At 37.3% G+C, this 72,089-nt stretch overlaps 1 protein-coding gene across 2 annotated transcripts; it reads right to left on the reverse strand.

Moving 5' to 3' along the window:
• Positions 1 to 8,412: 8,412 nt before the first annotated feature.
• On the reverse strand, positions 8,413 to 46,308 carry pcdh10b (protocadherin 10b). Of its 2 annotated transcripts, none has more exons than XM_015604856.3 (5): positions 42,897 to 46,308; positions 38,366 to 38,424; positions 37,332 to 37,438; positions 14,884 to 15,041; positions 8,413 to 9,899 (listed from the first exon to the last, which is right to left on the reverse strand). In XM_015604856.3, the coding sequence occupies exons 1-5, from the start codon at positions 45,684 to 45,686 to the stop codon at positions 9,846 to 9,848; spliced, it is 3,168 nt and encodes a 1,055-aa protein (XP_015460342.1). In that variant the 5' UTR covers positions 45,687 to 46,308; the 3' UTR covers positions 8,413 to 9,845. The 2 variants fall into 2 exon arrangements, with proteins under 2 accessions (XP_015460342.1, XP_015460341.1); XM_015604855.3 differs by having other exon boundaries at positions 14,676 to 15,041.
• Positions 46,309 to 72,089: the final 25,781 nt, after the last annotated feature.

Below are 72,089 nucleotides of genomic sequence, written 5' to 3' on the forward strand. Positions count from 1 at the left end.
AGAGACAGAGAGAGAGAGAGAGAGAGAGAGAGAAAGAGAGAGAGAGAGATGTAGTGAAGAATCTGAGTGTATCAGCAGGGCAGTGAAACAGAGAGGCCTAAATGTCAAGACATCTGCAGGAAACTAATACTTCCAGTGGCTCAATTTAACACAACCCTCTCAACTCTTTCATACACAGCTCTTGGAAAAATTAAGAGACCACTTCAGTTTCTGAATCAGTTTCTCTGATTTTGCTATTTATAGGTATATGTTGAGTAAAATGAATATTGTTGTTTTTTTTAATTCTGTAAACTACAGACAATGATTATCCCAAATTCAAAATAAAAATATTTTCATATACAGCATTTATTTCCAGAAAATGAGAAATGGCTGAAATAACAAAAAAAGATGCAGAGCTTTCAGACCTTAAACAATGCAAAAAAAAAAGTTCATTTTCGTAAAGTTTTAAGAGTTTTTTTTTTTTTATCACAGATTTCATGCATCTTGGCATGTTTCTTCTCCACCAGTCTTACTCACTGCTTTTGGATAACTTTATGCCTGCACTCCTGGCGCAACAATTTAAGCAGTTCAGCTTGGTTCAATAGCTTGCGATCTTCCATCTTCCTCTTGATTATATTCCAGAGTTGTTGTTTTTTTTAATTTTGGTAAAATCAAAGAAACTAATCATTTCTAAGTGGTCTTTTTTTTCTGGACCTGTATATAATGGGTAGTGTACCTTCTGGTGAGAGATCGTTGACTGCTATACATACCTTTACGATGCACTCAAAGGCATTTTGCCCAATTGGCAATTTACTTTAATTAGGGCCATATTATTGGACTGAGAACCAGGATGAAGCAGGATGGAAGTTCTGATAAATGACACTCCTTTGTTTTCACCTCCATTTCCAGTGGTTCTGTAAACGAGAAGGACTCATTAGCCCCAAATCCATTTTCTCTTTGGCATCTGCTGATAGTTGGGTTTGATTATGGAGGTTTCATGTTAAATAAATGTAAAAACACTTCTCCATGCATTAACATAATCATTAGTGAAGGAATGGGTGGAGCTAAAGAGCGTAACTATAATAGGATGGCACTGCTGTTACAAGTCAGCAAGTAAAATAGGCTGAGATAGATTGAAAATTAGTTATCACGAATTAACCAATAGGAATGCTCAAAAATGAATTTTAGTAATAAAATATCTTTTCACACTGACTTCCACTAAATGTTAAGAATTTTTTTTTTCTGATGTAAAGTTGTTATTTTGGAGATACAGGCTTTTTGCATGATGAAAATGTGTTTTCACACCTTAGCCTAATTAAGTTTTATTAATTCAATTCTGCCTCCTGTAATGATGCATTTAAAAGTGTGAAATAAATCAATTAAATTAATTAAGAAATGGATATTCTTATTATAATAAACAGACTTGTTTTGTTATTACTTTTAGGTTGACAACATAATGCTTACTTCAAAATTGTCCAATCAGGAATGTGTTCTCAGTGGTTTCTGGGCAGATTCAGCTTAACAAGCTCTCTGGTTGGTTGACCATCCATTGGTAAAACTGAAAAATAACTCATTAGATTTGCATAATGAGGAGCTGGCAGAGAAAAAAAACAATACTGTTCTGCAATGTCTTAATACACAATATATCCAAATGTTGGTTGACATCTTTATAGTCTAGTCCATGCAGAGAAGTAGAGAAGACTATCGTAACCAGATAAAAAAATAGATTAATCTTTACACTATGCCTTATGACATTCATGGGCAAGAGGGGTAGAAAGTCGCCTCATACAACATCCTTACCTCACTAATAATCTTGTAGCTGAATGTAATTAAATATTCAAAGCAATGCTCAAAAAAATATATACATGTATAGTAGAAAGTCTTCTCAGAACAGGAAATATTTGCTTCACCTTAAGTTTCACTTTAATCCTGGAGAATCTTATAAAATATATAAAAATAGTATCCGAATATGTGTGTTGTTGCTGTATTTTTTACACAGGCACACAAACAACACAACTGTGTCAAATATTACATTAAAGATGATATGTGAGCGTAGCCTTACATTTAGAGTAAAGTTCTGGCTATAATACTTGTATTCTCTCTCTCTCTCTCTCTCTCTCTCTCTCTCTCTCTCTCTCTCTCTCCGACTCTTCTTTTGTCATCTTATCTCCGCCACCCCTGCCGCGCTGTAACACACAGAACACCTGGGAATCCGCTCTGACATTCCTTTCCTGCTCCGCTTATCGTTTTTCAGCGCCTCCTCGCCACAGACGAAACGGCTGGGCCCCCCGGGGTCCCACACAGACCAGCCGGGGGCCTGATGAGCCTCCACACACACACACACACACACACACACACACACACACACACACACACACACACACACAGCGCTTCAAAGTGTTCTCCACAGAGTCTGTGAGAACAGACAGAAGATCAGCGACAATGTATGAGCTCTTATTTCCTTATCTCCCTCTCTATCGCCCTCGCTTACTTTTTATCTCTCTCTGAATATCTCTCACTCTCACTCTGGGGCAACAAAATGGACTGGTGAAAAGGGGGGAGGGGGTGAAGAGAGAAGGGGGATACATAGAGAGATACTAAAAGAGAAGGAAAAGAGAGAAAGTTAGAAAAAAAAGAAAGACAGAGAGAGAGAGAGAGAGAGAGAGAGAGAGAGAGAGAGAGAGACCAGATTTTTTTGTTATCATCCATAATACCTATACTCATAAAATTGAGCCCCATTTGGTGCATATCAATTATAGAATATCTAGTATATAGATAGAGAGACGGGGATATGGGGAAGCAAAGACTGGAAATACATTAAAAGAGAAAGAAAATAAAATAAAAAAACAGTGAGATAAAAGATAGAGAGAAAGAGAAAGGCAGAGAGAGAAATGGAAAGAAAAGAATAGAGACACTAAAAGAAAGAAAAGACAAAAAAGTGTGAGGAGAGAGAGAGAGAGTTAGGAAGCAAAGAATTGAGAGAAACTAAAAGAGAGAAAAGAGAGAAAGAGAAAGAGAGAGAAACCTGAATTCTATTTTTAGCATCCATAATACCTATACTCATAAACATTAGCCCCTTTAGGTGCATATAGAATATATAATATCTAGCATTTAGGTAGAGAGGTAGGGATGTGGGGAAGAAAAGACCGGAGATACATTAAAAGCTAAAGAAAAGAGAAAAAGGTGAGAAAAGTGAGATAAAGAGATAGAGAGAAGGCAGAGAGAGAAATGGAAAGAAAAGAATAGAAAAACTAAAAGAAGAAAAGCCAAAAAAAGTGTGTAAAGAGAGAGATAGGAGGCAAAGAATAGAGAGAAACTAAAAGAGAGAAAAGTAAGGAGAGAGAGAGAGAGAAAGAGAGAGAGACCTGAATTTTATTTGTATCATTCATTATACCTATACATGTAAAAACATGAGCCCCTTTTGGTGCATAAAGAATATAGATTATATAGCATATAGATAGAGAGATGGGGATATGGGGAAGCAAAGACTGAGGAGACATTAAAAAAGAAAGAAAAGAAAGAAACAGTGAGAAAAAAGAAAGAGAGAGAGAGAGAGAAAGGCAGAGAGAGAAATGGAAAGAAAAGACAAAAAAGTGTGGAGAGAGAGATAGGAAGCAAAGAATAGAGAGAGAGTAAAATAAAAAAAATGAAGAAAGAGAGAGAGAGAGACCTGAATTCTATTTTTATCATCCATAATACCTATACTCATAAACATTAGCATATTTGGTGCATATAAAATATATAATATCCAGCATATAGATAGAGAGATGAGGATATGAGAAGCAAAGACTGGAGATACATTAAAAGAGAAAGAAAAGAGAAAAGAAAGTGAGAGAAAAGATAGAGATAGAGAGAGAAAGAAAGGCAGAGATAAACGGAAAGAAAAGATTATAGAAACTAAAAGAATATATATATATATATTCTTATATATATATATATATAAGTGTGGAGAGAGAGAGAGAGAGAGAGAGAGAGAGAGAGAGAGAGAGAAAAGAGAGACCTGAGTTTTATTTTGCCTATAAAAATGAACCCTTTTGGTGCATATAGAACAATATAGTTTGAAAGTGTTAAATAACCATCTATAATCCTTATTAACTGACTTTATTAACTAACTAATTAATAATTATTCTGATAGCCCTGATAATTAATTTGCCCTCATTGTAAAGTGTTGCTGAAATCTTGAACCAGGAAAACAATCGCTCGTTCTGGTCACTGTGATCTTTAACAGGAGGATATTTATAGAATATATATCTCAGTCTGCTGATTTTTGCGATATTGGTGCTGTTTCTGCTCTTGATTGCTAAGTCTGAGCAGTCAGGAGACTCTCTTTAATAACAATGGAAAAAAAAGATCTTTACATCCTTCTTGTGTGAAGACAATGCAATTGTACGAATAACACATGGGGTACAAATGGGGAACCACAGCAACCACTTAGTGATACTTGAGCAACCAGCTAGGATACTATAGCAACTGCCTAACCACAACAAAGTAACTCCAAAACAACCACCACTGCCTAGAATTGAAAACTGCGTATTGAATCTGCTGTCTCTTCAGGAACATGTATTATTTTCGAGTCTTTAATGTTGATCATTTTCCTTGAATTTTGTGTCTCTGTCCTTTATTCACAGATTAAATTATTTTTGTATTAAATGACTACTTACTAATTATATAATCAAGAGAAAGATGGATGAATTTTTGCACCAGGAGTGGCATAAAGTTATCCAAAAGCAGTGTGTAAGACTGGTGGAGGAGAACATGCCAAGATGCATGAGAACTGTGATTAAAAACCAGGGTTATTCCACCAAATATTGATTTCTGAACTCTTAAAACTTTATAAATATGAACTTGTTTTCTTTGCATTATTTGAGGTCTGAAAGCTCTGCATCTTTTTTGCTATTTCAGCCATTTCTCATTTTCTGCAAATAAATGCTCTAAATGACAATATTTTCATTTGGAATTTGGAAGAAATGTTGTCCGTAGTTTATAGAATAAACAAACATATACCTATAAATAGTAAAATCAGTGAAATTGATTCAGAAACTGAAGTGGTCTCTTATTTTTTTTTTCTAGAGCTGTATATTCTCTGTTAATTAGCACAGTATGTTTAATCTGAATATACATTCCAAAAATAGCAGACAAAAGTTCAGAATGTGTAATGTTCTCAAAAACATATTATGATTAAAGATCTACCAGAACATCATATGATAATATATATATATATGTATTAACATATACTTTCAATAATTTTATTCACATCAGGAGGGATAAAATATCCAAATGGTTCTTTGAGTTGCCATTCTACAAAAAACCCTTGAATGACCTTTTATTCAACATGTCATTTTCTGTAAAGTAAAATGAATGAATGCAAAATAAAACAAATAAATAAAGAAATAAAGAAATATGTAAGTAAGAAAGTAAATAATTTTAGTTAACATTGTTTAGCATAGTGTGATTTACGTAGCATACTGTGTTTTGTTTGAAACCCTTGTTTTAGGAGTGCAGCTGGAATCTCGGCCGTGTGTGTGTGTGTGTGTGTGTGTGAGGGAAGCTCGTGCTCCTGGTTTGGGGAATTGTAATTCATTTATTTTATTTCCTGAATTATCTTCATTATACCCCGATGAATTCTGCATTTAGCGCGTGTGTCCGCTCCGACGCCAGCGTATTAAAACTCCTGGTTCGTGAAAGAGATTAATGCGAGTGGAGGTCAAACATAATGGATTTCATTTTTGGGGAAATGAGATATGATCGCTCGGCTTTTGTCCTCTCTTCCCCACAGCACCCAGTTCAGTTCAGCTCTGTTCAGTTCACTTTAATCAGACTGGAACTGGAGATACGGATAACTCCTCTTCTAGCAACTCTTGGTTATTTATGTCTTCATTCCTTTATTTATTTTTGTGTCCTTGACCTTTTGGCTGGTGTGATTTTTTTTACTTTTTCATGTATTTTTAATGCATCCGTAAATGTTTATTTTTTTACTGTCAGAACGAAATCATGTACCTTCATTATTAGTGTTTTTTTTTTTTTACATTTGTCATAATGTGAATTTAACAGCTTTTATTCTTTTACATTCTTTCAGAATTTTATGATGAATGGACCAGTAGAAATGCTTTTAAATAAGACTACCTTTATAAAGCGTTTATAAATGGTTTACAATTAATTAATGATTACTAATTAGGTTGTAAATGCCTTAAAAAATTTTAATAATCAGTTATAACACATACGTAGAAAGGGCAAACCATTTTGTAAACCATTTATAAACCCTTTATAAAGATAGTCTTATTTTAAAGTGTAACCATGCATTTAAATTAACTAGATTTTTTCCACTAAAAGTTAAGGTGGCTTTCTATTTTTTTTTTCTATAAAAGTTGAAAAAGGTTTTGTTCAGAAACGTAAAAATGTAAAAAAAGAAAGAAATAAAAATCAGTAGTTAGTTTGTGAAAGTTAGATTTTCTTAGGTTCAAAGTGATTAATTCTTCATCAGACCCGTTTTCATCTGAAATCAGAGCAGGTCATCCTAAAGGTAAAAGAATAACCCTCATACAGTACAGGGAAAAAAAAACTGTAAAACTAAAGCTATCAGATTAGACATCATTTAAACCTTTCAGATTTAAGAGACGAGAACATCCACAGATGTTTGTGTCCACCCATCTACTGTGAGAAGACCAGTAACTGCAGGTCTGAAAGCTCTTAATGAGGAAAGTAAACAGACAGAAGCTGCTACTGCTCTCAGAACAATGGAGCAATCAACCCAGAGTCCAGACCTCAACGTCATTCAATTCAACTGTCTGAAGCAGAAAAAAGATGAAAAAAGATGAAAACCTGAGATGAATGGAAGCTGTACTGAAGGTGAGGGTGGAGGCTCTGAACACTGAAATAGCTGACTTGATTAGATGTTCAGTCTTCTGTGTTCTTTTCTGCTAATTAGACAGGAGGATGGTGTCTTTTTTCAGTATTGTATGTAATGAAAAGAAGTACAGCTTTGGAAAAAATTAGGAGACCACTTCATATCTGAATCAGTTCCTCTGATTCTCTTGTTATTTATAGGTATATGTGTGAGTAACATGAACATTGTTGTTTTATTCTATAAACTACAGACAACATTTCTCCCAAATTCCAAATAGAAATAGTCATTTAGAGCATTTATTTGCAGAAAATGAGAAATGGCTGGAATAACAAAAAAGATGCAGAGCTCTCAGACCTCAAATAATGCAAAGAAATCAAGTTCATAAAGTTCAGAAATCAATATTTGGTGGAATAACCCTGGCTTTTAATCACAGTTTTCATGCATCTTGGCATGTTCTCCTCCACCAGTCTTACACACTGCTTTTGGATAACTGTATTCCACTCCTGGAGCAAAAATTCAAGCAGTTTACCTTGCTTTGATGGCTTGTGATTATCCATTTTTATCTTTATTATATTCCAGAGGTTTTTAATTTGAAACTCATCATTTTAAGTGGTCTCTTATTTTCTTTTTTCCAGGGCTATATATATATATATATAGTAATCAAATCCAGGGCACTATAACCAGAAGATTTCATAAAATATAGATTTGATGCCATCCTTTAATATCCTTATTAATAGTAATATACTAATTAACCTGACCTTCTGTTTATTAGTCTCACAGAAAGTGAATTATATCCAGACCCAAGGTTTGTTAGCAACATTAGCCTAGCATCTACCATTGCAGATTGCAAATTGAAGAACAACCAATCAGATTTCAATCAGATATGAATTTCTTGTTAGTAAAACCTTTTCTGAAAGTAACAATGTTTAGTTAATACAGCATCAGTAATAATTAAATTCTTAAAAGTGGCCTTTTCTTATATTTTTTTAATGTTATTAAGCAAACTGTCCCGATAAATAATATATATCTCAAATAATTGTGTAATTACAAATGAACAATACATGTAATAACAGTGTAACTACATATTGTCACAGATTAATTACAGTTGTACAGGTTATGTAATTGCACATGTGCATCAGTGTCAGTTAGACCTAGTAGAAAATTGTGTTCATCTTTCCATAATAAAATCTGAATAAGGATGTTTAGTATTTAAAATAAATCACATCTTTAATTACATTCCAGAGAAGAGCTGTTGGACAAGTTTATACACAACTAATTACACACTGTTACACATAATTATATGTGAAAATTCACACACACACACACACACACACACACACACACACTCACTATGACACTATGAAAATAGACTGTGTTGCTGTTAAAAAATGTGTGCAATTACATAACCTGGACAACTGTAATTAGACTGTAAATGTTTCAGTGTGTTCTTACACACTTATTAGAGACACATATTATTATAACATGGGACCCCCCAAAAAATCATTCCATATATGGTTAAAACAACTTCACTGTTCAACAGTTTGAACTCGTTTTTTTCTGTAAAATAAAATAAAACACACAGGAGTCCGTTAAAGTTTACATTATACACTTGTCAGTTTATTGGTCACCTTCTGCAGTAAGGTATATGTGTGTGAGTGAGTGTGTGTGTGTGTGTGTATATGTGTGTATATGCTGGAGTGTGTGTTTTGCGTTGCACTTGGTGCACCTTCCATATTTGGCCTCTGGATTAAAAATGGACCCTTTTTCTAATTTTTTTGGCTACAATAACACAGAATTACCATGTAATCAAATCTAGATTATTACTGCTTCTCTCGTTTTTTATTTTTTTCTTCTTTACACGAATCTCGATATCCAAAAGTGAAAAAAGGATGGATGTAAAGTTGGGAGATAAGGCTTTCCGTCACATTAAGAACCCCTGTAAAGTCGATGGCCGAAAGCTAAGACTCCCGGGGACGAGGCCCGGGACACTAAACCGGCGAAACAGCGAGAATGGAGACCACACTTTCAGAAAAGAAAAAACGAGAAATAAAACAAACCGAAACGTTGAATATATATAGATAGATTTATATATAGATTTATATTTATTTAGAAGCTTAAAAGAGTACAGTTAAGACTTCTCACACGTGATATAACCTACGCATTGTCTGAGAGAGTACGGTTTTAGGCCACTGCTGTCCCGCTCACGACATGAAACGAAGAAGAAACAAAAAAGAAAAACGAAGAAAAGAACAAAGAAAAAAAAACAGCATTGGTCCAAAATCCTCTGCTTCTCTTGAGAAAAAAATGTAAAAAGCCGAAAATAATACAAACAAACGAAAATGAACAGCAAAAAAATAGATTTCGGGAAAAAACACCTGACCATACACACACACACACACGAAATAGAAAAACAGTCATGTCTAAAAGAGTGATATTGCATTTATAATGCAGAAAGAGTTTCCTGTACAGTTGGCTTCTCAGTGGTGTGTGTGTAAAACAGCTAAAGGGCTCAGTGAAGAATAATAATAATAATAATATCTCCGCCGTTCTCATTGGTGTGTGATTTCCTTTCGTTTTAGTTTTCGTTTCGTTTGTTTGTTTGTACAGTAGTGCTGTAAACAGGCACACGCAGTATCCGACAAGAGAAGCGCCGCCGTCCCCTCGTCTCCACTGTCTTCCTCGTCCTCCTCTTCTTCGAGTTGTCGGTTGGTTCATTTGTTTGTTTGTTCGTTTGATTGTTTGTCTGTTAATCCCGCTTACAGCAGTGCGCGAAGCTTGTCCGTACTCCGATCTGTTCCGTCTCAGTCCTGCTGAGAAGCGTCCTGCTGTCCCATCACGTCCTGCTGCCCGTCCATCATCAGTCTCTCTCTCTGTCTCTCTCTATTACTGTCCCGTTATCTCTCTATCTCGCTTGGCCCGGAGTCTCTGTGCCCTGCGTCCACGCTTCAGGAAAAGGAGTCCAACTTTGATGCTTCAAACCTGATGGTCTTTTTCCTCCATCAGTCTCTGTGATTGTGCAAAATCACGCCGTCTCCGGGATGTCCACACGGAACGAGCTAACAAATCCTTTTCCGCGCTGCAGAAACACAGAGAGAGAGAGGACACTCAGATTTGAACACACTCAAATATAGAACACTTTATATAGTCAATATTATATAAGTAACAAAAACTAATTATGAAAATAAGACACATCCAGTAATAAATGAAACATTTGAAATTACATGTGTGATATATTTTTATTCAGCAAAATACTGCAATGTTCACTACCACTGCTACTACTACTAGTAGTACATTTACTACTATAAGCCTTATTTTTGCTGCTACAACTATTTATTACTATCACTATTACCTCTACGTCTATCAGTATTACAACTACTACTTTTATTATTACTACTATTATGATGATAGTATTATTATGATGATACTTCTACAAGTATTACTTGTACTAATACTAATACTACTACTACTACTACTACTACTACTACTACTATTATGACTATACTATTACCTCAACTTTTACTAGCATTACATGTACTACTATTGCTATTACTATTACTCATATTAATACTACTATAATGATTATTATGACTAAACTATTATTATTTCTGCTGCTATAATCACTATTACTTGTACTACTACTACTACTACTACTACTACTACTACTACTACTACTACTGTTACTACTGCTATTACTCATATTAATACTATTATGACTATTATGACTAAACTATTATTATTTCTGCTGCTATAATCACTACTACTATTACTACTACTATTACTACTGCTATTACTCCTATTAATGCTACTATTATGGCTATTATGACTATACTATTATAAATTCCTACTAAAATCCTACTGTTACAACTATAAATAATACAATACACAAATAAATGGCATGAAAAAGTGGTATTTAATGTTATTTTATTTTAAACTTGTCTTCACAGAATAATTGTGTATTAACTGTCTATTAAACTAGTTTTTAATGTATGTATTTAATTGCATTTAATTGTTTATATGTTGTGAATTGAAACATTGAAAAAAAGCCTTGTTGATGCATGAGCCATGAATGAATAATGTGTAATGTAATGCTGCGTTTTCAAAATGGCAAAAAAAGTAAAGAAATAAAATAAATGAAGGAATGAAAACAAAACAAGAGTTCTTTATTTTTTTTACAAGGACAGTGAGGAAACGCTCATCACTGAAGCTGCAGTTAATCTGTTTACTTCATTAAAGTCATTCTCATTTACAACAGCTCCGCATATCAGCTCCCAGACAGCTCTGATGAATAGCTACACTAACACACACACACACACACACATAGAACTCTTCCACAAGCATAGCATACACCACCCACACATAACCTCATTTTGGATGCAAACCGCAAGGTTCTAACACACACACACATAAAACACTCCATAATATCCCCATCACTTCTACGTGGAGTAAACAGGCCGAATCAGCACAAAGCCGCCTCGGCAGATTTGGAGCGCTGGTCTGAAGTATGGGGACGGTCAGCTGGTTGCGGTGGACGAGCTGAACACATCTCTGCGAGGGTATTTCTGTCTGCGAGACAATGGCCAGACTCCGGCACTCTCTGTCCATTTTTCCAGCTATTTTTCACCCGTTTATTTTGGGATAGGCTGATGTCTCAGATATCTGAGGATGAGAGGCTGATCTGCCTGTGCTCTTCTTTTAGAAACAGAAGCCACAGCTTCACACATATCTCTCTGTAAGCACAGATATATACTGTCTCTGAACACTGTAAAACCACTGTCTAAACCACATCTGGGCACATCCGACCCTTTGCCTTTCCATAACTGGCCCTTTACATATGAACCGGACTTTACTGCACAATAGTTTAAGCGCAAAGTGGACTAGATTTCTCTCACTGAACAGGAAAAAAGTACTAAAAAAATGTACAGAATTTTTTTAGTTAATTTTGCTACAAAAAAAAAAACAATATTACTTTGTATTAAGTTAATTTAACACATGTTTTAATTTCAATGACATTAACATTACGCTGATTAAATAATAATAGAATATTTTGAGTTAATTACTATGCTATATTAGTGCCAAGTGGTCTGCCACTATGATCAGGACATTGCTGGTTCGAATCCTGGTCATGCAGCTTGCCATCAGCTACTGAATCTCTGAGAGAGTACAATTGACCTTGCTCTCCCTCTGGGTGAGTAGATGACGCTCTTTTCCCTCATCTCATCACTACTAGGGTGATGTCGATCAGCACAAGGCATCTGTGAACTGATGTATCGAAACAGAGTCGCTGCGCTTTCCTCCAAGTGAGCTGTGATGCTAAATGGACCCAGTATATTATACGCCCCCTTGGGGAAATTATTGGCCCACCACTGATCTAAACCCGATATACCTTATTTATTATTAAATATTTATCTGACCTCTGTGCCAGAAACACTTTAAAACTCAATAAGAATAAAAATAAAAGGGGTTTTATAGGAATACACTCTTTTTTAGATGTCCTTTTTAGAGGTCATCTGTTTTTACATGACTTTTTTTTTGGTATAACTTTTTTTGGAACGTCCATTGCAGACGTAGAGTGCTCTCATAGATGCTCAACTAACATTCAACTGTATGTCTATTAAATGCAACTAAACGTGCATGTGCATGAATGTACATGATTATCTATTTAATGTAACTCTAATCTGAAGTGTAATCTTATTGACATGTAAGGTCAAATATAGATATTTTTATTGAAACATACTATAAGTGCTCTAAACTCTCTAGGACCTGCCCCCCCCAATCTGACATACTCCATATGGTAGCGCTAATTAAATGATTAGTATAAAACTGCGGTGAAGAATATCGGTGGTCAAATCCTGTGAAACTGACACCAATAATCCCATAATTCCTGGTATTTTCTTATTTTAGAAGTATTTTATCCTCCTCAGTAACACAGATGCTGTAAAGTATCGTAGATAATTGTCTTTTTTATGGATATTTGAAGTATCGCAGAATCACAGACCGTGAAATCATGGTTATCATAAGCAATTTATCAGGAGACGCCCTGCAATTCCCACCTCTACTACATACACAGAGTAAAACCTGCACACACAGGCATGCACAAACACCCACAGACTCACATACTCAGATACACATCCTATACATGCATATGGGCATTCCATAAATGGATATATATATACACGAGCACACATCCATAAGCACCCACACACCCACACACACACTCACACACTTACTTAGCATCATAAGCAATAGCTCTAGCTGAACCCAGAGCTGAGGTTTTAGTGGGAGATAAAAAAGCCCAACATTTTAAATAAAATATCCATTATAAATATGAAAGTGTGACATGGATTATAAATGCTTTCCCTAGAACTCCAACATCCCCCCGATCCCGCAGTCTAAACCCAGCATTAATCAGAGCGGAGCAGCACCAGCAAGCCAGGAAATGGAGGGATGTGATTGAAGGCTGAGCAGATGGATGAGCTGGGGGAGGGGCTGAAGGAGGAGTCTGGGAGGAGCAAGGGGAGGGGCCAGAGGAGAGTGGAACAGCACTTCACGCCAGAGGCTACAGGAGAAGCTTGGAAAAAAAGGGGCTGAATGAGTTTAGCTTGGAGCCAGCGATGACGCTTTGGAGAAAACCTACTAGTGTATGGCAGAGTGATGTTGCCAAATGTAGTAGAAAGCCTTTCCTTGGTGATTAATGCAATCAAATATTTGCAGCAATGTTTTTTTTTTTCCAAAAGGTCTTGTAGAAATTGTTCCCTGAACAGTAGAGACAGTTACTCTGACTCCAAAAACAGGACAAAATATTTTAAATACCTTTAATACCCTTAATTTCGGGAGAAAATCTGACTAAGCAGGTGTCCCAATATTTTGTCTATACACCCTGATTTACACTATTTATGGACAAATGTATTTGGACACCTGCTTATTTATTGTTTCTACTGAAATCAAGGATATATAAAAAAAAAGTTAATTAACTGTATCTACTGTCCAAGGAAGGTGTTCTACAAGACTTTTCAAAAACATTGCCACTATATAAAGCTCTGGCAAAAAATATAAAAATAAATAAAAAAACACTTAAAATAATGAGTTTCTTTGATTTTACCAAATTGAAAACCTCTGGAATATAATCAAGAGAAAGATGGAGGATCAAAACCCATCAAACCAAGCTGAACTACTTGAATTTTTGCACCAGGAGTGGCAAAATAAAGTTATCCAAAAGCAGTGTGTAAGACTGGTGGAGGAGAACCTGCCAAGACACATGAAAACTGTGATTAAAACCAGCATTATTTGAGGTCTGAAAGCTCTGCACCTTTTTTTTTTTTTTTTTTTTTTTTGTTATTTCAGCCATTTCTCATTTTTTGCTAATAAATGCTCTAAATGACAATATTTTTATTTGGAAATTGGGAGAAATGTTGCCCAGAGTTTATAGAATAAAACAACAAAATTAATTTTAATCAAACTCAAATAGCAAAATCAAAGAAACTGATTCAGAAACTGAAGTGATCTCTTATTTAATTTTTTTTTTCCAGAGCTGAATATATACATATACTTCTTTACAGGGACTAGGCAGCAATGGATGCAACTAAAACCAATTACATTAAATGCATTCCATAAATTCTGTAAATGTGGGGTGTCCACAAACATTTGGACATATTGTACAGTATCGTGTAAGATGCTGTGCTGTTTCTGTTAATTGCTATAATTTGATGAATGCCACACTCTGCCACACACATGTAGATATCACCCTTGTCAGATATTAAGAGTTGTAAGGAGAGAAAGGGCGAGCGAGGTAGAGAATGAAGTAGAGAGGTAAAGTAAGAGAGTGTGTACGCTCTCTCGGGGATGGGATACTCACACAGGCCGTTGGCTTTGTAAGGCGTACGCGAGTTAGACAGAAGTGTGTCGCACTCTCTCCTGTCTAGCGTGGCGGCGATGAGGTGCGGTTGGTGCGGTTGGTGAGGATGTTGGTGGTGTTGATGGTGTTGGTGTGAGTGGAGTGGCGGCTCTTTGCCGAAGGTGGAGAATGAGGAGTGATCGCCCGCGCTCAAGTCGGCCTCAAATACCTCAGTGTCGGGCACGGCGTCCATGCCCGGGACGTGCAGGTTGCTGCGGTAGTCCGCCCCCTGCCGGGATTCCGTGGGCACGAAGCTGGGCATCCAGCAGCGGTCGGAGTGACCCAGGGCCTTACACTCCTCTGTGCAGTTGGAGAACAGATCTGCTCCTGCAGGTGGAGAAAGAGAGAAGGGTTCATTATAAATGAGTAATAAAATATTTTTTTAGTATATGTTGTATTGCCAGGTTCTTGCAATACACAATTTAAATGTCAATATATTTGTTAAGGATTTCACCATGGCCAAATATAAACAGACCACTCTCCATCATCCTATATTTATAGACATAATTTCTATGATTCATTGTATGTACTGTATTTCAAAATTTAAAATGCAGTTTAAAATGAATATACATGAATGTAAGTGACAGTACTGTGATAAAGACACAATAAAGTGTATCCTGTACAATATAGCCACAAAGAAGCCCCCAAAGAAGTGTCCAAAACATAATTCATAATTGTAGTACAATAGAAGTACCCCTAAAGTACCATTGCAAATGCCCAGCAACACCATTGCAACCAATAAGCAACTCCATAGTAACCGCCAACAATAGACATTTTTAATATCTTAAAAACTTCTTCTAACTTTTAATATCTTACCACCTTCAGACAGCCTGTTCCCGTTTCAGTTAAGTTTTTTTTTTCTTTTACCTTTTTATTTATTTTAATGATGTTGTCTTTTTATTTATCTAATTTTATGTTTTACCTTTTAGCCCTATTATTTTATTTATTTTATTAATTAAATTATTTTATTTATTTTATAATTTTATTTGGCCTTTCACTTTTTTATTTCATTTATTTCTTCCTTTCCTTATATATATTTTTTTAAACTTACTATTATTATTATTATTATTATTATTATTATTATTATTATTATTATTATTATTATTATTTATTTTAGTTTTATCATTTACTTTTTTATAAGTATAGTTATAAGAATAATCCTTTATTTCTTTTATTGTGTTTCTAATTTATTACTCTCCTTATTTATATTTATATTTATATCTCTATATTTATGCTCCTTATTTATGTTTTATTGCGTTACATTTTAGCCTGTCTTCATATCCTTTTATTCTGAATTATTTTATTTCCTCTTAATTTACATTTTTTGTAAATGCTCAGCTGCATTGAAAATGAAGGTTACTTTCAATGTATTTACTGAGTGGAAATAAAGGTTAATTAATTGATTGATTGATTGATTGATTGATATTTAAATCCATTTTATACAAGACATAAAAAAGATATGCTTTTAGTCATATCACCCCACCTTAACAGCATCCCCTCGTGTTGAGGCCAGCACTTACTTTTTAAACTATCTTTGGGTCAAAAAAGGTCCAAAAACGTATTCCCCAAACTTTTGATGTGCATTGAGCGTGTATGGAAAAAAAAGTCCTAGCAGAGAGTAAAGAGATACATATCCTTTGAAGTCGTATTGATGTCGTTAATGGCGACAGGGCGAAGCTTCGTTTCCAGGCTTATTTGTGGATTTAAAATCGTATAAATCCTGATGAAATATAATATCAGTCATTCAATTTGACCGTATTTAAAGCCGTGAGCATGAAATGGCTTTGGCGCCGCGGGATCTGAGCACGGGCAGATTGGCCTCGGCTCCGTTTCTTTTTTAGGAGTGACTTAATATGTCGAATTACACCGATCAAAGCATGTGTGAAGAACACACACACACACATACACACACTGACACACACACACACACACACACACACACGCACCGGGAAAGAGCTGAACGAGTTTAGTCACTGCACTAATTTCCTCTCCTGCGTTCTTCTCTTCTTCAGTGCTGAAGATCAAAGCTAGGTGGATGGAGGAGCTAACCCCACAGATAAACCCGATCTTTAGCATTTATATCCCTCCCTCTATTTCTCTATTTCTCTATCTCTTTCTGTCTCTTTATCACCCTTCGGTGCTCTTCTGCAGTGTGTCTTTACCAGCATTTCACCCCATATCCACCTTCCACCTTCATATCGAGCAGTCTGATATAATGAATGTGATTAGATTGTTTTCTCCCAGATTGTTGATTAGTGTCTGATTGTGTGCTTTTATACAGCTTTGTGATCAGACATATGGTTTAGGCATAGCATAGAATAGCATAGCATAGCATTGTCTCATAGGAATTACAGCAGTAAGATGCTAAAGTTTGCATCCATTTCAGATCTAATGTAAAACAGTGGAAACACCACAGCAACCACTTACGTAGAAACACCACAGCAGCTGCCTGGAATACCATAGCAACCATCTAACAAAACAATAAAACATCTCCCTAGGATACCACTACAACAATCATCAAATACTGTATGTTAGCAGCCGCATAGAAACACCATAAGCAACCAGTGAACCACTGGGATTACAAAATAACATGATAGCAACCACCTGGGCTACAACTGCTATTACCTTGCAACATCAGAGCAACCACCTAGCAATACCATAAGCAACCACCTCCCGACATGCCAGTGTAAACACCTATATCACTCAATAACAACCTATTGGGATATTACTGAAGCCATATTAGCGAAAATATAGTCAACCTCCTAGGCAACCTGGGCAACTGGTATACCATAACAACCTCCTAGAAACAACAGCTTCACCCTGGTAACACCTCATTTTGAATCTTGAACATTGATTAAACATTGATTGAAGAATGATTAAGCCTAGTCTTGGACTGTCAAGCATTTTGAATGGAGATCTTCCACTAACAGAAGTCTAGGAAACTGCAAACGTTTTGTCAAATATGTAATTTACCCAAATATCATATTGTATTTTTCTTTAGTTATTGTAAAATTAATGTACAGTTGCTTTATAGTGCTATTGTTCTAAGAAACCCTCCTATCTTAGAGTAAAAAGCCGTATTTTAATGGTTGATGTGTTATCTTGAGCACCAAGAGCTACAAGAATCCAGGAATACAGAACGAATGAAGACTCTCTATCTCTGCTTTTATACAAAGTCCCCCAGAGAGTTAAGTTTCAAAGGCAGAAATCCCCCAACTGTAGGAGTAACCGCCAACACTCCATCTCTATTACAGTGACAGTTATTCCCAACTACCAAATGTAGCACCACCAACTCCCAAAGACTCAACCTCCCCCTCCCACCTCTCTCTTTTTTCAGGTCACCTCAAACAAGCCAAACACAAGACAGTACCTGTTTTTTTACCTGAGACTCCTGAGACACTCGACTCTTTAATAAGAAGAATAAATGAACGGATATGTAAGACAAGATGTGATAAGTAGAGTAGTAGAGTTGACGATCCTAACCAAACACTGGCTTATAATGGCTTCTATGGTGTAATCCATAAAAAAGTAATACATGTATATTAAGCTAAATGGCCAAACAAACCAAATATAAGGACAATTATTATGTACAAAGTGTTTTCTAGACTTTTTTACCTCAGCTTCATCAAATTATTCAACAGCAGAACAAGTAAAACAAGTAAATTAATCAGAAAGCTAAGACGTTGCAAGCACGTATGGTAAATTCTTGCCAGATGCCGCTGATCATGATCATTATCCACCGTGCTTAGTGACATTAGCCTGTAGTGATGAATTTCCTGTATGCTGGACATTGTGCTTCAAAGAATGTTAAATGTTTGCCCAACACTGCTGGCCAGTGTTCAACCAAACAAGCCAAGCATGAGGATGAAATGAGAGTCCTGTGTTGTTGCAACATGTTTTCCACTATTTTCTACCTCGGCTGCGCTCTAGAAACACAACATTCTTCCTGCTGGTGTTTCATCTGAGCCTCCTGAGCCACCCGTCACTTTAATAGCAGAACAAGCGAACGAATCAGAAAGCCAAGAAGCTTTGCCACAAAGGTGCGACACGCAAAGTCAGCGGGAGCAGGCAGATCCTGTTAGCTGGGCCTGACTGTTCCACCAGTCTCTTTTTTTTTTCTTTCCTTATCAGCCCAGCAGGTGTAAGCCATTCCACATACTTTGTGTGTGTGTGTGTGTTTGTGTGTGTGTGTGTTGAGCAAAAAAAAAAAAAAAAAGCTGAGTAGTTCCAAATCCCCCTGAGCCCCTTCGTTTCCAAACTCCTCCATGTCAAAAACAGCCAGTAATTACAGCCCAGGCATTAATATCGGCCTTTACTAAAGCAGCTCAAACTGCCAATGCTGGAGGTTCTCAGGGATGTGTGTGCGTGCAGTGTGTGTAGTGTATGTGTGTGTGTTTGGTGGTTGAGTGGGTGGGTGGTTGAGAGGGTGATTGGGACGAGGGGACGGGGGAGTTCTCTGGTATTTAATCCCCTGACTAGCCCTTCAGACAGAATACTGGTCAGCACATGCAGACTTTGGGTTTTTTTTCTGCTTTCAAAGAGGATTAGAGTCATTCAACCCAATATGCAAACAGTCTGCTTAAGACAAAGCCTTACTTATGGACTGAGATGTAGGTCTGAAAGGCAACAAGTGAGATTGAGCTGAGCTGTCACCAAACAGAGCTAACGTTTGCGTTTATTGACAGAGATTTAGCAAAAAAAAAACCTTATTAACATAAACAATCAGGTTAAAATTAAGGATGCACCAAATATTGGCCATATTTGGCTGAAGATGCCACCAAAAAAAAAAAAAAAAAAAAAACACTTTCTGGGCAAACAGACCAAATAATTTATACAGAAAAATTACTGAATATTTAAGTTTAAGCCATATTGTAGGGTGTTCTCTCTCTCTCTCTCTTTTTTTTTTTTAAGTAGCAGGAGCAGGAGTAGCTTGAGTAGCACTGCTGAAGTAAGTTCACAATTATAACAGTACTGCTTAGGTAAATGTATTGTGGGATATTACATTTTAAGGTTAAATGTTCAATACATATTTTTAAATTGTAGTTTTATATATCTAAGTACAATATGTGTACATTCAACTATATTTATTATCTATTTGTTTTTTTTTTCGTATCAAGAAGAGCCCATTAAAATAAACATCAGATTTATTTTTAATGATGTTTAGTTTATTGAGGATATTTGGAAAAGTGTATACAGTAATAAAAACATTAATTGTTCTTAAAAAAGGTGTATATAATGTTCTTAAAATTGCAATAGCATAGTTTATTGCAATTATTTACTTGACAACAGCAAGCAAAATATAGTTGTCAATACAGGCTTAGTACAGGCTTTGTTCACACAGCAGGCAAAATAATAGTCTCAAATCTTTTATTATCTATTATAACTTTTTTTTTTTTTTTTTTACCAACCTGATGTTAATTTTAAGCTTTTTAATGTAATCTATATCTGACACACTCCTAAACTGATGGCCACATGATAAAGAGCAGTGCTTCACATTAAGTTTCGGTTTCACAGCTGAGCTTATCACCAAGAATGAGCTGCAGTTCACCACTTCTTTAGTTTGTATTCGTGGTTTATTTAAAATTCGTAAAAAAGAAGTTTAATGCCTTAACTATCCTACCACTGAAAACACCCCTTACTGCTGTTGTCCATTTTCAGTTCTCCTCACAGCCTTTTAGGTTGATTTTCAGATTTCAATACCACATTCTACCATGAGTGGAAGAAAAAAGAAATAAAAATGTCTAATTCAGTGTTTTTTGGCTACTGCTTAGTTTCCTCCTTAATTTAGTTGATTTATTTTTTTTATATTTTTAGGTTTTCCTTGTTGTGTAAACATAGCCAAGAAAACATAAAAGTAAGAGACATTCAGTTAGTCAGTTAGTAAGAGAGAATGGAGAGACTGAAAGAAAGAGAGAGAGAGAGAGAGAGAGAGAGAGAGAGAGAGAGAGAGAATGACAGACCAACCAACCAACCAAAAAAAAAAAAGACTCCGCAAGGCAGAGTTTGATATTTAGAGAGAACAAGATAAGACACTCAAAGGCCAACAGACTCTTCCTCGCCTTCTAATCCCGGCGAGACATCTCGATATCTCCTGACATTTTATGAAATTAAATGCTCCGTGTATTCATATGGTGTCACTGTCTTTCTTTGCCCACTGGTAAACTGTAAAAGCAATTATGTCGTGGATTTACAGCGAGGCTCTGAGGGAAGGGGCTGCAAATGTGAAAATGTCTCCGGTGTGTTTCAGCAATGTGTTCATTTGAATGAGAATGGAAGGAACTGGTAATTTATTAATGTGTAGCATATTTATATACATATATACACACATCAGCTTATGCACTACTTCTTATGAATTTGGGGCTATTAAAAAAAGTGTTTAACCTGTTCTTGTTGGAGTAACTGTCTCTAGGGTCCAGAGAGGGATTTTGAGAGCATTGCTGTGAGGATTTGATTGCTTACGTCCATGAGAACACCATGGTTCCATTGTTCCTAAGTTCAATACTTACAAACCTTGCATTAGGTGGGCATGGTGCTCCAGAGAGTTTTATTCTTTTGGCAGTAGTTCTTTACAGGAATGTAACAAGCTGTGTGTGTATATGTGCATTTGCACATCTGTATCAGCAATTATGATTGTTTCATTCATAATATATACATTTAAGTACAAGTCATGAGACAGCAGTATTTAAAGTAATCATGTAAAGTGTTTCTTTTGGGAATGGCTTGAAAAAGCTAACAGTTGTATATTGTTGTAGAAATTATCATGAGAAACAGCATCTGGCTAAAATTACCCGTGCAAACAGACAAAATCAAGTCCATATTCAATGCATGAGACCCCACATACAATGTGCACCCACCAATCCACTGATCTATCCATCAATCCTTATATGCATCCAGCAATCCATTAATTCATTCATCCATTTACCAATCCATGCATGCATTTATTGATCCTTCCTTTTATCAATGAGCAGCCATAAATAAATCCCTAATAAATAAAAGCAACAAATGGATATTGACTTTGGTACAGAACAAAAGAAGCTCACAGGAATAAACTAAATAAATCAAAACAGGATCCTTTCTCCTCTTTTCCTACAGGACCAATGTACTTCCCATCAAAGCCCTAAACAGAAGGAGTAGCCACACTGTGGATTTACAGCCAAATTTGGAGAGAAAAGGGAGGAACGTCTGAAGAACATTTCAGTGATGGGTAGACAGATGTGCTTTATTGATCCCTGAGGGGACATTTGGGAATGCATTCATTTTGAAATGAAAGCTAAACAAATTGAAAAAGCAAGTAGAGCACAGCCAATGAGAACATCCCATGGAGATACAGTCCATCAAATCTGATGTGTATATTGGAACATCTACATTATCTTAAAAAAAAAAAAAACAGAGCATTATATATAGAGCCATTCCTTCACACTAAAGTGTGGAGTTGCTCTAAGGCTGTGTTCAGACTACCAGCTAAAATTTTATTTCAGATCTAGATTGTATACACTTGAAAACCAGTTTTTGCAAATCAAATCCAAATCAAATTTGAAGTTAGTTTTGGTGAGGTTAAGATTAGGTTTAGGATTAGGGTTGAGGTCGAGACTATTGGCTGGACTGATGTTAAGGTTATGATCAGGGTCATAGTGATGGTTAGGATACAATTTAAGATTGAGGTTAAGATTTGTTTTAGGATTTAGGTTGAGGTTAGGACTATTGGCTAAATTGAGGTTAAGGTTAGGATCAGGGTCATAGTGATGATTGGGATAATGATTTATGATTGAGTTTAAAATTGTTTTTAGGTTGGAGGTTGAGGTTTGGACCACTGGCCGGATTGAGGTCAAGGTTAGGATCAGGGTCATAGTAATGGTTGTGATAAAATTTAGGATGGAGGTTAAATTAGTTTTAGGATTAAGGTTGAGGTTAGGACTACTGGCAAAATTGAGGATCAGGTTAGGATTAGGGCCATGGTGATGGTTAGGAAAAAATGTAGGATTGAGGTTAGGGTTAGGTTTATGATTGAAATTAAGGTTAGAATAAAGGCTGTTGTGTTGCTTAAGATAAAAATTTACAATTGAGGTTAAGATTAGATTTAGAATTGAGCTTAAGACTATTGGCTGGATTGAGGATCAGGTTAGGATCAGTGTCATATTGATGGTTAGGATATAATTTAAGATTGAGGTTAAGATTGGGTTTAGAATTGAGGTTAAGGTTAGGATCAGAGCTGTGGTGATGGTTCCGATATTTTTTTTTTTATTATTAAAATCAAGACTATAAACTGGATTGAGGATCAAGTTAGAATCAGGACTGTGGTGATGGTCAGGACAATGATTAAGGATTGAGGTTAAGATTAGATTTAGGATTGAAGTTAGGTTAGAATCAGGACTGTGGTGATGCTTAGGATAAAATTTAGAACTGATGTTAAAATTAGATTAGGATTGAGATTAGGTATAGCACAATTGGCTCGATTGTGCATAAGGTTAGTATAAATAAGTAGCAGTTCTTTCTATTTCATTAGGCAAATTTAAAGACATATATTTAATGTAAGTAATGCATCAGCACTATTTCCATCATATACTTGCTTCAATGTCTAATTTCTGCTAATGCACTGATATGTTGTTAATATGATACTGATAATCAGTTAGACATTTACCAAGAACCACTGAAAATAAAGTGTTGGGGAATATTTAAATAAAAACAAGTGAGTATAAATGTGCAAGGGTAGAGCAAATGCAGATGTAGAGGAACATGCAGCCTCAGACCCCCAGTGAAAGAAATGACCCATTATAACGTCTCTTTTCTCTCGTTCTCGGCTCGCTCCGTCGCTCCCCAGACAGAAGCTCCGCAGAGCCTGGGTGGGATAATAACCTTCATTTGCTAATTGGTATGCATAGGTCTAGAAATAAATTACTGATCAGTGAGCTGTTTCTGGGTGCCGGCGTGAACTGCAATCCAAATGAGGGATTTAGGTGCAGCGTGGAGAACTGGCAGGACGAAGGAAAAGTCGGAAAGGAGGGGTAAAAAGAATTTAAAAAAAAAGAAAAAAAGGGCTGCAATATGGCATTATGATCTACAGCCCAATCTTACAAAAACATCAGTGGGAAGAACAACCGCATTTAGGGCCCAGTGAGATTATTAAAACTTGTTTTACACACACTACACACCATTTAAAAATGTATTATCCATAAGAACAATTTAACACAGAAAGCTGCTGACTACTACTAATACTATTACTAGTCTATTACTGAAACTACAACTATCATGCTATCACTACAAATGCATTTAATACTATTAGTACTATGACTACTACTACTTTACTGCTATTAGTACTGTTATTACTAGTATCAGCATTGCTACTACTACAGCATTGCTACTACTACTACTACATTGCTGCTACTACAGCTACTAATAATAATATTACTTCTCCAACTAATACTAGAAGTATTTATACTACTACTACTACTACTACTACTATTGTAACTACAACTAGTATGCTAACACTACAACTGCAATTACTACTATTATAGCTATTACTACTACTATGTTACTGCTATTAGTACTGTTATTACTGATAGTAGATTTACTACTACTACTACTACTAATAATACTATTACTTTTCCAACTAATACTAGTAGTATTTATACTACTACTACTACTGTTGTAACTACAACTATTATGCTAACACTACAACTGCAATTACTACTATTATAGCTATTACTACTACTATGTTACTGCTATTAGTACTGTTATTACTAATAGTAGATTTACTACTACTACTACTACTCCATCTACTAATAATAATATTACTTCTCCAACTAATACTAGAAGTATTTATACTACTACTACTACTATTGCAACTACAACTAGTATGCTAACACTACAACTGCAATTACTACTATTAGTGTTATGACTACTACTACTTTACTGCAATCAGTACTGTTCTTACTAGTAGCAGAATTGCTACTACTACTACTACTATTTCAACTACTAATAATACTATTACTTCTCCAACTAATACTAGTAGTATTCATACTGCTACTACTACTATTGCAACTACAACTATCATGGTAATGCTACAACTGCAATTACTACTACTACTATTTATTCTATTACTTCTTCAACAACTAATACTACTACTACTACTACTACTACTACTACTTCTGCAACTACAATGTATTATATTACTACTGCAACTACTACTACAACTACTTCTATGATTGGTTATAAATTGAATGCAACAACAAACAGTGTGAGAGGCCGTTTAAATCCTGTGAAGTTCAATGCAGGAAAAAACAAAAACAATCCTATTAGAATCCCTCTCAAGAAGGCCCCTCCCACTAGTTGCATACAGTAGCATATAACCAGACTGGAACATGTTCAGCAGTATTCATGTACACCAGCTTTTACATCACTGTCTTTAACACTAGAACAGATAAAACTACTGACTAACAGACATTCGTTTCACTTTTTATTTATGGAAACAACACATCAAAATCTCAACCTATCCTTTATATTGTGGAGTCAGTTTTGCTTGGGGTGCCCAAATGCCTTGAAATGGTGCTACTACTACTACCACTACTACTACTACTACCACTACTACTATTACTACTACTTTATTATTAATGATACTACTACTATTGCAAGTACAACTATCATGCTATCACTAAAACTGCAATTACTATTAGTTATACGACTACTGCTACTATTTATTTTAATTGTACTGTCACTACTACTGCTACTATTATTACTACTACTACTACTACAACTACTATTTTACTGCTATAGTACTTATAGTACTTATAGTACGCATTACTATTAGTAGCATTTACTACTACTACTTTTACTACTCCTACTTTTGCAACTACAACTATTATACTATTACTACAACTGCAAATACTACTATTAGTGTTACTACTACTGTTCTTACTACTACTACTACTACTACTACTAATAATAATAATAATAATAATAATAATAATAATAATAATAATAATAATAATAATATTTCTAATTCTGCTTCTGCCACTGCTACTATTATTCAAACCTTCACAATATATATTTTCTGATGATCCATTTTCATACATAAAGTGTAAATTAGTCTGTGTTGTTGTGCGTAGGCACTGCTGACCCAGAGCTGATGCAGCGTAGAGATAAAAACACAAGAGCGCAGAACTAAACCCAGAGACTAGCTTTAGCATTTAAAGAAGCAGCGATCAGGAAAGGTGCTGATTTAAAAACAGCCTGTGAGATTAAATAATTATATTGCATAAAGGAAATACAAAGGTAGTGGTAAACAAGTGTTGGGAAATAAATCTGTACGGATAAATGGGGAAGTTCTCATTAAAATGAACAATGCAGGAGCCCCGGAACGTCCTCGCCGTCAAGCCGCCGTGCTTTCAATTATCTTAATTAAACAAGATACTTCACAGCAAAACAATTAATTCCAGGGAAGACAACATGCTCGCGGATCGCTCCAGTCAGGAAATGAAAAAAAGAAAAAAAGAAAGAAATAAAGAAATAAATAAAAGGAGAGATTCTGTAACAGGCTGAAGTTTATGAGACGGAAAAGCGAACAGATAGCTGACGACGTAACATCCAGATGGACTTGCAGCTAACATGACCTTATGTCTCAAAAAAAAAAAGAGAGAGAGAGAGAGAGAGAGAGAGAGAGAGAGAGAGAGAGAGAGAGTAAAAAAAAAACACTATGGATTAAGCTCTGCTGTTTTAGGCTAAATTACACGGCACGGTTGCGGCGGCGGTCCATCTGAGAGCTCCGATCACGGCATATGGTGCTCCCGGATAACAGCAGAGGGCATATGCTACACCAAAGACAAATTAATGGTAATCAGATGCATCTCTACACTTGAATTTATCTGAGCGCAACTGTGTTACCATTAGGAGGATACACAAGATGAGACTGGGTCAACTACAAGGCCAGTCAAAAGTTTGGGGACACTTTAGTTTTCAGTTTTGTTTTTTCAAAATGTGTGTTGTAATATTTGTAATTGTAATTTAAGTAATGAAGAAATGATTCTCCTCTGATTAAAAAAAAAATCTAATTATAATAAAATGTTTTCCCTCTGTTTTAAACATATTTCTATAATGTGAAATAATTACTCTCTGAATAAAAATATTTCAGTAGTAATTAATTAATTTATAATATTTCAATACAGATCATTATTTGCAGCACCTCCCACAGACTGATGTTTAATTACAGGGACTTTATTCAACAAATTTATTTGCCATTGTAGGCATTATTGGCATTTTTTTCTCTGGCTGCAATATTGTTAATATTGATATCGGAATTATATCATAGTGACTAAAGTTTAGCAATATATTGTGGTATTAAGTTCCTTTATTTCGTCCAGTCCTACCAGTGATGTACACACGCAACATCAATCTTAAAGATAAAATGGTTATCTTAAAAAAAAAAAAAAAAAACATAGACTAAAAAACAGCTCTTGAAACACCATACAACCCAAATATATTCAGTACTGTGCAAAGTTTTAAGCACATAAGCAAATAAACATAAATACAGTAAAAAGTAAAAATAATTTCTCATGTTTAGGTAAGTAGGTTGTATCCTGACCCAAGCTGTAGAACAAAGTTAAGTTTCGCCACATTTCTCCTGGATGCCCTCAGCCAGCATGTGCATGTTCAGTTCCAACATCAGCTCACCTGATTTAACATCAGTAAGATTTGATTTACCAAACCAGTTGTTGATTAATATGATGAGAACTAGAAAAAACTCTATTAAACTCAGATGAGGAGAGATTAGGAGATGTGTTTACTGAGCTAATAAACAAAACCAATAAAAAAGGGTGAAACAATACAAGTATATACTCTGCATTTGCTTAAGGAGAGACTAAAGAGGTCTTAAACCCAAATAGATTTTTTTTTTTTATTATTATTAGTAATAAAAATGTTATGTAAATGTTTTTAACATTGAATGCAAAGTTTGGCATATTTTCTGGATTTTCCATGTGTGTTTCTTAAATTTACAAACACTTCAATATTTATGCCCATACAGCAATAATGCAATGATTAACATGGTTGGTACTAATATATATATTTTATTAAATATTTTATTTTTATAATTTCTTGCATTTTCTTCCAATAATTAGCAATAACGTTTGCTTTTATACTTTTTTTTTTTTTACTTTTTTCTAACGTTTTTCTCTTGTTCATGGTTACAAGTACTCCCTCAAGAATTAAATATATTGCAAATAATAATAAGTTTTAACAGTCCCCCAATGGATTGGGCCAAAGGTGTTTAACACATTAACAACCCCAGGATCCAACAGTGGGTCCCAGCGTTTATTACGATCTCAGCTTGTTTGCACTGTACTCACTGTAATTACTAAATTACTCCTACAAAGCCTTAGGGTGCACAACAGCTGGGACTTTAAACAGATATGTAGATATGTAAATTTAACCCTTTGTTTGTATCGGGTTTGTGTCACAAACACAGAAACGAGAAAAAACATGAGAAGAGTCTCATTTTACTGTCACTCTGATTAAACCAATCAATAATAAGCAGTTATTGATCCAAACTGCTTTCGGCTTGGACTAAATAAATTACAGTGCTTTAAAAAAAATAATAATAATAAAACTACAGCCTCCTGCATCTTTTATGGAGTAGTAATAATAATAATAATAAAAAATACAAAGAAACCACTGATTTTATTAACACTGAGACTAACACTGAGACAGCATATTAAAAATTAAATTATCATTGTGGTTTAAACTAGTGGGTCCCCAATACGATACTAATACTGTATTGCAACATTAAGTATCTGCTGTGAGTTTTCGTGATGTTTTATTTATTATTATTTATTTATTAAATCTTCATTTAACCATTTTAAATCATTTACACTTCATTTTCTTGCTTATCATGTTTATTTGCTGCTTATTCCCTTCTGTTATTACCTAAGATGATTAAATCATTTGTCTCTTTCAAGCCCTGTTGTTGTAATTACTTGACTGCATTGAAAATGAAGATCACCCTTGAGGTTTATTGATTGATTTATGGATATATTTATTGATATTTTACTTTCAAACTGGATTATACGTTGAGTTTGGCCATTATTGATTATTATTGAGTCCCTGACTGAGCTCTGGATACTGAAGAAAACAAGATGTTTGAACAAGATTTACTCCTCATATTTGCCACATAACTGAAGACACTTGTTGGACAATTAAAGCCAAATCCACACCTTATTCATCATTATACAGCTACTTTATTTGAATCAGACCTACATAGGCAGCTGTTTATTATTAACACTACATGGACAAAAGTATTGGGACACCAGCTAATTCATTGTTGCTTCTTAAATCAGGCATATAAAAAGAATATTAGCTGTGTCTACTGTCTAGGGAAGACTAAGAATTTGATTGCATCCATTAAATATCATCAGTGATGATAACTACCCTTGCTTATCCCCAACTCCCAAACATTTTACCAATTTATACTAAAAGTACTTCTCCAAAGCTCAATGCTAGCCTTTATACCCCTCAATAGACCACATCTGGCCTGTAGAATCAAGTCTGACAACATGAAGCAGCTAAAAGATCCCAAAAAGCAACACATTATGCCTCAATCTAAAGAGATTATAAAAAAAAAACAGATAAGAAAATAGAATCATTGATCATCTATCGGTCTGGAAAGGGTTACAAAGTAATTTATAAAGCTTTGGGACTCCAGAGAACCACAGGGCGAGCTATTATTCACTAATGGAGAAGCTATGGAACACTGGTGAACCTTCCCAGGAGTGATCAGCCTAACAAAATGACTCAAAAAGGGCATGGACAACTTATCCAGGAGTTCACAAAAGAACCCAAAATAACATTTAAAGAACTTCAGGTCTTCAGCTCACTTGCTTCAGTTAAGGTCAGTGATAATTATTTAATAATAAGAAAGAGACTGGTGGAAAATGGTCTCCATGGTAGTGTTCCAAGGCAAAAAAACACTGCTGACCAAAAAGAACATAACTGAACACAACTGCCTAGACGTGTCCTACAATATACAGCACTGTGAATGAATCTATGGAGTAACCCATAGTACATTTAAATAGAAAAAAGTTAAAGAAAGTAAAATCCAGCATTAGTGAAGGAGGCATGTTGCTGCTGAACTTTATCCGGCAGTGTAACAGCGCTTTTCTCCACTCGCTGCTCTGTGATGATAGAAGGCCGAATGCTGACACAGGGACGACGCTCAGGCTGTGAAAGCTGGCACAACTTTAATCGCATTCAGAGGGCAGTGAGCGCCAGGCTGTGAAAGGTGAGGATAAGAGAAGCACACGGGACGGTGGAACGGGGGCAAAAGGGGTGGGGGTGAGGGAGTACAAGGACCTAGTTCAGGCCCAGAACAACAGGATGTAGAACACACTGCCAAAAAGTTAAATATATATATATATAAATATATATATATATATTAGAAATTGTTGTAAAACTCCATCCACTGTATCCATATTCTTGAAAGCTGTCTTTGTTTTGTATTTGTTTTACTGTACATACTTTTTATTATTTGTTAACAATTTATATGCATGTATTAAATTACTTTTTTATTTATTATTTTGTAAAAAAAAAAAATAAAACAGACTTTTGGTAATTTACTGTTTATTTAATAAGCAAATGTATGAAACTTTTATAAATGTACTGGTAAATGTAAATTTAATTTTGAAGTCTATATTAAAGCTATGAGAAACACATTCAGAATTATTTACTGAACAAAAATTGTTAAATAAACAAGAATATATTTTATTTTAGATTCTTCTTAGTAGCAACATTTAGCTTTGTTATTTTCTAGCTTTTATGTCTTCATGAGAGAGTGTCACCTGGAATAGATTTCTCATTGTCTTAAAGGTGTTCGTGGAGGTGCTGAACAATAGTTGCTGTTTCTCCTTCACGCTGTGAAGCTCCAGCTTATCCCAAACTACCTCAAATCAACATCTCAGTTGGGTTTAGGGGTTCAGGGGATTTGTTAAGTACCTAATTCCGTATGTGTTCCTTAATTGTTTTGTTGAATTTATTATCAATCTACAATGTAGAAAATCAATGAAATTAAGAAATAAACAAAAAAATGATTTTAAACCTTTTTAAGTAAATGTTTGTCCATTTTTGCTTTTCATAGTTCATTGAGTTGAGTTCTGTAGCTGCTCTGTTCTTTTTGGAAATAATTCTGGATAAATAGACAAATACAAATGGGCAAATTGATAACGTTTCCCATTAACTTCCATTTAGAATAGTAGGAGGTAGAACGCACTGTGAAAAAGTAAAAGTTCCAGAGGAGCATAGTTTCTTCACAGGTCTGCAGTAGCGTACTAAATTAAAAATAATGGCAGGGAACATCGTGCCCATGTGTGTACTGTACTGTGGCAGTACCGGTGACCTTTTGGGTGTTATCACTTATGTAACGGGAAAACAACCGAGAATAGTTCGGATTTAGCAGAACGCAAACTTTTCACAGCTAGTGTTTCTCCAAGAGCCCAGCTCTGCTGCTGTAGATTTAAAATAGCAGAAACAAGCAGAGGTCACTGAGTCTCAACACGGAAACTCCAGCTCTGGCCTAGATTCTACTCAGTCCACAACCTGGACTAACAGAGCTCTGTTTATGTTCGTGTTTTCCTGCCCTGAGAACAGCCAAACCAAGTGGTCAAGTCCTGTGAAAGAGTGAAAAGTTTGTTGATGCAAAAAGGTGTTTCTTTCACACACACATGAATAAGCTAAAAGAGTTTATCTACCCAACTGTATGTCTGTTAAATGCTACTGAACTTTAGTGAGTATAATTTACATTCCACTTGGAGTTCAGTTCCATTTAATAGATACACAGCTGAATGTATCTCAAAGTATCTATCCAAATACATCTCTTGTTTTTAATAATTAAAAGGTCATTGGTCTATTAAAGTAAAGTGTAATACTTTTTTTGTTGACAAATACTAGTTTTAAAATTGCCATAATATATGTTAGCTCAATTATTTGGGCTATATCTGGGCCAGTATATCATTATATCAATGTGCATTGCCAGTCAAAAGTTTGGACACACTTTCTCTAATTTTAGGGGTGCTGTTAACTTGCAGTTTCTGAGGCTGGTAACTCGAATTTATGAGTTTATCCTGTGCAACAGATTTAATTCTCAGGAAACTCTCACTCCTTTCCTGGGGTGTTCCTGATGAGAGCCAGTTCCATCCTAATGTTTTTGATTGTCTTTGCAACAGCACTTACAAGGATACTTGAGGATACTAAATTCTTGCATTTATTTATTTATTTTTTTTAATTTATTATACTTTTTTTTTGGATTGACGGACCTTTATAATCCATAATACTGTATGTATGAGAACATTCCTCAAATAGGGCTATTCACTGTATACCTCTAATTCTAGCTCTTCACAACTTTACAACTGATGCTCTCACATATTAAGAGGGCGAGAAATTCAAGTAATTAACTCTTGACACGTTCAGCACAGCTGTTAACTGAAAGCCATTCCAGGTGACTCTACCTCATTGAGCACACTGAGAAAGATCCAAGCATCTGATCATTATCTAAGCAAGAGGTGCCTACTTTAAAGAATCTGAAATATAAAACATATTCTTGGTTGTTAAACACCCTTTTTTATTTGTTTATTACATAATTACATATGTTGTTCTTCATAGTTTGTATTACTTTAGCATTAGTCTACGATCTACAGCTTTGGAAAACATATAAAAAATAAGAGACCACTTAAAAGTGATGAGTTTCTTTGATTTTACCAAATTGAAAACATCTGGAATATAATCAAGAAGAAGAGGAAGACGTATGCTCACAAGCCATCAAATCAAGCTGAACTGCTTGAGATTTTGCACCAGGAGTGACATAAATTTATCCAAAAGCAGTGTGTAAGACTAGTGGAGGAGAACATGCCAAGATGCATGAAAACTATGATTAAAAACCAGGGTTATTCCACCAAATACTGATTTCTGAACTCTTAAAATTTTATGAATATGAACTTGTTTTTTCTTTGCATTATTGGAGATCTGAGAGCTCTGCATCTTTTTTGTTATTTCATCCATTTCTAATTTTCTGCAAATAAATTCTCTAAATCACCATGTTTGAACAATGTTCATTTTACTCAAACATATACCTATAAATAGCAAAATCAGAGAAACTGATTCAGAAACTGAAGTGGTCTCTTAATTATAATTTTTTTTTTCCAGAGCTGTATAATATTTTACAGATGGTACTGTACTGTATACAGAATAAGTGTGTGAGTGCTGCTTCGTCATATAGACTAAAGCAGCAGTGCAGGCTGCATCATCAGCCTCTGCGCAGTTGGTAACTTCAGCAGTGATGCCGGAGGAGTCGGGGGATGAGGCGGTGAGCCGCTCGTCGGCCGTGAATCACTTGTTTGTCCAGAGCTCAACCTATTTGGTCACGTTCCCACACAGCGAACGACAGGCTGCCAGCCCCAAATTCCTGATCTAAATTCCCCCGCGGATCTGGAGAGGCTGCTGGACGGAGGAAGGTCACACTCGCGCAGAACCTCATTACAATTCTAAGTATTTACAAACAAGAGGATTACCCTCAGCACTGGGCCCATTGTTCCGCACAAGTTTCCCACGTATCTAAACCAGGCCAGGAGCCTGTGGGACGGCTGATAGCATCACTCTCAGCATTAGCTTAGCGAGCGGCATGCAGGAGACATGACAGAGCCTGAGTCCGGGCTTTAGCGACTGTGTATGTGAGCGAAAAAGAGAAAAAGGACGAGAGACTACAGATTAGAGAGAGAGAGAGAGAGAGAGAGAGAGAGAGAGAGAGAGTATATTTAAGAAGAATGTGTATTTGCTCAGCGTCTGTAGCCTGCATGGTGGCGATAAACACTCGCGGCCGACGACAGCACTACACCAGCGGCCCATTCACTGTCCTTTCAGCTCCACTCTTTAACATGATGCTTTACAATGAAGCAGTGTTTCACAATCCTGCTCCTCCAACTTCCCCTCGCTGCACATTTTTGAGTATTTCTGCTCTAAAAAAAAAAAAAAAAACCTCTGATTCGACAACTCGGCTCTGGGATTTTGGATTTATTCTTCATTTCTGCTGTTAAAGTGAAGAATCTCGGTGCTTTAAAGCCTTAGTTTGGTCCTAAGAAGCTAAACAAGACACTATATTTAATAATTTATTAATGGTAATGCATTAAATACATGATAAAAACCTTTTTTATCACCATGTGCACTCTTGAATCCATCCATAGTAGCTGATTTGACAACTTGGCTCTTGGATTTTGGATTTATTCTTAAATTTTGCTGTTAAAGTGAAGAACCTCTGTGCCTTAAAGCCTCAGTTTGGTCCTAAGAAGCTGAACAAGACACTACAATGAATTATTTCTCAATCGTAATTCATTAAAACAATGCTCTAAAGGTTTTATCACCATCTTTAACCCATTTATAGTAGCTGTATGTACACTGTATGTCCAAATGTTTGTGCACCATGGTACAATTAACACCCACTCTGGTGAAAGCATTCAATTGTTTTAGTATAATTTGCAGCCAACTTCATGCACATTTTTGAGTATTTCTCTTATTCGACAACTTGGCTCTGGAATTGTTTTTTTTTTTTTTAGTAATTTTGCTGTTAAAATGAAGAACCTCAGTGCCTTAAAGCCTCAGTTTGGTCCTAAGAAGCTAAACAAGACACTACACCTGACTATTTCTCAATCGTAATCTATTAAAACTATACTCTCCAAACTCATACACTTTTTAACACTTTAACCCATCCATAGTAGCTGTATGTACACTGTATGTCCAAATGTTTGTGCACCATGGTACAATTGACACCCATTCTAATGAAAGCATTCAATTACTTTAGTATAATTTGCACTCAACGTCCTCTCCCTGCACATTTTAAAGTATTTCTGCTTTAAGAAAATCTCTTATTCCACTCTTAAATCTTTTATTCGACAATTTGGCTCTGGGATTTTTTTTTTCAATAATTTTGCTGTTAAAATTAAGAATATCTGTCTTAAAGCCTCAGTTTGGTCCTTATAAGCTAAACAAGACACTACACTTTATTATTTCTCAATTGTAATCCATTAAAACCATACTCTAACTTTTTAACACTATGTGTTTTCCTGTACTGACTCTTTAACCCATCCATAATTGCTTTATGTACACTGTATGTCCAAAGCTTTGTGAAACATGGTACAATTGACACCCATTCTAGTGAAAGCATTCACCTGCTTTAGTATACTTTGCACCTAACTTCCTCTTCCTGCACATTTTAGTGTATTTCTACTTATCATCATTTCTACTTTCTGGCTTAAGCCTTGTCTTAAAACCGACCCTATACGTGCAAATATTTGTGTGACACTGATGTGCAAATGCACACATAAACACAGCTTGTCCAGTCCCTGCAGAGAAGTACTGTCACTAGAAAAAAAGACTCTCTGAAGCACATAAACATGGACAATTATCACCATTGTTACTGCAACAAAAGAAGGATAAACTCTTTTCAATACCCTTAATTTAAGGAAAAAAAAAACATGAATGGACAGATGCCCCAATAATTTAGTTAATATACTGTATGGTCCTTAAATAGATTCTACAATTAAATCCCCTGTCTTGTTAAACTGCACCTTTTATAAATATACTTTCAACACTTCCTGCAGAGAAAGTGCTCAGGGGAGATCTGTGGTTAAACCAACCAGCAGCAAAAAAAAAAAAAAAAAAAACAGCAGAAGAGTGAAGAATTGGTTCCCCTAGAGAACCTGCACTGTAACAAGAACCAACAAACTGTATAAATGATGAAAGGGATAGCCAACAATATATATGTTATATCTATCAATGTGGGAGGGGCCAAACCACTGACTCTCTCTATGTGATACACTACATAACCTATATAATACAGTTAGGGAGGTGCTAACTGCTAACTGTATATAAAATATATATATATATATGCATAATATATATTGTTGCTGGGGGAGGAGCCAAACCAGTCCCTGAAGAAAAAAATATTGTCACAGAATGACAGAAACCATATACCATATATAATACAATCTAATACCATAAACATTTAGGCTTCCAGTATCATTATAAGAATAAGAAAATCATGATTAACTGCACTAAAAGGCGAGAGTCTGTTTGTATTTGATTGTATAGGATAACTGTGTAGAACGAAGCTTGTTGATACCAAGCATAACTCAAATTGAATTGTAATTCACTGTGTAATTGCACTTAGAGTGTAAATAATTGCATACAGTAATTATGTAATTACATTTAAATAGCCCAGCAAATTACAGTATTTGATCTGGGTTGCTATAGAGATCTACCACAATCCACCCATTTCATTTTTTTTTTAGATATGTTTCTTTCTAGAATCTTTACATTATGTGGTTAGGCTTATCACACTCACATATCTTAGTAAAACCTCAAAAATACAGTCCTTCAAAAGCAGCCTGTTTTGTAAATACCATTTTTTGGATGCCACGCAAAACCTACATTTTTACATGAAGCACATTCACCTGGCCAATAAGCCAACATATCTTTAGCCCCTGCTAAAGATTTCTTACGGCACAAGGCCCAAAACAGGACAGCCAATCAGAAGAAACCTTGGAACAAAACAGCTCCAATAAGGGAAACACACTGGAATCAATGCTTTTGGTCCATAAACTTCCCAAACTAATGTACTGTACAGTGCTGCAATATATAGACAACAGAAGTTTAGCCCTGAGTGTTTCAGTCAGCCCTGTTTTTGGAACAAGGCCGAAAACAGGACAGCCAATCAGAAGAGAGCGTGCTTACATACATTATACAGTATAAAGCATATATTCAAACCATAGCAACATAAACAGCCGTGGGCTTTATTTGGTGCATAAACCAACAAAAACTTACAGCTCTGGAAAAAAAAATGAGACCACTAAAAAACAATAAGTTTCTTTGATTTTACCAATTTGAAAACATCTGGAATATAATCAAGAGGAAGGTGGATGATCACAAGCCATCAAACTAAGCTGAACTGCTTGAAATTTTGCACCAGGAGTAAAGGCGTAAAGTTATCCAAAAGCAGTGTGTAAGACTGGTGGAGGAGAACATGCCAAGATGCAAGAAAACTGTGATTTAAGACCAGGGTTCTTCCACCAAATATTGATTTTAGAACTCTTAAAACTTTATGAATATGAACTTGTTTTCTTTGCATTGTTTGAGGTGTGAAAGTTCTGTATCTTTTTTGTTATTTCAGCCATTTCTCTGGCATTTTCTGCAAATAAATGTTCTAAATGGCAGTACTTTTGTTAGGAATTTGGGAGAAATGTTGTCCGTAGTTTATAGAATAAAACACTAATGTTCATTTTACTTAAACATATACCTATAAATAGCTGAATCAGAGAAACTGATTCAGAAACTGAGGTGGTCTTTTAATTTTTTCCAGAGCTGTATACATTATAAGACAAATTTACTTATTTTACTAAGGAAGAAAAACACTGAAACCACTAAACCCAATGCCACAGTGTCCTTAACTACACCTTTAAAGAAGCTCCATCTCACAGCCAGCTTTTACAGAAAACCACAGCATCACACCACACAGCAGGGCGATCAATGTGAGAGTGTGCAAGAGAGAGAGAGAGAGAGTGAGAGAGAGTGAGAGAGAGAGAGTAAGAGACTGACCGGAGGAGTGCCCACGATGCGTGGCGTCATGGTCGCTGTCCCCCTGCTCGCTGTCCCCGTGCCCACTGTCTTTAGAGCTCACGATGTCCGCCTCCTGGAAGGCCGAGCTGTTGGGGGGGAGGAGGGGTGGTGGTGGTTAGAGAATGGGGAGAGGAGGAGGGGGGAGGATGTGAAAGAGGAGGAGGAGGAGGAGGAGAGGGGGGGTTAACCGCTTTGCTGCATGACTCTTATATAACCACCTTATTATCACTGCTCAGCACAGATACGGCCAGTCTCTACAGAGCCCCACATCTTTATCACTCACACACACACACACTTAGACACACACACACACTTAAAAAACATATAAAAAAAATGTATTGTTAAAAAATGTATTTTTTATGGCATCAATCAAATAAACAACCATCTGTGCCTGAACGCTATCAGAGGCACACTGCTCAACCCAATCAGTTCTCCCTTCTGTCTCATCTCTAAACCCATACATCACCCAGTGCCCCTCCCAAACTACTCCTCCCATTTTTTTTAGCTTTTTTTGTTCAAATTTGAGCTGAAAATCAGGGGGTTTAGGTACCCTTTAAAACGAAAATAATTAAAAACTACTTGTCCTCTAACTACACAGTATATGTATATATTCATTCTTGTAATTCAACTAACCATTCCAGTATAACATGTTCTACACAGCTTGGATTGATTCGCCAAATCCAAGATAAATATACCACCTTAAATAGTACTAGGGTTCTCCTCTTTATTAGGGTTTCCTTTTGTCTCCATGCCAAATAACCATGTTAAGCCACTTTACTGTTTTATGTTGGCACTACCTGACTTATTACTGAATTTGAACTTTGATTGGTTTGATAGTAAAGTTACATTAATACAATTATAACCATTTTGACAGCAAGATAAACACTGCAGTTTGGTTGATTTATGAGTGGATGGATGGATGGATGGATGGAGAGATACTGTATCTAGATAGAGACACACAAAACACCTCTAGTCTCCTGAAACTGCAGGTACTGTATATTAGTGCTGCTTACCTGTTTACGCGCCTCGGCCTGTCCACCAGGTAACTAAGCTCCGCCCGCTGGTGTTTTGTCTGAAACAGAGAGGAGAAAGTTTTGATTATACATCTTTGTCTTATACTACAAAGCAAATAGCTATAATACAAGCAATTCACTGTTCACATGTAATTATAAATATACCTTATAATAGTGTTACTACTGTAAACAGTCTAAAGTCCTGTTCACAAGAAAATGTTGTTTTTGGTCACTGAAAACATTTTTTAAAACTCTGCTTTCAGTGTTTTTGTATGTACAGGGAAAACAAAGCTTTATGAAAATGCTGACATGGCTTGCAATGCATACATGCTTCTGGCTGAATCGAAAAAAAAAACAAAAAAAAAAAAAAAACCTTCTTACTCCCTACAGAGTGAACAATAACATCTGTTTAATCTACTTAAGCAGACAGCATGTTAACCTTACTGCCATCAGGCAGAAGGTACCATAGTATCCAGGCCAGAACAACCAGACTAATGAACAGTTTCTACCCACAGGCCGTCAGGCTTTTGAACAAACTGTGAGAATGTGACACTAATTGATCCCCAAACCTTTTAATTTCCAACAATTTATTTATATTTATTATATATTGCTGCTAAATTCAATACTTTTTAGTCACTTTAAATTGTCTATACACTAGACACTTGTTATGGTATTTTATTGTATTTTATTTTTTTGTTGTTGCACTGTTTTATTACTGTAAAGTGATTATCTGAGTCTCACCCCAAGCATTTCAATGCACTTATGTCTTGACATGACGTGCAAATGACAAATAAACTTAAAACAAACATAGATTTAAAATCTGTCACTTCTAATAATATGCATTAACTTGCATAGTATACTACTTAAGGAGTAGAGTGTAATTTAGGGTTGATGCACCATAATAAATAGCATTTCATAGAAAACAGAGTAAATAAACATCCCACTAACTTCTTTTCCCTTTTTTTATAAAGTCACAGCGACTTTATCTCTTTTATCCGGTGAATAATAATAATCAGCCTGGGGTTTAATGGAGTCAGTCAGTAAATGAGTTGAGTGACCTTGTTGAGTTGAAACTGAAACTCCAGCAGTGAACGGCAGCAGAATACAGAGCCCAGAGTTCAGCGCATCAGAACCGCACCAGGGAATCCAGCTTTGAGCTGAAGTTACGAGAACACAGAAGGTCTGGAATGTATAGTGATATCTAATCACGATGCTTTTAATAATAAAGATGATGATAATAAGGGCGCTGACGGTTTTATGTGTGAGTCCCCAGAGCGGCGGGCCCGGTGCTGAGGGTTAGAACCCTGTAAAGCGCTGCTGCACTACACTCGGCTCTTTGTTCCTGTGCGCCTCCGCAGCACCGTGACCGGCATAGATAACGCCACTGCTGCCACTGCTGCCTCTGCTGCCGGCACTCAGCATGCAGCATCTCTCTGCCAGGAGGCCTTCAAACACTCGCACTGCTGACAACGTCCCGCCACAGTCACTCCGGGGGCAGAGAGCGGGCCGATCTACAGCATGTCGGACCTGCAGTCCAACAGGGTCCCCGAGACCACAAGAACCACCAAAAATCAAGACCCCCAGAATGCTAATGGTAAATTTATTTGATATAATTTAATTTATATAAATCTATAGATAAAACATTGCTGATTGATCCTGTTTTAGTCAAGTGCAGAACTGGGCCTGAGTGGCCCATTAGCTCACGAGAACAAGCCGCTAATTTCATAATATTTCATAATAATTCAGATTAATCCTCCTAATGCAGACAGATCTATCAACTAACAGCCATAAAACAGCTCCCATAACATTACATATTACATAAACTGCTCTATTTCATTTTTTTCCCAGCATATTTCACTCAATAAAGCTTATTTAAGAACAGGTTATTAACAACACTCACAATACATTACATATTATATTACACACAGACAAGCTTGAATACTTGTGATGAAAAAACACAATAGAACTATATAGGATAAATAAGATGTCAAGGAAAACTTCTCTTGATTTTAAATAGAAGTCAATGTACAAACATTTTCTGATGCAGTGTAATTTGTATTAATTTATTAGTGAAAAAAGGGAAGACTGACAAAAAAGGACGATACAAGGTTTTATATAAGTTTAGATATGAGGTTCCTCTAGGGCTTGATGGTAAATGCAGTGGCTCTGAAGAATTCAAGACTATTCAAATATCAAGGTGCATCATTTTGATTTCAGTTTTTGATTACGCCATTAAACATCCACAAACAGTCTATTATTAACATTAATGTTCTTCACTTTCATAAGGCTACAGATTCACTTTCTTCTTAGATCGTTAATGGTTCACTTAAACAAATGTGGTTTAACAGTTCTCCATCACAAAGAAGCTTTTGTATTTGTTTTTTTCTGCACTGCAAAGGTGCACATTCCTCTTACAGATAAAAAAAATATATATATATATAAATATATATTATATTTAGAATGCATCAGCAGTAGTAGAATCTTAAAAACTGCTAATCAAATACTCTCCCATACTCAATTATCATCATCCAATTAAATTGGATTTTTTACACTCTCTGTAATGAAATGTACACTTGGATCAGTGTTCCTTAAGTACTGTAGATGTCCGTGATATGTTTAAAAAAAAGTATACCATCGATATGTTAAGTCAGTTTATCACTATACAATAAAATGCTGTTATATTGTCCAGGTCTATTTCCACTATAAACTTTTTCATATTTTGTAGATGCTTCCATCTAGAAGTACTGTACAGAACACTTTTGGCATGGATTGTAAAATATCTCAACACCACTGGTGTAATAGTTCATCTTCACCAAGGGCAAGGTCTAATATATGGTTCTTTGGCACCAAAATTGATTCTACTATAGATTAGTTTTTTTTTTTTTTTGGCAAAGGCTATGATGGATGGATCATGACCATGTCCATTATTTTTTAAATGGTGAAACGGTTCACTTTGGAGCTCTTCAAATGTTCTTTGATGAATAGAATCGTCTGTTTGGTTTGGTTTAGTTCCAAAAAATACCTTAATAGTACTAAAAACTGGTTATGTCTGGAATGGGAAAGATCAATTTTAAAGCTTAACAGAATGTTTTCTGTTTCTGGTGAAATGGTTCTTCTCTATACTAGAGAACATGTTGTTGGGCACCATAAAACGGTTCCACTCTTATTACCAGACAAAGAACCCCTTTATTACTGTATAAACTCTGATTTTGTCATGTTTAGACTGTAAAAGAACCAGTTTAACACTTGATCTTGGAATGGTTACATGGTTGTTCTCTATGCTTTTGCCAAAAATGTATTTTTATTGTTTCAGTTTCAGTGTTTGAATGTCTGTCCAGATGTAGAATCACTTATATGTTATACATTTTTTTTTAAACCAAAAATTTGCTTAAATCTATAACGGAGAACCTCCATCCTCTCCATATATGGTTTGTAGACACTTAATTGGTGATTACACTATTTTTGGTTTTGGGTTTTAAATAGAACCAGAATATAGTTCAATAAACTACTGTTTTTGAGACAAATTACCTCTTTATGGCACTATGCAGAACCATATTTTGTTTTGATACAAGCGTAAAAGAATAATTTCAATGCTTAAATGAACTTTTGCAATGGTTAAATGGTTAAACTCTTCTCAATGATGGAGATCATATTGGAGCCTATATGATTCTTTTGCACCTAATATTGTTTTCTTTTACATTACTGTTAAAAGCTTTTTTTTGCATATAAGTGTAAAATAACTATTTCAACATAAAAACCCCTGTTAATTGGATTTTCAGATGGAGAACCTCTTTTAAATAGCTCAGAGCAAACTTTGTTTTTTGATAGCAAACATGGTTTTAAAGAATCATTGGTTAGCTTGTGAAAGAGCCATTTCAAATTAACATTGTGAAAGTGAGAGTGAGAGTGAAAGAACCTCAAAAGAACGTTTGGATTGGTAACTGTTCTTCTCTATGACAGAGAACCTCTTGTGACAGATATGATTGTTAAGCTCCTGAAATGGTCAATTTTCCGTTAGTCTTAGAGCATGATTTTGCCTGTGCAAAAACAGTGTATGTGATTTTTATTCATTTCAATGTTTAAATAATCTTTGATTGTCTTTGAGAATCCTTTTGAATATTTGTTTATTTGTATCCAAATAGGAGTTCCACTACTATTTTTATGGAACAGAAAACATCTTAAATGGTTCAGAACCACTTTAGTTAAAAACACTTAGAGTGTGAATGAATCATTCCATCTCCCATAGGAATCATGGAGAAGTCACATGATTCTTCTCCACCATACAGAACCTTGTGTTTGCTTCATCTGAATCTATATATATATATATATATATATATATATATATATATATATATATACACAGTAAAGATGAGAGTACAATATGTGCAATATGTGCTGTACTATTGGTCAATTCTGGTTCCTTTTATTTATTGGAGAGTGATTAGATAGATGATCAGCTCAGGCCATTGATTAGAGCCTAATAATCAATAGAACAGCTCATTAACAGTGATTGATGTTGGTCAGTACTCACCTCGCTGGACAGCAGGCCTCCGTTGGATATGATGTCCGGCTGCTGCTGCTGCTGCTGCTCTCCATAGGCGGACACCAGTGTGGCCCGTGCCCCTGGTTCTCCGTGAGCACCCCCTCGGGATGGGCTGCAGGCCTTCAGGAACATGAGGTCGGTGCTGGCGGCCTCCGGGCTCAGGCACACTTGGTAGCAGTAGTTCTGCTTGCGGTGGAGCGAGCCGAAGCTGCCGGACTCCTCCACGGGCACCTGGGCACTCCCGACTCCGCAGGGCGCGCTCACGCTGACGTTGTGCGCACTCCCACCACCACTGCCACCACCACCTCCGCCGCCACTCTGCACCAGCATGATGTCCGACTTGCTGAGCTTCTTCTTCTTCTTCTTTTTGCTGGAGCGCGAGTGGCGCCCGCAGCAACTTCCTCCACCCGCCCCACCCGACCCGCCGGTTCCCCCGGCACAGGCTCCGCCGCAGCACCACCCGCAGGAGCAGCAACAGTGCAGGGCGGCGTGCACGTTCAGTTTTTTGTCTTTGCGGCAGCGCACGGCCAGAGCAATCATGGCCAGCAGAAAGATAAAGGACACAGAGCCCAGTGCCACAATCAGAATCAGGGTCAGGTCCAGGGTGGCATCCTTGGCCTTGGCGGCACCGCGTGCGCTCCCAGTGCCTCCACGTGAGCTCCCGCCACTTCCTCTGGAGCCCCCGCCCCCTGCGCTTCCGTCACCCTCAGCGAGGCTATCCACTAGCGCCACCTGCAGGAGCGTACTGCAGGACAGGGGTGGCTGGCCGTGGTCGCGCACCTCCACAAGCAGTTCATACACCTGTTGCTGTTGTTGCTGTTGTTGTTGCTGAGAGCGCGCCCCGCCCCCAGCGTGAACGCGCCGCGCCGTGCGCAGCTCCCCCGTGCGCCAGTCCATACGGAAAAGTCCGTCCTCGTTCCCGCGCACGATACTGTAAGAAAGGCGCGCGTTCTCGCCATCGTCCGCGTCCGCGGCAACCACCCGCGTTACCAAGTATCCCGGCTCGGCCGTCCGCGGCAAAGGTTCCCGTGCCGTGCCGTTCTTTCCCACGGGCGCGATAACGGCCGGCGCGTTATCGTTCTGGTCCACCACAAGCACGCGCACGGTCACGTTGGAGGCCAGCTCGGGCGTGCCCGCGTCTCTCGCGCGCACCGTGAAGCTAAACTCGCGCAGCTGCTCGTAATCAAAGGAGCGCAGCGCGTACAGGTAGCCGTTCTCCGCGTTCACCGACACGTATGTCACCACGGACATGCCCTGTATGTCGCGCTCCGCGATGGAGTAGGTGACGCGCGCATTGCTCCCGTCGTCCGCGTCGCGCGCGCTCACGGCGTAAATATAGGCGCCCGGCACGTTATTCTCTGCCACGTGGACGTCGTACGAGGGCTGCGTGAACTCGGGCGCGTTGTCGTTCTCGTCGGCCACGCGCACGCGGATGGACTTGCTCGTGGCCAGCGGTGGAGTTCCGCCGTCGCGCGCCACCACAGTCACCGTGTAGGCGTCCGCGGTCTCGCGGTCCAGCGGGCCGTCCGTCACCACCGTGTAGTAGTTCCGGAAGGAGGGCTTGAGCTTAAAGGGAGCATCCTCGCTCACGATCTCGGCGCGCGCGCGACCATTCTCGTCCGCGTCCCGGTCCGACACGCTGAGCAGCGCGATCACGGTGCCCGGCTGCGCGCTCTCGCTCACCGACTCGCTCACCGTGCTAAAGGTGATCTCGGGGGCGTTATCGTTAACGTCCGTGACGTGCACGAGCACTTTGCAGTGCGCGGGCACGGCGTTTGGTCCCAGGTCGCGCGCCTGCACGTAGATCTGGTGCAGCGCGCTCTCCTCATAGTCCACATCGCCCCGTACCTCCACGCGCCCTGTCCGCGCGTCCACGTCAAAAAGTTCTCGCGCGCGGCTCGCAGCCGCGTGGCTCCCGCCGCCCAACGCGTACACCACCTCGCCGTTTGCGCCCTCGTCTGAGTCCGTGGCGTTTAGCTGGATCACGAGCGTGCCCACGGGCGCGTTTTCACGCAGGGTCACCGCATACACGGGCTGGTCAAACACGGGCGCGTTGTCGTTGGAGTCCAGCACGCGCACAACCAGTAGCGCCGTCCCCGTGCGCGCCGGCTGCCCTCCGTCCACCGCCGTCAGCACGTACCGGTGCACGGCCTGGCGCTCCCGGTCCAGCGGAGCGTCGAGCACGAGCTCCGCGTAACGGCTGCCGTCGCCTTGCGTCTGCACGTCCAGGTGGAAGTGCGCGTTCGGGGTCATTTCGTACGCGCGCAAGCCATTACTGCCCACGTCCGGGTCCACGGCGGCTTCCAGGGGGAAACGCGTGCCTGCGCTCGCGCTCTCCGAGATCTCCACGGTCACGTCCGGCTCGGGGAAAGTGGGCGGGTTGTCGTTGATGTCCAGAACCTCCGTCTCCACGCGAAACAGCTCCAACGGGTCCTCCAGAAACACCTCCAGGTGCAGCAGGCACGGCGGAGGGTTTACGCCGCACACGCGCTCCCGGTCGATCTTCTCGCTAACGTACAGCGCGCCGCTTTCCAGGTTGACATCCAGGTAGGGCGTGCGCGAGCTGGGCACCGTCTGAAAGCGGCGCGCCGACAGCTTGGTGGCGTCCAGCCCCAGGTCCTCCGCGATGTTGCCCACGAACGTGCCCAGCTCAGACTCCTCAGCCACGGAGTAGCGAAGCTGCGAGGACGCGCAGCGCGCCAGCACCAGCAGGAGCAGGATGTTTGCGAGCGCGGGAGCGCGCATCATCAGCATCAGCACCTCCAACATTATCATCATTACCACCACCACCACCGGCGTCTGGGACGCGCTGCGCGTGTTATCCAAGAAGCAGAAGTAGAAGCAGCAGGAGAGGAGCGCGCGGCGGAACAGTCATCCTCTTCTCCCGCCGCCGCCTCCTCCACGGTAACAAGGATGAGTGTGTTTGTGCGCGCGCTTGCGCGTGCGTGTGTGAGAGAGAGTGCGCGTGTTTTCCTTCAGAGAGGCTGAGAGACAAACACCATCACGCCTCACTGTGAGAGATAGTGAGAAACAGAGAGAGAGAGAGGGGCACGAGCACGCGCGCGCACACACACTTACTCACACACTTACACACACTCACATACACACACGCAAAAACACACACACACACTTCGCACACTCACTCACTCAATCACGCACTCAAGCACGCGCGCGCGCACTCTGAGGTGGCTCTCTGGCATCAGAGCGCGCATCTCTCCTTATCCAAGCCAAACGCTCCTCTTTCTCCCGTTATCTCTCCCTCAGTGAGTCACTAGGTCTCTCTGTCTCTATTTCTCTCTTTTTTTTCCGGTAATCCTACTATCTATCTCTCTAACGCTAACTCACTCTCTCTCTCCGTCTCTTTGCGCTCCGTTCCTCCACTCTGCCTCTGTCCGCTCGAGCTGCGCAGTTTTCCCGCAGCACTCCTCCCACCCGCAGCCAATCACAGCGCCAGAAGCAGTGCAGCCCCGCCCCCTCCACTTCGCTAGCAATCAACCTCAGATTCCACAACAGAGTCCCGCCCACGGCCGGCCAATCAGAGCAGAGAGAGAGAGGCTCCGGGACACGGAGGAGGCCACTCATGAAAATAAGAGAGAGAGAGAGAGAGAGAGAGAGAGAGAGAGAGAGAGAGAGAGAGAGAGAGAGAGAGAGAGAGAGAGAGAGAGAGATCTTACGTTCAAATAACGAATTATAATTTTCATTATCATAACTGTCACAACCATTGTTATCATTATTTTCATCAGATCATCCTCATTTTAGCTTTAAAACTGTTATTGACATTAACTTCATCTTCACCACGAGCACTATTATCATCATCATCATCATCATCATTATCATCATCGTCACCAGTACCATTACTACCATATTAGCATCTTTATCATCATAAACATTATCCTCAACCTCAGTATCATTATCAACTTCAGCACCATTTTCATTTTTTTTCTCCATCTTCACCATTAACATTATCATCCTTACCACCATCATCACTACAATATCAACGTCTTTATCATCATCATCATCATCATCATCATCATCATCATCATCATCATCATCAACGTATCATATCAGTATGTCTTCATAATCATTATTTTTAACTTTCTCATAATGGTCAGTATCAGTGACATTTTCGCCTTTATCATCTTTACTATTAATCTCCATCCTTACCATCATCACAACAATATTACCATAATCATAATTTAATAATTTAATAGGCTACCATAAAAATTATATAATTGCCATTATTATCATTATCAACATTATCACCGTATTTATAAGTTTTATTGTCATCTTTATTCAAAGTGAATCTTCAGTATCCTCTTTAGAATTACACTTTGTTATTGTTATTGAAAAAAATAATATATTTTATATGTAGTTTACAGACAGCATGGAATAATTCGTATATGGTCAAATTTTATCACTGTTCATTAATTATAAATTAGTCAATCAACCAATCAATCAGTAAATGCATTTTAATTAATTTTTTTTTTACTGTCTGATGCCACAGAGCTCAGAAAAGTTACAATTCTCTATCTTTCTCTTTCTCTCTGCCTCCTGTTTCTGTGTGTGCGTGCGCGCGCGCGTGTTTTCTGCTCGCTATATCTGGAGCGCTTGCGCTCATACACAGCCCCACACTTTGAGCGTGTGTTTCTCGCGGGCTCTCCATGTGTGAGCTGAGTGCGCCCCCTAGCTGCCAGACCCGGCATCGGTCTGCTGCCTTAGACCTGCCTGCAGCTACAGGACCTCAGTGAGACCCGTGGCCTGTGCTGGGTTTGGGGTTAAACTCTTTTATATAAACACCTGAACGCTACATAAACACTAATAAGGGAACTGGGCTGGAAGAGCTGGACCCAGTCAGCCGAGCAACGGGAGGAGTCAGACCAGTATAACGGGGTGGGTTCTACACAAGTGTGAAGCTGTACACTTATTAAATTAAACTGATATTTAGATAGAGCATTTTATTTTATTTTATGTATATTTATTATGTTTTTTTTGTTTTGTTTTTGGCAAATTTAGCCTGATTACATCCCACATCAGGCAGTGGCCACAGCAGAGATTGAACCCCCATCCTCATGGCCCCTGGTGATGATCAATGAGGTAATTATATTATATATATATATATATATATATATATATATATATATATATATATAATATACACCAGGTGTAAAGTTTTAGTCATTTGTATGCAGTTTAGCATAGAGAAATATATATATACAGTTGTGGTCAAAAGTTTACATACACTTGTAAAAAAACATAATGTTATGGCTGTCTTGAGTTTTCAATAAGTTCTACAACTCTTATTTTTCTGTGATAGAGTGATCGGAACACATACATGTTTGTCACAAAAAACAGTCATAAAATTTGGTTCTTTCATAAATTTATTATGGGTCTGCTGAAAATGTCGCCAAATCTGCTGGGTCAAAAATATACATACAGCAACATTAGTATTTGGTTACATGTCCCTTGGCCATTTTCACGGCAACTAGGCGCTTTTGGTAGCCATCCACAAGCTCCTGGCAAGCTTCAGGTCGAATGTTTGACCACTCTTCTTGACAGAATTGGTGCAGTTCAGCTAAATGTGATGGTTTTCTTGCATGAACCCATTTCTTTAGCACTGTCCACATGTTCTCAATGGGGTTTAAGTCAGGACTTTGGGAAGGCCATTCTAAAACCTTAATTCTAGCCTGGTTTAGCCATTCCTTTACCACTTTTGATGTGTGTTTTGGGTCATTGTCTTGTTGGAACACCCAACTGCGCCCAAGACCCAACCTTCGGGCTGATGGTTTTAAGTTTTCCTGCAGAATTTGGAGGTAATCCTCCTTCTTCATTATCCCATTTACTTTCTGCAAAGAACCAGTTCCACTGGCAGCAAAACATCCCCAGAGCATAATACTACCACCACCATGCTTGACAGTAGGCATGGTGTTCCTGGGATTAAAGGCCTCACCTTTTCTCCTCCAAACATATTGCTGGGTGTTGTGGCCAAACAGCTCAATTTTTGTTTCGTCTGACCAGAGAACTTTCCTCCAGAAGGTTTTATCTTTGTCCATGTGATCAGCAGCAAACTTCAGCCGAGTCTTAAGGTGCCTTTTCTGGAGCAAGGGCTTCTTTCTTGCACGGCAGCCTCTCAGTCCATGGCGATGTAAAACACGCTTGACTGTGGAGACTGACACCTGTGTTCCATCAGCTTCCAAATCCTTGCAGACCTGCTTCTTGGTGATTCTTGGTTGACTCTTGACCATCCTGACCAATCTCCTCTCGGCAGCATGTGATAGCTTGCGTTTTCTTCCTGATCGTGGCAGTGACACAACTGTTCCATGCACTTTATACTTGCGTATAATTGTCTGCACAGTTGCTCTTGGGACCTGTAGCTGCTTTGAAATGGCTCCAAGTGACTTCCCTGACTTGTTCAAGTCAATAATTCGCTTTTTCAGATCCACACTGAGTTCCTTTGACTTTCCCATTGTAGCTTTTGTAGCTGAGTCTAATCACTGGGTCAAATGAGCCCTATTTAAATGGGCTCATGAGAAGTCAACAGCTGTAGTCAATCAGAATCACTTACAAGAAGTGAAGAGGCCATGACATGAAGCTAATTTGATTGACACAACTCGCTACATCACCAAAATTGACAAATTTTGTTGCTGTATGTATATTTTTGACCCAGCAGATTTGGTGACATTTTCAGCAGACCCATAATAAATTTATGAAAGAACCAAATTTTATGACTGTTTTTTGTGACAAACATGTATGTGTTCCGATCACTCTATCACAGAAAAATAAGAGTTGTAGAACTTATTGAAAACTCAAGACAGCCATAACATTATGTTTTTTTACAAGTGTATGTAAACTTTTGACCACAACTGTATATATATATATATATATATATATATATATATTCAGAACTGGATAGTGCACTAATATATCTGAATACATGGATCAGAAATAATTTCAATAATATATAAAATGTAATGCCCAACTAAATGCTAAAATACTGTACATTTATTATTCATTATTCTGAGTTGGTGTATGTGTTCGTTTCATATATATATATATATATATATATATATATATATATATATATATATATATATATATAAATATATATATATATATATATATATATATATATATATATATATATATATATATATATATATTTCTCTATGCTAAACTGCATACAAATGACTAAAACTTTACACCTGGTGTCAACAAAGTAAAAAAAAACAAACATATTTATTGCAATGACATTAAATCTGTCAATGAAATTAAAGTGTCTACATCTATAAATTATATTATCATAAATGGTTCAGTCACTTAAACATATTTTATTAATCAACAGTGTTTTAATCAACAGTATTCTATGATTTAATCATGGTTAAAATCATGATTTTTTTTGTTGTTGTTCCCATGTATTTTTCAACAGCAAAAAATGAAAGCTTTTTTTATTTTATTATATCCCAGTTTTTTTTTTTTAAGTAAACTTAAAAATACTGAATTCAGAACTACACAGTGTGCTAATCTGGAAACATTGAATACAAAATAATGTAAAATATATGGTATTACACTGTACTGAAAACTAAAAACTGAGGTTTGACAAATTATGAATTTTCATCAGGCTTTCGATCCATTTCATTTCCTCCCACAAAGAAACATCTAAACCAGTAAGAATCTCTAATGGGTGAGGTGATTACCCACTGGAGCTGACTGGGGGTAATAACACAGTGGCGCCCCCTAGCACCCTGCCTCATCCCTGCACCCCTGCTCCCTGCTCGCATGAAGAAGAGCACTTTCAGAAGAGTGGATCAAACTGGCGCTCTGCCAGAGCCAATCTTAATGTGGCAGTGGAGTGTAAACATGAATCTCCTCCAAAAAAGAGATTTTCTAAATCAAGTTCCCGGCGAGCCACTGGCGCGCGTGCACTCCGCTTTACGCTTTAATTCCCACCAGGCTGCCCGAGGCGCTGAATAGACTCGAGTTTTCATGAATATTTCAAGATTTATGGACAAATACTGATTTGAGTATGAGAATCAGATTATCTCCTGCTCTCTGTATTATAATATAAACGTACCTCAATAGTGAGAGGAAGAGGGAGCTGGGATGGGGGGGCGAGGGATATCACATTGTCACGGATAATGACAAACACGTTTTCGAGGAGCGATTTGAATCTTATTTTTCACATTACAATAGATAAACGCACATATAAGTGGAGACAAAAATGACTCGTCTTGCTGTGCGAAACACTTCAAACAAATGGTGAAACCCACTCACATTCAGCTACTGCAGTCCAAAGCATTCTGGGAAATAGTTACAGCCAATAATGGGGAAACTTAAGATGCTGAGAAAATTTGAAATACAACTCTAAAATTCAAACTGCAGACAGAATAAACTCAACATATTTCATATTTTCACTGATAAACTATATTTGATTTCTATATATTAGTGCTGGAAACTTGTTTGGCAGCACGTTTCCATTCCAAATTGTTGAAGGTTGTTGAATATGGAGCTGGAATTTATTTCTAACATTAATCCTCTTTATTATTTTTGTCCCCCTCCCCCCAAAAAACAAGTACCAGCATTTATTATTATCATTATTTTTTAATGATTGACACCACTAATATAAATAGAACTTCATTTTTTATTAACAGTTAAATACACATTATTAAAAGCTTAGTTTTAAAAACACTGAAAAAAATACTCATTTAATACTCAACTCAGTTAAGTTGTATAATATATAACATTTTAAGTTTACTCTAATTAACTGGGCTTTGTTTACACAACAGTAGTTTAATTAACTCACAGTTTTTCTCAAGGATTGCAGGATTAAGAAACGTAGTTTATTTAATATGTTTAGCATATTTTTATAGAACTGCCAATACTATCAGCATGACAATGGGGTAACATAAGAGTGAGACATTCAGCTCCAGATCAAACATACTGTAACAAATAGGAACACAGAATACAGGCACATTGCTTTTACAAGCTACAACACCAAGTCGTGCCAATAAACACATAAAGGATAGGATAAAGTAGCTTTGGGCAATAGACAACACAAAGATAGTAAGTAAGGGAGAGGCCACACCCAATATGCAAATATATGGTGTCAGGAGCCTATGGGAAAGTTGTATGAACCAACACTGTAGAAAGAGCACTGACATGTTGTATACTAAAGATTGGTTGAAAACACTGCACTGACTTTAGACTTGATATAACACAGTGGACCAACACCAGCAGATGACATGTCTCTCCAAACCATCACTGATCATCAGAGAATTCTGCATTTCGTTTGACAATCAAGGGACCAGAGTCTGGAAGAAGTGTGGAGAGACGCACAATCCAAGCTGCTTGAGGTCTAGAGTAAAGTTTCTACAATCAGTGATGGTTTGGAGGTTTGGAGAGATTTGGTACACTGTGTTTTATTAACAAGTCTAAAGTCAGTTCAGTGTTTTCCCAGAAAATCTTACAGCACTTCATGCTTCCCTTTGCTGACAACTTTTATGGAGATGCAGATTTCATTTTCCAGCCGGACTTGGCACACTGTCCACACTGCCAAAAGCACCAATTGGTCTTATATAATATTCTTCCACAGCCATGCACTTGTAATGTGAGCAGCATTTGATGTTGCTTGGTATTGTTGAAAACTGTAAATGATGGTGTCCTAAAGGCAGCATATGTTGCTCTAAGTTTGAAATGTACTTTTCTCCAAAATTGCTGCATCACATCCCCATACCATGATTTTAGCTGATAACAGTCTGAATCCTTTAATTTTTTAGTCAAGAGCACATGGCATTACTTTTATCAAAAAAAAAAAAAAAAAAAAAAGATCAGGAATTACTGATTTGACCAACGAAAATACACTGTTTCCATTGTGTCATGATACATCGTGGAGTCCAAAGAAGTCAACACCACGTCTGGACATGGTTAACATGAGAATTTATCTGAAGGTTTTACACAGTTTGCTTAGTTTGATTTTGGCTATTATGCATGAGTGGTGAAATGGGGGGTTTTCAGTTTTATAACTTTAAGCAAGAGATCAGAGTGACTTGAGAAGGGTTCTCATGCATGACCCTCCAGCAATGGTAGTACACTCTGAAAAGTGATTTTGTGTTTTAGTTAGAAGAACTAACATTATCATGTTGAGTAAACTTACCGGCCAGAACAACTCAATAAAATGAGTTCAGAGAACTTTAACCTGAAAACTTAAAAATGTTTGTTGAGCCAATAACATTTTTTTTTATTTTACTAACTTTTAGTATATTACACGTGTCAATGCTCTTTCTACAGTGTTGGTTCATACTGCTCCTGACACCGTATATTTGCATGTTGGGTGTGGCCTCTCCCTTACTTACCATTTTTGTGTTGTCTGTTGCCCAAAGCTACCTTATTCTAGACATGCAGTAAGGTTTTTCGTGTGATAATTGTTAGGCCTTGGTGTTGTAGGCTGTAAGAGCAAGATACTTTTTTTCTGTCTTTTTAGTTTCTGTAGTATGCTGGTTCTCTGTCCACTTTTGTGCTGCTGCAGTGTTATGTGGTCAGTATTAGCAATTATATAAAAATATGTAAAAAATGCCTACACATGTTAAATAAACCTATTGAGTTCATTAAACTTTTAAATAAAACTGAAGAAAGCTCAGTTAAATTAAACAAACCTAACTGATTCAACCAGCTTTGAGTTTTTATAGTTCAGAAAACAGTATTTGGTGGAATAACCCTGTTTTTTAATCACAGTTTTTATGCATCCTGGATAACTTTACACCACTCCTGGTGCAAAAATTCAAGCAGTTCAGTTTGGTTTGATGGCTTGTGCTCTTCAATGTTCCTCTTCATTCCAGAGGTTTTCAATTTGGTAAAATCAAAGGAACTCATCTTATTTATTTATTTATTTTTTTCCAGAAATGTCTATAAAGGCCAAAAAGATGCTCAGCTAGCTGGCGTGTGGTCCATCTCCCAAAATCTGGTGGTGAACTCAAGACTGACTTCCAAAAATTGATTAAAATGAATCCAAAAGTTTGTGGCCTGTGGACAGATATAGTGCATGGATTTGGGAGTAGTGGTGGTACACTCCGAAAAGTGATTTTGTGTTTAAATCAGGAGAACTAATATTATTAAGTGGAGTGAACTTACCGGCCAGTACATCTCAATAAAAAGAGCTCAGAGAACTTCAATCTAAAAACTTAAAAATGTTTGTTGAGCCAATGAAGAAAAAAAAAAAAGTGACTTCAACAAACTTTTAGTTATACTACACGTGTCAATGCTTTTTCCACAGTGTTGGTTCATACAACTTTTATTGTTATTATGGAGCTACAAAGTTCACTCTTATGCTGCCCTAGTATTGACAGTGCTGTATGCTAAAAAGTAATTATTTAATTTATTGTTTTGTTGAGTTATAACAACTCAAAAAATGAAAGTGTTGTTTCAACACACTTTCCTGACTAAATATATTCTATTAAACACTGAAATACAAAAGACATTTTCTGGCAGCAATTTCTACAATCTGAGTTCTCCCACCCCCTTGGATATGTTGGAGATCTCTATGGAAACATAGTTCTACTATTACGACTCCGGAAGAAATGTTGTCAGTTGCACGATTTAATGTTTTAACATATTTAGCAAAAACAAAGATACATATATGAAGAGGTTATAATGAAACAGTCTTCTAGTAGAGTCTTTGGCGTAGGCCCCGTCATCGGCCCAGGACTTGATACATCTGGGCTCTGCAGATCCTGTCGTACATTGGAGACAGGGGCGGAGCCAACCCCCGGGCAACCAAACGGGACCAACCTGGAGGCGGTGGGGAAGGAGGAGGGTAAGAACGACCATCAGCGTCTGAAAGGCAGCAAAGGTACTGAATGAGTGATCTTATTTAAAGGCAGAAGGAACAGCTGATTGGATAGGTAATTAGGTGACGTAGCATTGGAGTCTTTAGTAGAACTTTCGCTGCGCTTTCATAGAAGCTCCACCAGCACCAGTTTTAGGTATGTGAGGGATGAGCTGTGTACCTGAAGTTTTAAATAAAGTTGATCATACTGTTGAATATTAACATTGTTTGACTTTGAAAAGACAATTTCAGCAAAACGGACATCATAGAGGCAATAGAAAATATTCAGAAAATATAATATATGAGCAAATCACCAAGATTAATAAATCTATTTTTGTTAATGATAGGTTACCCCCCCCCCCCCAAAAAAAACAACAAACAAAAAAAAAAAAACTTAAAATTGTTCTCCATAAGGTGATTTTAAGTCAGCTGAACAAGAAATATTAAACTGTACCATAAACTATAGCAAACTAATTGCCCTAACTAACATTATTATGTTTCTTGTTAACAATTGGTGTAATTAAATCATTTGTGTTGCAAAATTGTGTTGCTCAGTTTTACTCATTAGTTAAACGGGGTCTACTGAGCAATTATGCAGGGTTTTTCACCTGATGTTGGTCATGCTATTTGCATAGTGGGTGTGTCCTCCCACCTCTCCCCACAAGCTGCCTTTTCTTGGGATTCACATATGTGTTATCTATTAACTGCTTGGTCTTGGTGTCAAAGACTGTAAAAGCAAGTTATTGTATTTTGTTAGAACATTTTTTATGGGGCTTTCTAAAAAGAAAAGAACAAACAGAAACTTGAACACAACGAATACAGCTATCCTGTGTACTGTGGTTAGGTTGAGGTTTAGGTTTACGATTAGGTTAAAGGTTTGTTTTAAGTTAAGTTTAGGTTTATATTTAAGCGTATGTTAAAATGGCTAATACAGTTGCAATGGTTGTTTTGTTTAAATATATATAATTTCATTTTGTCAGTCTAACATTGATCATTTTATTTACAGCTAAACAGACAATATTAAAAGCTTATTCCTAAGAAGATGAAAATGTGCAAATAAACAGCTGAAATGTGTCACTGGCTTGAAATGCAGGAATGGATATACAGTGTGTTAACAAATAAAATGAAGCTTACCGAACAAAACATGTGATATCTTTTGATTTGGGTACAGTCAAATGTCTGCAATCAAGTCAAAGTAAATGATAAAAGAAATTATATGTTTTATTTATTTTCTTCTACTGTTCCAACTTTTTTTTTTTTTTTGAGATTGTAAAAGAAACACATCGCACAGAAGAAATCTGAAGCCATATTTAATTTATTATGACAAAATATTCAAAACAAGATCAATAAAACAATAGACCATCTCTTCAGCCAGTCTGTCTGTAGAAAAAAAAGACGGAACATTTCATCCTGACGCGTTTAGAAGTCCGCTGAGAAGTACAGAGCTATTTTTGTGGTTCTTCAGTTTGACCCTGTTTGATATGAGACTGATAGGCCCTTCTGAATCCTTTCATTCCAGAGAAACCAAGAGGGATCCCTTTCATGTCCCGCTATCTCTTCAAACATGGGGATTAGTGACATTTTCAAGGGTGCAATAACAGAGCAGTGGAAGGGCAGGAACACTGGAATCAGCATGGCTCTCTGTGTTAATCTTATCTCTTTAGACTTTTGGTTCAGTTTCACTTTAGGCTATAGTCCACGTCACAATCAGAATGATTTAGAGATGCTGCTTATTTTGAATGATACACATTTACTGTATATTAGAAACACGACTTTAACAAACATGCTTCCTCTCCTGCTCTATACTGTGAAAAGGCTTTCAAGAGGCTACTTTTTAAGTAGTGTTTCTCTAGGTGAGAGATCTCTTTGCTTTTATCAAAAAGACACACTCCCGAGAGAGGGTGCTTTTCATGACAGGGGTGTTGAATTTGGCACAACACCTCACTGAAAAAATTAAAATGTTGAGTAAACTTTCAATTTCAAGCCAACTTACTGCATTTTTGATTTTTGAGTCCAACTCAAACTTTTAAGTTTCGAAGAAAACCAACACGAGTTGTGCCAACTACAAATCTTTAGTTCAGAAAATTATTTTTTCATATATATAAAACTTCAAATCTTAGGTATCACCAACTTAAAAAATCACTTTTTGATTTTAATTAGTCTAACTATTTAAATAAACTAAAAAAATGGTGCCCCACACACATTTTACATTAATCAAGTTCATGTAGACAGAACACTACTCTCTTTTTTATTAAACAAAATATGATATTATGGTCACTAATTATATATCTTGTTGCCAGTTACGACTGATTATTAACAACTTGTTTTTATAGCCTTCAACACCAAGCCTAAACAGTTATTACACAGCACACGTCTCAATCTGAAGAGAAGGCAGCCTGTGGGGAACGACTACACAGTGATGGTGAGTGAGAGGTGGAAGGACACGCCCAATATGCAAACAGGTTGACCAACATCAGGAAAAAAAAAACCCTGCATAGTTGCTCAGTAGACCCAGTTTAACTAAAGAGTAAAACCAAACATGTGCAGCAGAGCAGAGTAGTTGGCTTGACCTCAACTAGATTTCAACTACAATTTGTACATTTTACCAACACAAATGATTCAGTTACAGCAACGTTTAACAAGAACTATCATAAAGAAAACTGAGGAAGTTAATATACTATAACTTACAGCTCGATATATTTTTTAACAGATTAAAAAACACATAAAAAAAAGAACAGTTTCACGAACAGTTTTTTTAAAGTGTGTGTTGCAGACAGTTATATTTGGCAGCAACTATGCCAACATACTGGTACAGCCCATTAACAAACTCAGGAACATAAAACACAACCATTTGCTTTTACAGCCTTCAACACCAAGGCTAAGCAATTATTGTAAAACGCAAACGTCAAGCCCAAGAGAAGGCAGCCTGTGGGGAATGACTACACACTGATGGTGGGTAAGAGATGGGAGGACACACCCAATATGCAAATAGTGTGACCAACATCAGGTGAAAACCCCTGACTAATTGCTCAGTAGACCCTGTTTAACTAAAAATTGAGAATGTGAAGTACTGCAGAGTAGTTGGCTTGGCTTTAACTAGAATTAGAACAAAATTTTGCACACAAATGATTCAGTTACACAACTTTTTAACAAAAAATGTAATAATGTTAGCTGAGGAAATTAGTTTACTATAGTTTATAGTGCAATTCAAAATTTTAATTCCTCTTGATTTTGGTGAACTGCTCTGAACAATTCATTGCATTCAAGAAGAGAGTGATCCCCACCCCATCCCCAGCTAACCAAATCATACCATCCAAAAGTAATGGACGCAGCTCCATTCCAGATAACACAGATGTACTGCTCAAAAGCTCAATGCTGAGGGCTTTACAACTCTGTACACCCCTCACTTTTTTGTAAATATTTTATTTTATCTTTTCATGGGACAACACTGACTGATATCACACTTTGAAACAATGTAAAGTAGTCAGTGAACAGCTTGTGTTAATTTAGTGTGCCCTCAAAATAACTCAACACAGCCATTTATGTTTAAACCGCTGGCAACAAAAGTGAGTACACCTCTAAGTGAAAATGGAAAGTGTACATTACGTTTCTGTGATTATGGCTTACAGTAGAAATGCCAGTGCAAGGTCAAACAAGCCTTCAGTTGCCTTTGATGGCAGAAGTCTGTACTTTTATTTGCTCTTTAAAATATATAAAAAAGGCTCTTTTACCAAATATAAAGCACTTAAAGTTCCCTAAATCACAGGTTTTCAGACTTCAGCTTGGTCTCAGCTTGAAGACGAGTAGGCCAGGAGGAAGCTGCGTCAGTGCATATCTTTTTTTATTCACAAATTCACAGTAACCGAGGTAAATAAAGAACTTCACAAGTAATTACCACCCTGTTACTGCAGTGCTAACATTTGCAACGTGCATTTTTTCAGTGTGTGCTCGGATATAAAGATATAAGATCCTTGGTCTCGGTCGGAACTGGTCCTGGTAGAAAAAGTGTTTGAAAATCTGGTCATCCATGCAAAAACAGCCTATAATTGTAAGCTAGCTTGTTAACTATCAAATTATACACACTCCAAAAAAAATAAGCCTTGGGTCACAAAAAAAATAAATAAATAAATCAAAGCAATGATTTGCAATAGACTTTTTGAGTTGAGTGAGTTTTTCAGTAATAGTAGAAAGCATGTTTAAATAGCATAAACTTAATATCTGTTACTGTTAACTGCACATAAATTAAATTTACATAAATCAAACTCACATACTAAGCACACCACACAATTGCTTAGTACACCCTGTTTAACTGTTTAATCTAAAGAGTAAAACTGAGCATGTGCAGTTTGCTATAGTTTATGGTGCAATCCAATATTTCTTGTTCAGCTGACTTAAAAAATACTTTAAGAAGAACCATTTTAAGTTTAGTTTTGTTTGTAGCCTATTAATACCAAAACTGATTTTTTTTTATCTTGATCATTTGCTCATATAATATATTTTCTTCTGTCTTCTCTATTGCCTCTATAATGTCAGTTTTGCTGAAGTTGTCATAACAAATTCAAACACTGTCAATATTCAACAGGACGATCAACTTTATTCAATACTTTGATCAAACAGCTCATCCCTCACATATTTAAAACTGGTGTCTGGTGGAGCTTCTCTACTCCTCCAGAGTGATCCAACAAGTGGTTGGGAGAATTCAGATGGATGAGACAATTTATTTTTCCAATACAGATAATTAAGTTACCAGAAAATGGCTTTTGTATTTTTTTTTTTTTTTAATTAAATATATTTAGTCTGGGTTAATCAGGAAAGTGTGTTGAGACAACACTTCCATTTTTATGTCACTACAACTCAATACAACAAAAAAATAAAATAAAAATCCTGCCAAATTCATACAGTATACCTTATATTTTTTTTCTTGCAACAGGGTATTTATTCAAGTATTGGCTGAAGGCCATCAGAATTACTTTTGAGAGTGTAGTAAGTTGCATTTGCTTTTGACTCATTTTTTTAAATCAGACAGTACTAACTGTCTACAGTGTAAAAATAAAAAAGTTGAGAAAACTCAAAAATTCAAGGCAACTTACTGCACTAGATTTTTTTTTGAGTTTTGAGGCCAACTCAAACTTTTAAGGTTGACATTATATAAATAATGGTGTAATTGTTACTTGGAAAAAATATTAAATCAATGTATAGCATGAAAATGTTGAATTGCATGTCTTTTTCAGTAAAACAAAGTAATTTTACTATCATTTAAATTTTGACGTTTGTCAATAAGCAGCTTTATTCTTTAAATTAACAAATAAATGACAACTTCTTGTCTTCTTTAAATAAAGGACAAACACTGTAAAAGTTTAATATGTGGTGGATTAATAACTTGACACACCAAACCTTTAGTCTCAGATTTTATTACATACATTAAAGCCTTCATCAAAATAGAGAAGAAAAAGAGAACACTAACTTTTCAGATACGTTTTTAATAACTTGAACACCACTCACTTACAACACTAAACATTTCTTAGAGAGCAAATCCAATTACATCCGCACAAACTAAAACCCAGCCAGGTGGATAAAACTGCTATGAAACTACATTCTGTTAACCCCTCTAAACTGAACATCTAATTAACATAGCCACATCCCATATACAGCTGCATTGCATCCCATTCATTTTAATGGAGAGCCGCCGTTGCGATGAACACATCCTTGCCTCCAGTGAAAAAGTTCAGCAGAGCTCAACTTTATTCAAATGATTCCGGCCACTGTGCTGCGTCCAGCCAATCAGGGAACAGCACTCTGCAATTTCACACACATACGAGCATCACACACACTTATGATTGACTACACCTGTTGCTTCCTTTGAATTAAATAACGTCACGGACAGGCCCACACGCGTCGAGCCGAGAGATCATGCGTTGAAACTCCTCCACAGTGCGGGTACATCTCACTCTGCATATTCAGCAGTATGTTATTTAACTTACTAAACTAACATTCAAAACCCCCTAATAAAAGGTCCAGTTGAGTTAAAAACAGAAAATTCTTGTCATTTAAATTTACAGATAAAAAAAAATTAAACAGATGTTTTAACTGCGATTTTCAAGTATATTTCCATTTTACATAAAATACAGTTTTTTGTTTTTTTTTTTTCCTGCGGTTGTTTTCTGTATTATTATTTTTTTTTTTGTAGTGTTGTGATTGGTGGCATCTGGCTAGAACTGACCATGCACCATGTGCCACATTTTTTACTGGAGCTTCTAAAAAGAAAAGAACAAATATAAACTCAAACAGGAACAGTACGACTTTCACATTCTACTATGGTTAGGTTTAGGTTTCTGTATAGGTTAGGATGAGGTTTATATTTGAGTGTAGGTTCAGGTATCTTGTAAAATTGCAATGGTTGTTTTGAGTGTCTGGGTTGCGTCAGTATTTTTAGTACACGTTTTTTAGTATGAAACCTGAAGTGCTTCTTTAGTTGCATATGTATGAATTTCTAGAGATTGCTTTAGAAGCCGATCCTGCAGACATGTAGAAGGGTTCGCAAACTTTCAACAAACCGAGAATCTCTTTAAATTTCCTTTCAGGTTTGCGGTCAGAATGCTGGATGCATGGATAACGGAGATGATAGACAGCTAGACCCAAACATATTCTATTTTTTTTTTCATGCTCTTCCAGCTCTGACACCTCAGGCCCTCAAACCATGTAGATGATTCCTCACGAACACTAGAGCACTAGACAGGAAATCTGAGTTTATTCATTAACTATTGATCAGACGCCGGCTTAGAATGTAGGATGGCTTGCTTTGCTGCTGCAGCGGGAAGGATTTTAAGGTGGGAAGATACAGAACATCTTCAAAAGCGAAAGGGCTGGGGAGACATGGACGATAAATACTGTACACAAAAACATACTGTATACTGACGCTGACCAAACACACGGCGCAGCAGGGCGCTCCCAGAATAAATCCAGAGAGCTGCGCTGATTCAACCTCGTTTCAACCCGTTTCAAAGAAGATATGAAGGCCTCTATAAATAAGCTTCAGGAAATTCAAGGGTATCTGTTGGTGCTTTTGGTTTCTGTAGAGAAGAAAAAAAAAAAAAAAACGAAAAGAACTTTTCTCCACTTTGTGCCAAGCTGTGCCCGGTACGTCAAGGCTGCTTCACTCATTTAGAGTGGTCCAGTAAAATAATGCCATAATTTGGCAATGGCCAAATCCCCTGATCTCATTCAGACATTTCAGCCTTTTCAGTCAATTGTACTTTTACAAGGTCACTTACATTACATTACATTTTATTTTGTGACCTTCTGCTCTGCATATATAACTACTTTCAGCAAAATCTCATAATCTCACAATCTTTATAAACACATTTTTGCAATAAAATAGAAGATATTGGTTCATAAGCTCATCAATAAATACATTTCTTCAGCAGAATCTAAGATATTAGTCTGTAAAACAAAACAATTATAAAAGAGTCTCTGAACAAAATGCAATTATTTTCAATGAAACCATGGCAATTTGAAACAAAATAAATAAATAAAACATATATACTGTGTGTATATATATATATATATATATATATATATATATATATATATATATATATATATATATATATATATATATATTTAAAGTACCACTATGTAACTAATTTTCAGTATTAAATGATAAAATGATCAGGATGTATTACATGTTGAGTGAAAGCACTGGCAGCTCTTGTAAGCACGGCTTCAGCAGTCCGTCCCGGGTTTTGTGTTTGTTTTGTCCTCTGACTCCTCCTGCTGCTAGTTCCCCAACACTAACTCCACCCACCGAGGTTGCCAGTACCCACACTACACTACAGCGTTTGGCGCTACAGCAGAGGAGATCGCGTGGTCCGACAAAACGCGGAGATCGCGCGGTCCAACACACTCGTGCGGTCCGACACACCGTGGAGCCGCAGTCCGACACACTTGCGCGGTCAGACATACCGCGGAGCTTGCACAGTCCGGCACATCGCAGAGGTTTAGCTCTCCCTCGTGTAACGTGCAGGCAATATAACTCTAGATACTGGTTTTAGAAGACGCTGTGTAGATTCAGCCTGCTGAATTTGGCAACCCAAATAAGTTTCGTGGCTGGGGAGGGGTGGGCGGAGCAGACTACTCTCTTTGGTGTTTTGAAATTGGACTGCTGTAGCCATTTCACACACTCGCTCTCAGGTCCTACATAATGCACCTTTAAAGAGTTTATATTTGTCTGTTTATCAAGAAATGTTGGCACAGTGTAAAGGAACAGTTTGTCTGTTCAAATTATGTAGTAAACTAAAAATCAACAAAAATGGAGATAAGTGTTTTTCATAGGACAGTGACGATATATTTATATTAGATTAAAGGATAAACACTTCTATACACTAGAATAGGAGATAATCAGTCAATTAGCAATGCCAGTAACCACTTCTATGCACTAAAATAAGAGTCTATAAACAGCAACAGCAAAAATGAACATTCATATGTTACAAAAGGCAAAATTAGTCTATAAACACACTAAATAAATACACTGTCTGCATCCTAATAGGATATATTGGTCAATAAACGCTCCCGAAAAATATCCCAATACCTTTTTATAGGAGACATTAGACCATAAACACTCTTGAATAAACATTCCTATATACTGTAAAAAAAACAATAGTTTAATTAACATGTTGTGGTTTTAAATAATTTAGTTTATTTTGCATATATTTATACATTACTGTTATCAATGTATTTAGCTTATTTTTATAGAATTACTAATACTGACAGTATGATACTAGGGAAGCATAGGAGTGAACTCTCTGGCTCCAAACCAACATACTGCGATCACTGAGAAAAACGAACAAAGATAACTTGACCAAAGTTAACAGCCTATAACACCTAAGCCTGGCAACACATATATTACAGTAAATCATGACTAGGATAAGGTAGCTTTGAGCAACAGACAACACAAAGATGGTAAGTAAAGGAGAGGCCACAACCAATATGCAAATATATGGTGCCAGGAGCATTATGGGAAAGCTCTATGATCCAACACTGTAGAAAGAGCATTGACACGTGTAGTAACTAAAATGTGGTTCAAAACACATTTTTCATTGGCTCAACAATCATCTTTAAGTTTTCTGTTCTGACTAAAACACAAAATCACTTTTTAGATATACTAGAGTAAGAAGATCGTAATCAGTGAACAGCTTCAAATAAACAAATACAGTAAACCTATGTAGAATATATTTGTACTTAAACAACCTTCATAAACACTCCTCTGCACTAAAATTATTTCTATATTTAAGTCTGTTTTACATAAAATTGGATATTTCTAAACTATACTTCACTATTTTGAGTTAGTTGAACTTTTGTGAGCACATATATACATTTAAACTGAGATCTTTGAGTTGAACCAACTTAATAATAATAACTGAGTTTAGTCTGTTGTCATTGGCAGCTTCTTTTCCATTGGCTTCTGTTACAATCTATTTGCATACTGGGTGTGTCCAACAGTTTCTGACACTCACCATCAGTGTGTAGTGATTCTCCCTGGTCTACCTTAGAAATAAATCATGTTCCCCTTTAGGTGTAATAACTTCATTTTTTTTATTTCATCTGTATACACTAGAATAAGGGAATAATAGTCCATAAACTCACTAATTAAAGAGTAATCTGTGAACATTCTTAATAACTTTAATAAAGATTTGAGGAAAACATATTATAAGACATTTAAGCAATAATACACGAGAGGGAGTGCTATAACGTTTAATAGTGGCACTGTTGTGCTGCTCCATTCTCGCTGTTTATTGAAAGAATGTGAGTTAAAGGGGACGAGAAAATATGATCTGTTTGGTTATAAACACTCTGTGAGTTAAAATAGTTCCATTGCTGATCTGCTTTTAGCAGCGCTACTTGACCTGTAAGCACTGCATCGTTGCTAGGTTACCTGTAGATGGCGGAGTGATACATGGTGAGCTTCGGTTACAGTGCATTACCAGCTGATAACGGCACTCATGTAACGTCTCTTAGCCAATCACATTGCATGGTTGGAACTAACTGTGGTATTATATGAGATATTAACCGATAATCAAGATCAATAAATACTTACAAAGAAAAGGAAATTAACCTATACTAAAGAACAGTAGGTATTAGTGCATTAACACCCTTAATAAACACTTTATTATATTACAATATGAGATACTGTTCTGTATAATCTTGTTGAAATAAATGAAATGTATTGTCTTAATGTGGATTTGCTAGTCTGGGTTGTTGATTTGACTTAATCATATTTCCTTCCAATGCATAACGTAAAGCTAGATTTTTTTTTTCTGGCTTGGTTTTTGACATGCAATTGATCTAATGCACATTGGTGGAAGGAGTATGAATACTGTAGGTCCATTTAGAAGCAGTTATTCTGAATTCTGTCCAGTCCATAAGGATAAAAGTTGAGTGATTGATATTGTGCTCAGCACAGACATGAACACTACTCTACTCAGAAAAAAAATGTACCGTCCCCATATCAAGAAAGTATGGTCATCCATTCGAATCCTTCCCTCGTAGTGCCAACAAAAAGCTTCTAGTGAAATTGGAGTGGTGCTACTATTCAAGTGACTGAGGGCAGATTTAGTGCTGTAGCCTTCTAATTGGCTATTCAGAGGCCACTCTAGGTCCATTATCCACAGAATCAAAGAAAACGAGAGAAGAAAGAAAGAAGTGGATGTCGTTAGGAGGTTGAGTGTTTTGGTGGCTTACCTGCAGTTTGTTTTATATTACAGTTTTAAGAGTAAAGGTACTTGAGATGGTTCTTTGTGTGATGCCATAGAAGAACCTTTTTTTTTCACAAAAAAAAAAGTGTAAGTTTGACCTTCAAAAGTCATTAAAAGGACTTAAAAAAGACTATTAAACATCTCTCTCAGAAATATGGAGCATTATTTATTATCCGTTGTAAAAAAGAAACCCATTCTTCTTAAATCCATTTACACAGGTTTCATTATCACTCTGACATTAATCTTTTTTTTTGTTCCTTATTTAGGATTTGTTCAGTTTACAAGGCCAAACCTAAGAACAAGTCTGAAATAAGCTTTATAAAAGTATATTGATTAGTTGATGAATGAGATCCATGGTTCTTTATTAAACAAAACTGGTCCTTTAAAGCAGAAGTCTTCAAATATGGACTTTCAAATTTCCATTCCTAGACCTTGGTAGGTATGACAAAACATGAACAATCTATTACAAGTTCAGAGCTTGTAACTGGATTCAAGTTTCAGATTTAATGGCATTGGTTCTTCAACTTAATCAAGGACTTTATCAACAAGTTCTACAATATAGAATTACTGTGTAGAACAGAAGCCTTGTGATGAACATTAGTGATGAAATCCACTTCTCTAAACAGGCATCTGGGGCATCTGGGATCAGGCATCTGAGGCATCTGGGATCATGCACTGTACCATCGTACAGTGAAAGCAGTGTATTGTTCTATTCAATTCAACCAGGTAAATGAGTATTTCATTATTTAAAAAAAATTGATTCTGTGTTCTGATTCAGAGATGAAACAAACCATTCATCTGTTTGTCACTCTGGCAAGACATACGACAGACACTTGCAGATACCAATCACACAGTTTATTAATAAGGGGGATAGGTTTACAAGAGTAGTTAGGCACAGGCAGGGTCAGTTACAAAAATGCAGCAAATATAAACAACATACCAGAGCGTACTCAGGCAAAAACAGGGTCATACACGCTAAATCCAGTAAAGACAGAGCTAAGGCAAAGGAGTAGTCAGAAATACAAAAATGGTCGGCAAAGATCGAGAGTCAGAAACAAAAACAAGGTTGAACCAAAAGGCAATAAACAAAGAAAACATGTTGTAAAAGAGCTAGATAACTAGATTCAATACTCAGCAGGGATTGAAGAAAACTAAAGGGTATTTATACTAGACAGGCCAGGTGGAAATAATTAGTAACTGGGGGAGCGGGAACACCAAAGCATCATGTGAGAGTCAGCAAAGTCTGGTGTGAGTGCATGCAGGCAGACACAAGTTAACGGCAGCCTAGATAAGAGCACCTGAAAGTTCTCACAGAGAACTTTGGTTTATTTAACACTTTTAAGTTACTACATGATTTCATATGTGCTCCTTTATAATCTAAATGACTTCATTATTCATTTACAGTGTAGAAATAAATAAAAAAAATCAATAAATAAAAACACTGAATGAGAAGGTGTGTCTAAACTTTTAGTAACAAATATTTTTTTATTAGCATTTTCATACTGTTCCCACTATATTTCTAATTTGGTTTTACTGTATATAACACAACTCAAAGACATCTGTAGAGCACCAGTAGACAGTTTATAGACAAATTCATCTACAACTTTCAAAGTAGTGCTAATAAATATAAAGTCCTACAAGGACAGGTATAGTGCAGTGGGGTTTGGCTGCAGAATATTATTTTTCTTGCTTAACCCCAGTGGACACAACTGGGTATCACGGTAAGTCTCCTTAAATCAGGACGTTATATTTGCCCATGCTCTAATGGTCTTACTTGTTCCGTGTAACCTGTCGGATGATCTCTCCTGACCAGGAGAGGAGATCATTTTTAATGAAAGCCAAAGCCGAATCTTTGCAAAACCAACCAAATGAAACTCCACTCAAGATGATCAAACGCTCCAACGCCCCCCGAGAATACTGGCCTCGGCTTGGGGCTTTATGGAGGATTAAGCATAAGTCTGTGAATATCACAGCAAATCAGCCCTTTGCAAACTCAGATTGGTTATGAGTAATAAGCTAGATGATGTATGGTTCGGGCCACAGGCCCAGCCCAGCGCGGCACGGCACTTTTCGCACACGGTTTGAGATCGAAATAGGGGTCCAATAACAAGACATTTTTATTCCAATCATTTCATTCCAAACCCAACACCCTGACATTGCACGGCATTACAGGGCAAAAGTTTTCCACCTCATGCACGAGAACAACCAATCAGAGCCTGAACAACAACAGTTTCTTTCAAAAATCACTTTTAATTGGCCTGTTGAAATTGCAGCAGCGGACACATTTCTATCTGCCAGTTTTCGGCAGTAAATACGAGGCAGAAGTCAGGCCTCAGACAGACCGGGCTCTCGGGCAGATGGGTCAGATGCTCTTATTAGGAGGCGAATGGAGCAGGAACATTGGCTGGATCTTTAAACCCAATCATCTGCTGGGTTTTAACTGAGTTTCAGCATCTCGGAGCCAGGAATCTGCTTGATCTGGAGAAGACACGGCCACGCCGGACCGGTCCTGCCTTCCCTCGCCCTTCAGAAAACAGGCGGAAAAAAGGAAGAAAATTGGGTTTTCTGAGATAACAAAAGACGTCTGTTCTCACATCCTCATGTTTGATGGCCATGTGCTGCATCTGTCCATCGTTCAGAGCGGGTCTGCATGTAGATACTGAACAAAAGATGTCCTGACTGGACCTAAGCCAGATGGCCAAATGTTTGTGGACACCCCTTTTGAATAATGAAAAGATTCAGCTACTTTAGAGTAAGTTTTAGTAACAACTGCCAGTTTGTAAATGTCAATAGAACAGACAATAAAAAAAAACAATGTCAATAGAATAGGAGTCTCTGGAGAGCATAAAAAAAAAATCAGGAACCTATGGGGAACATATTGACACCATGACTAATGGTCTTGTCGCTAAATGAAACCAAATCTTCACAGCATTGCAACAAAATCTAGTCAGAAGCTTTCCCTGGAGAGGACACTAGATGGTCAAATATTTGTTGACACCCCTTTTGAATAAAGAAAACATTCAGAATAAAAAAAAAAAAATTAAAAAAATTGTAAATGTCAATAGAATAGTGAATCAAAAACTTGTAAATGTCAATAGAATAGGACTCTCTGAAGCAGATCAACTAACAGGAACCTATGGGGACTATGCCTAATGCCAGTGGGGTATAACATATTGGCACCATGACTAATGATCTTGTCACTGAATGCAACCAAATCTTCACAGCATTGCTCCAAAATCTAGTCGAAAGTTTTCCTTAGAACAGAGACTGGTTTTAGAACAGAAAATGCCCCTATTGGACACTAGATGGTCAGATATTAGGTGTAGAACTATTTTCCAGTAAGTTATAAATATCACTGATACAGATGTGCAAATGTAGACAGTAGAATAAGACACTATGGAGCAGATAAACCAAAATTGTCACTGAATGCAATCAAATCCTCACAGCAATGCTCCAAAATCTAGTTAGAAGCTTTTTTTCTGAAACGTAGAGACAATGATTGGTTTTCAGAACAAAACATGTCCCAATTGGACACTAGATGATCAGATACTAGATTGTAGACACATCTTTTGCATAAAAGATGCATTCACCTATTTTCCAGTTCTAAGTTCAACTATTCCTGATACAGACATTACCCACCACCATTAAGCACCACGACTAATGATCTTGTTACTAAATGCAATCAAATCTTCACAGCAATGCTCCAAAATATAGTAGAAAAACATCTCTGGACAGGATAGGCTCCAAGAAGAGTTTTGGTTTTCTGAACTGAACAACGTCCTGATTACACACTGTATGTGCAGATGTTTGTGGACACAGCTTTACTACTGTTTTTTTTGTAATTGCACTAATTGTAAAGATTGTAAAGACTTTGTAGATACTCGTTCTATTGCCAATACAGAAAAATAGGGCTTACTGTATTGGCACCATGCCTAGTGCCAGACATTGGTTTGAGGGGGAAAAGAAGCCCCCAGCATTGAGCTGTGAAGCAGTGGAACTGTGTTCTCTGGAATTCTGAAGCTCCATCCAATAAGTTTGGGAAGATTTGGAGAGTCGGGAATGATAAATACACATTTATAGGTAATTTGTAGTAGACTGGCATGGGTCATTTATGTTGAACTACACATACATATGTATTATGTATTATGCCAGATGTCTCAGCATGTGAGAGTTGTAGAGGTTCCTAATGAAGTCCTGTGATAATCCATCTTATGCAACTGCAGTATTCTCACACAGTTCTTGCACATGATAGAGAGGGTTGATCCAAAGTTGCATCCAATAGCATCCCACAGCCATTTTCATCAGGTATAGGTCTGGTGAGGTGGTGGACCATGACATAGTATTTGTGTCTTCAAGGCAAGCTCTTCAGATGGCAGCAGTATGTGGACAAGCATTTTCTTTTTGAAATATAGATCACAGTATAGAGTGTCTATTCAGAAAAGGTTGAGCCACTGGTTGCAGGACCTGTTTATTGTAATGTTGGGTTGATAAAAGTGCCTGTAATGAAGACCAAAGGTGGATGAAGATAAAGTGGTGTGGCATGATTTGGAACAATGATCTGGCATTGGTCCAAATTGCACCCCAAACCCCATGACATCAGGACATCAGACAAAAGCAGAATAGAAGCAGGTCATCTACAGTGAAGTGAGATCAGGATGAAGAGGCTGGTACCATACACACAGCATACATATATAATGTATATTGTGGAACAGTGTGATAGGTGTATGACCTCGTGTCTTGACACTGTATTGTTTGTGTGTGTGTGGGTGTGTGTGTGTGTGTGTGTGTGTCTGTCCGTCTGTCTGTTTGGACTCTGGACGACTGTCAGTCCAAGTCTATTCACTTTGTTCTTTGTCCATGGCCCTGGAGAACACTCTCGGTTGCAAACTCTGGGGTGTGTGTGAGTATGTGTGTGTGTGTGTGTGTGTGTGTATGGGACTCTCTGTGTGTGTATATGTGTGTGTGTGTGTGTGTGTATGGGACTCTCTGTGTGTGTATATGTGTGTGTGTGTGTGGTGTAGTGACAGGATGAGATGGGACATAGAGTGCTGGTTGACAGGAGGATTGTTTTCACTCCAAAAGGCTTATTAAAAATGTAGGCCTCCCTCAAAGACGGCCTGCCATTGCACTGGGACTGTATATGTGTATGGCATCGTGTGTGTGTGTGTGTGTGTGTGGGATTTTGTGGGTTTTAGTAAAAAACAGAAACAATCAGTGTGTGGTCAGTCAGTGGGGATAGTGAGGTGCAGTGTGGTGTTTTTGGTGTGGTTTGAATGGTTTGAGGTTAAGTGCTGTTTTTTTTTTTACAGTAAATTGGGTTTCATTAGGTTTAAACTAGTTTAATCCCAGTCAACTTTAAAGCTACACTACTGGAGGGCTTTGTACCCCTCTAGCCCCCTTCTGGCATTCGCCATGGTGCCAAAAAAATATTTTTAACATCTGCTCATTTTTAGTATCCTATTCTATTGGCAATACTTCTCTACAGGGGTAGTTTTTATAGTTTCTAGGCACTATCAGAAAGCCTGTGATTATTTTAGTATTAATATTTTTTGAGTCTATCTTTTTCTTATTTTTTAAATTTTTTACTTTATTTTGAATGTTTATTCTTGTTTTATTAATATATATATATATATATATACTCACACATTTTAAGTGACAATAGTAAGGAACAAGGGTGTCGCCATGTTTTCCTTCTAATTCAGCAGGTCTCGCAGCTGGGTGGTTGTGGGGGAGCTTTACCTAACTTTACTAAGTTAAGTAAAGCTAAGCTAAACAAAAGTAAACAAAACTGTAATTCCCAAAAAAACAAGCACTGAATGTTAATCTACAGAGATTTCTCTACTAAAAACTGTTTATTTGGCTGATTAAAGTGCTTCTGTTTATTTACAGTAAGCTTAGATTCCAAATTTCTCCAGCACTAAGGCTAGAGCATTAGCATTTGCTGCTAACCGTTTGCGCTAGCTAATGCCATCCGACAGTGCTACACTGAAGAACCCTGAGTGTTCTGGTAAGGCAGGGCGTTATTAGATAGCGGGTTGTCCCATATTGCTGGTTTTAAACCGGTAAGCACACAGGCTACAGTTCGATAATACTCACTTCTGAACGGCGAAAAAGCTAGCACTTAGCACAGTTATTAGCTAATGCTAATGCTGCTCCAACAGTGCTAGTTGGGGTCAGCAGCAGGCTACATATAAACAGTGCACAGGGACTAACCTGTGTATGAGAAGCTGATTCTACTGAAAATGTAGAATTGATGTGTACATTAAAATCAGTTATTCGCCCTACTTTGTTCGTCAGTCTGTGTAAGCAGGCAAATAAATAAATAAGCAAATAAATAAACAAACAAGCGTCACCAGATCTAGGTGTGTGTCCCTCAGTAGGTGCCCTTTGACATGCAAATCAAATCTGGTGCTGGAATCCGAGATGAAGGGAAACAAACATGAGGCAACACACACACACACACACACACACACTCCTAAACGAGCAGGTTGCAATGAGGACGGAACATATCCGTGAAGGGGATCAAAAGGGATGAGTGGAATCACATGAATAAATGGAAATTTGATGTGTGTGTGAGAGTATGCGTGCATGTAGGTCAGGTAGTCTTATCACACA

This window comes from Astyanax mexicanus, chromosome 10 (genome assembly GCF_023375975.1).
Source record: "Astyanax mexicanus isolate ESR-SI-001 chromosome 10, AstMex3_surface, whole genome shotgun sequence".
NCBI lineage: Eukaryota > Metazoa > Chordata > Actinopteri > Characiformes > Acestrorhamphidae > Astyanax > Astyanax mexicanus.

Excerpts from the sequence above, each read along its gene's own strand:
- pcdh10b (XM_015604855.3), bottom strand. The coding sequence starts at position 45,686 with ATGATGATAATGTTGGAGGTGCTGATGCTGATGATGCGCGCTCCCGCG. Across the intron at positions 37,439-38,365 it reads AGGCCGAGGCGCGTAAACAG|CTCGGCCTTCCAGGAGGCGG; the intron begins GTAAGCAGCACT and ends CCCCCCCAACAG. Across the intron at positions 15,042-37,331 it reads GCATCGTGGGCACTCCTCCG|GAGCAGATCTGTTCTCCAAC; the intron begins GTCAGTCTCTTA and ends CTCCACCTGCAG.